Raw genomic sequence first — 72,089 nt, 5'->3', positions numbered from 1 at the left:
TTTTGCGTGAATTTGGCTTACTTTCACGAGTAGCGACTATAAATTTGCTGGTGATATACTCGTTTCCATTGATTCTGATCCCGATCCAATGTCCGGTATATTTCCGTCCTGGTTGTCCAGACTTACTAGTAGAATGAAGCATACAAAATTAACACTTCCAGGTTGGCTTGCGCGCTGTCTGGAATGATTCATCATTTTTTATTGAGGTACACGATATATGGAAATAGTCTTTACAAGTTGATCATTGGATACAGTCTTTGGTATTATTTATATTTGCTTCACATTTTCTACATAGAGACCTGTTGTGCGTTAGGCTTAGGCCTAAGCTATTACGTTATCACTTAAACTCACGGAGCGAAAATTTAAATAAACATGGCCGGATTAATCGGGTTTTGGGCTGGGGGCAGTAGCCCAATAAGCGTCCCTGAATTCGCGGATCAAAGGGGGAAAATATAATTTATGAATTTCGGTATTTGAAATAGATAACATAAAAAGGTGGGTGCTCCTATTCGGGTACGCATAGTTGGACGCCTTAATCAATATCCCTATATTAAATATCTGTAATTAAAAATTGAAAGATTTACTGCTGTTAGGTATTCCACGTCATTGAAATTTCTTTGCATTGCCTTATTTTAAAGATAATATTCAAAAAGGAAACAACGAAGTATTCAATTACTAGTATCGAAATTGATCCATATAATGGTTTTCTTCGTTTAAGGGAATTAAATGGGTATTCAAAAGGACTAAATTTAAGAACATAAACGTTTTTATACCTTTACCACCTGGACTAGAAAAGGTTTAGTCTCAGGGCTTTTTCCCTTTCAATACCCCAAAAGGTCTAAAATAAATAATCAAACCTTTTTTAGTATCTAAATGGTTCGAAATAAATTAAAACTCCAATTGTAATCGTTTTATAAAACTTTATTTTTACCACCTCATTCTTCAAATTGTTCTTGCATTTTAACTTAAGCCCAAGAACGCATACGACTTTTAGTTTTAAAATCCCAATGTTAGTTCCGATTTATATTTTTACATGAATCGTATTTAATAACAATCAGCTAGGCTAATCCCCAAGGCACCACTCTAGGCCTAACACTTGTAAATCATCAAGCGACTTTTGAACCCATTAATTCAGGTCAACATTGTCACTGAAACGAATGCTTAAGATTTCAGAGTTACTTGGAGATATTATACATTAATAATAATAATAAAAATCAGCCAGGCTAATCACCCAACGCACCACCTGAGGCAAATATTAATGATACCCATCCGAAATTGTATTGATGTAAAAAATAACAATTCTTGCTTGTTGCAGTAATATACAGGAGATTTCGAATAAGCATGTCGTGAACTCGAAGCGTGTTCTTTGGGTCCAGATGAGTCGAAAATTTATCATGAACATGGGCCATACAGTGCATCGTTTCAGACTCAGAGGTTTTGGCCCAAAAAGGATCGTCTAAAACAACTAAAATCGCTCAAATGTAAGAATGATATTCTGCCTTGAACCAAATTGTTTGAATTAAAAAAGCATTGTTTTTTTGTTGATGAAACGATCAAATTAGTAACAAGTTGATTAGTGAACTGTTAGAAGTATTTTTAGTTTAATAATGATTTTAGTAAGGCCTACCTAATTGAAATGACTCGATATCATTCATAAACCTAGTTGTTAATTTTATTTTTACCAAACATTTATATGGTACTAATTAAGTTAATTAGATTGGGTTTCTTTGGCTCAACTGGTGGTTGTTAGTTATGTATATCAAATACTCCGTCTCTTGAGAGAGTTGCCTTGTCGGATGTCAAAAGAATACTCGTGAGCTGGAAGTCATTATCTACACTGTTCAGCAATCATTGACAAAAGTCAATTCGCCGATGATAGTCCATTTCGATTAGGTCTTAAAGTTTTTGAAAGTGGTATAAATGGAAGAAAGTGATGCCTATGTAAAATAGTTCAGATCAAAGAATGATTTACACCCAATTGCTGATCAACTCGTCTGGTACTCGACCCAGGATCGTCTTCGATAATGGTAAGTACCTACGGTATTCTATTAATGTTGAGGAAAATACTAATAATCAAGGGTTTTAATCTGTAATCACCTGTTCCTCAGTAGCTTCTGGAACGTCTTGCGCTTCCTCTCGATTACTTGCTAGTTGTACTTACCCACTTTCTCTTAGTCTACGATCAACATTTATGAACGTGTGACGATCTCGTACCCTTCTTGCGGGAAAGTGCACCTGGTACAAATTTCCAGTTTCTGTGCCATCTCCCCCAGACTGACCGTGCATTATGTGCATATCCGCATATTCGCAATTGTATCTTAAAATCTAATTAATTTTATTAATACAATATGAATATTTCGCCAAAAAATTCACAACTTGGTTTTTGAATGGTATCGAGTCGTTTAAATTGGGTAGACATTACTTAAATCCTTATTAAACAAAACATACTTCTAACAGTTCACTAATCAACTTCTGGCACTTGTTAATAATTTGACCGTTTCATAAATAAAAACAAATGCGTATTTAGTGCAAACAATTAGGTTCAAAGCAGAATATCGTTCGTACATTTGAGCGAATCTAGTTGTTTTAGACCATAGCCGATTTCATTAATAGATTTTAGTATTAAGAGTCATAAGTCCTACAATAGAATTTATAACACTAAGATAAAGGTTTTTAAATAATCGACATAATGTTAATTACTTAGAATTGAAGTTAAAAATTACAATTTCTGTTTTATTTAAAACATTACATAAATGGTTCAAAATGGCCACCTCCGGCTCTAAAACAAAGATTTTAACTGTGTTGCGGATAGTTTCACAGCCATTAATTATACGTTGTTGCTGGTCGTCAACGTCCCGAATTTCCGTCTAGTACACTAAGTCTTTAAGATAGCCCCAGAGGAAAAATTCGTCTGGTTTTAAATCGGGATATCATGCTGACTACACAACTGGTCCACCACGATATATCCACATTAAAGGAAAACGGCTTCAAGAGGAGTTCTTACGTCTTGGGTAATATAGGGTGGAGCTCCATCGCGCAGAAACTACATGTGCCTTCTTGTTTCTTGTTACACGACTTCGAGTAGCTCGGGTAAATTATCTTGCAGAAATTGTAAGTATGTTTGACCATTTAACCTAGGTGGATGGAAAAATAGAACCAATTAAATATACACCAACAATACCACACAAGACATTAAGGCTAAAATGCACTTGATTAGATCTAACACTAGTACCATGGGGGCTATATTGACTCTTAAACTGATGAGAGTTGTGCAAATTGAGTTCACCTTCACTGGGAAAATTGGCTTCATCGGCTGTTAACAGAATAGTCAAGAACTGATGGCCAAGAACTACTTTGTGAACTAACCACTGACAAAAGTCAACTTACCTAGGATAGTCTTCGTCGTTCAGAGCTTGAACCATTTAAAGGTGATACGAGTGAAATTGATGATCATGTAGAATTCGACCAACCTGTAACGTGATTTACACCCAATTGACTCCCAACTTGCCGGGTACTTGTTATCGGATCGTTTTCAACAATGGTATGAACCAAAAGTAATTATTGTTTAAATCAACTTGGTAAAGTTATTTACTTAACTAATAGCTAAGTAAGATGAATCATTTCGAACAAGATCTTTTAATAAAAAACTAGTACATTAGGTGCATATCCGCATGCTCAGAATTAGTAAAATACACCATACAGACAGGGCCGTCTTAAGACCTTTTGGGGCCATGGGCTAAATTATTTCTTAAGACCTTTGCGATCCCCAACGGTCAGCCTTTGTATGTCCGTTGTCTAAATTCAACTACACAATAAGCAAACCAAAGCTTTTAATTTTTAAAGTATAACAGTCCTACTGAAAATAAGATTTTTACTGACAGTGACTCGCTGTTAGGTTTTAGAAATTGTTGGTACCGTATGATACGCGATGTGGCGATGAGGCAAATTACTTTAGACGTAACTAAAATATACATAATATTAAATGAGTATAAATAATATTTAATTAACAAATCCCTTATCCCTAGAGTAGAGGCGGTATGGATGGCCTTTCCGGGGCCCCCAAACTGGCTGGAGGCCCTGGGCTGTAGCCCACTTAGCCCATGCCTTAAGACGGCCCTGCATACAGACCTTAAATTTGGATACCAACTAAGGAATTGTCGATACAGTGTTTTATTTTATTTTTTTTAAAGTACCCTTTCTTTAATAGTAAAGAACAAAGTCTAAGGGGCCTCGCTGACTTTATAAAAAGTCAAATAACGAAATTAAAATTTATCCCTCTCACCTAAGGCGTTCAGAGAAAATAAAGGTAGATAACACCTACACAACTAGTTTTAGGTCTCATTAAGTACATCTAAGTCATACACGTTCGGTGTGATATTGTTAGTGTAATTTTTTCTTCCGCCTAGGCTAAATGGTCAGGCTTTACGCAAATCAAACTGTATCAGTACTATTCCGTGTCTTCAAAAGTTTCTTTAGCACTCGTTACTTGCTATTGTGCGCTTTCCATACTAAAAAGAACTATCCTAGCATACATCAGGGTAAATACTTTGAATTGACATTCACCTCGTACAAGTTGCTTTTCAACAAAACTGCTTACCATGTTTAACAGTGTCGATTAAACTCGACTCTTTTAAATAATGGAACTTGTCATTTATAAAATCATTGTAGGATTTAGCTCACTTCTGCTAGTGCAATAACGAACTTTTGGCATTTTCTATTGTGTTTATCCTTTCACCGTTAAAAACTTATGAATAAAAACGGAAACAATTGGGTTTAAGGCAAAATACCGAACTTCACTTTACTGTCTATTTAGTTGTTTTATGGCCCGGTTTTTGTGGGCCTAAAGCATTAAGGCCCCTTGTTCATAGGATATTTTTGACTTATTAGTCCCAAAGAACACGCCTTAAAATTAATTATATACATTTTCATAACCCTCTGTATATGACGTATTTTTCAATGCCTAAGATGACTTACATAGAATACGTTCTTATCTTCCTTAAGAAATGTGACATACTGACGAATAAGTAACGTGTTTAAGTTCTACTCTTAACTACTGGTTGTATGATTAACCTTGATACTAAACCCCTTCACGATCTACTCTATATCCATAGGTTCTGTTGAGCATACAGGGTGGTATGTCTGTAATTCAAAATGTCTAACTTATGTTGGAAGAAAAGGTGCCAAAATAATTAACTAAACTGCATCCCCTTAACTGTCATTGTCTTTAATTAATCTTGTTGGAGCTATTTGGTATTAATTGAAGGTTAACTATCCATTAAATTTTTTTGCCGTAATAAAAATGTAGATTATTCTTTTCAACACAGATTTTCCGGAAAGAAGTAATAGAAATAACAACGTATTGGTTAATAGTCGACATCTGAACCACCGAAAATGCAACAGGAATTTTATAGCGCCAATTTGAGGAAAGAAAGCTCTACGTAGAGCTTAAGTTATATTTTATTTCACGTGTAGCGACGTAGTTGAAATAGAGATTTTGTGTCCTTGTTGTAATCTTCTCTTTAATGTCAAAAATCAGTGGCGTGGTCTATGGGCTTCAAAGAGTAAGAACATCCAATAAACATTAAAATGGGTCCTAAAGTACTTCGTTTCCAAGATATGGGCTTCCAACAATTACCCCAAAAATGCATGCAAAGCCTTAAAGCTGACGATCGTTATTGTTTCCTGAACCAAATTGTTTTCATAAAATTATTCGTTGTGTGTAGTCAGTGAAGCGATAAAATATATAAATTAGTCAAAGTCCATTATTGTGCTTTACAATTTAGATAATTCTGACCAAGGATACAAGTTATTTTAAAGTATTAAAACTGTTCCAAATAAAGTTAAAAAGAAAATTTTGGAGTCAAGAATGTTTTTAAAAATCAAAATTAAAGATATTAATGCGGACAATCTCATAAAGGAATAGATTAAAAATTTAAATACTTCAAATTTTAGCAATAAGATGGGCTCAAGGAAATGGTCTCGAAGCTTGAAGATTGTACCAGGATCAGTTTTATCAAAAACTTACAATTTGGTTACCACTCAATCTTTCTTTCAATTTATCTTATTACCTTAACACAATTACCATTTATGAAGATGAACCCGGTACAAGTACCAGGCAAGATGGGCGGCAATTAGGTGTTAGTAATATGTTAAGTTAGAAGAGACCACCTATGGACTGTGAGAAGGATTATAAAATACGCGAAAAAGTAGATTAGTCCATAATTAAAAGGGATAATATATCTAAATCCTAAACAAATTTGAAGAAATTAAAAGAACTTACTAATAATTCGTACCGATAGGTCTTCGAGCGAATCTCGGATCAAATAGATCTTCGAGTAATAAACTACATAAAAACTAAATAAAATAGCCAGAAATTCCAACGGTCAATTTAAAAAAAAAACAAAAAGTTCAAAAGGAAAAGGAATGTTGATGAGTAATTTACCTTTGAATCAATTAAAGACCGGAAGTCTAATTTAAGGCTAGTCGAATAACCGAATTAATTTGGTCGAATATCGAGACGAAATTCACTTCACGCCTCTTTTGGTATTTTAGCGAATATCGAATAACAATTATATTATTCGATAGAGATGTGCAAATACCATGTTTTTGCGGATCAAATCAAATGTCAAATAAACAAATATCATCAAATACCAAATCAAATATTTGAAAAGTCAAATAATTTGGTCAAATATTATTTGATTAAAAATATTTTATCAAATACCAAATAGTATTAAAATATCAAATATAAATAGCGTAAACTAATTTGACTATTTGGTTCTCGAATATTGCAAAAGAGCGCCAGCTTTAAAATTTTTAGTGGTAAAACCCAGACAACTTCTAGGGGTTAATTGATTATTTGACCAATTAATCAAATATTTGAAGGCACCACATTATATGGATTTTGGAACTATTTGACCATATACCAAATTATTTGGTATTATCAAATACTTTTTGTAACTATTTTCAAGTATCAAATTATTTGTTCTAGGAATCAAATATTTGACAAATAGTTTTTAAGCACTATTTGATTTGGCAAAACGGTTATTTGATTTAATCCAAATAATTTATTAGTACAAAATATTTTGCACACCCTCTATTATTGTAAATATTTGGCGAGAATTCGGGAAATATTTGGCGAGAATTCTGGAAATATTTGGCGATAATTCAGGAAATATTTGGCGAGTATTTGGGATATATTTGGCAAATATTCAGTAAATAGTCGGTTATTCCTGCCTGTGCCACCCCATATCTTTCTATGGGGTCAGGGAGGGTTCACTAATATTTGAGGCTATTATTCGATAAGCAAATATTTGATATAAGCTCAACTATGCGGTATTTTGTTCAAAAAATATTCGTCCAGGTATTTGATTAAAAGTTTTTTGGGTATTTGATACTCGTCTCAATATTCGAAAAGTGCTATTCGCTCACCCTAAAATTTATAAACTGATCTAATAAATTTCTAAAGGACTCTGGGATTAGTGGCTACGGCTTTGATGAAATCGTCTAAAGAAGCAAAAGAAGATGATAAAGAAGAAAAGTTTTCCAAATATTTAGCTGAACTTTTGAGAGAGGTGGCTCCAAAAAGAAAGAGAACTTGTGAAATGGAACTTTTACAAGTTGTAAACCGCTATATTGACGATTCAGAAATTTTTGAATGATTTCATTACGTTTCTTAATTATTTTACCTTTTACGTTTGTACCTTGAAATAAAAATGTTTAACGCCATATTGTTGGTTTTAAATCGTCATTTTTTCAATATTGAATGAATAATAGTCAATTATGTAAAAATTAAAAATTTAAATTTATTTGAATTTGTTTTTAAAAAAAAAGCAAGTCTGTTAACGTTCAACACCTGGCATTTCCCACTGCCATGGAACTTCTCGTTTATCACTCCAAAAGTAATCAGCAAATTTGTTTCTAATACATTTGGCTTCTGTAAAATTTCTTGACGCTGATAAATTTAAGGGACGAAAAGCATTTTCATCTTCATGGCATGCTCCATAGTAATAATTTCCTAAGCTGTCTGTAAAATCTGCGTAACCTGGAGGGCAATAAATCTTCTTCCGGTGGTTTTTCTCTTTAGATAATAAGAAGTTGTGCAAAACAACTGCTGTTTTTATAATTCTGTCAATATTTTCAGGAGCCAAAGGAATTGGCTTTTGAAATATCCTCCATCTAGCTCCGAGAATACCGAAGACATTCTCACTGCACCGTCTATTAAACAAAATAGTATATTAGCGTAGCAACAGTTCATACCTTCTAGTATGCAAGTAAGTGCTCCCAGTCAGAACTGTGTGATGGGCAAAATCCCCTTAACCCCCATTGAAAAGGGCCAATGAGGGGGTTGAAAGGGGCCCATAGAGAAAGCATGAGGAGAGGAGGGGGGGGGCATATCGAAGACAGTGAAAAAGTTGTGAAACTCAAGGGGGAGGTTGCAACTCAAGATAACTAGTGGAACATTTTCTGGGCTTGAGGGGGAGGGTGCACATTGCAGGGTCAGCTAGACACAGGTCCAGATTCACTGTGCACAGCCCTGCCCCATTAAATGTTATTTCAGGGTATATATTCAATACTGCTCCCCCCCAACCACCGCCAATGGTGTAGCTAGAAACATTTCAATGAGGTTGGAACTATGTGAATGCTAAAGGGTCAAGATGGACGTCTAAGTAGGCCCCAGGGGGACGGGGGGGGGGGTTAAACCCAGAAACCCTTTTGACTACACGACTGAAAACCCTTGGCAAATTGTAAGGAAAAGGCCTACTACACATCAGTCCCCCCCACGCCTACACATTAATTAAACCAATTTTTTAAACAATATATAAATAGTACCTTGCTCTACTTAGACGGTAATTAAAAACTCTGGTTTTTGAATTTAAATCTTTCGAGAATTATGGACGCATAAAATCTGGGCGGAGCTGAAAAGCCTCATCTCCAAGTAAAACATGAGGCATAGTTTTCCTAGTTCTTGGTAGATTACACGGTGGTGGCAAGCCTAGTTTTTCATTTACCAACGCCTGGCCAATGGGTGAAGCTTTAAAAATCCCGCCATCGGAATTGGATCCATATCCTCCAATATCAACTGCCAAGAATTTGTACTCAGCATCTACGACAGCCATTAAAACTACCGAGTTTGTGCCCTATTATAATTTAGATAAAAACATTTAAGTCTGAATTTCGATACTTTGTCCATAAGCACTCACTTTATAATTGTAATATATGGAACCACTCTTCGCTGGTTGTTGGATGACTACGTGTTTTCCGTCAACTGCACCACAACAGTTTGGATACTGCCATTGACGACCAAATTCATAAGCTGCAGTTTTCCACATATTTTTTGATGGTGCCTTATGTACAAATAAATTACTAAGGCGTTTCCACAAAGCATCGCAAGTTTCTTTCAGGACCACATGAACTGTTGATTTGTGAACCCTGAACCCGAAAGCCGTACTTGTTACAGAGTCACCACTGGCCATAAATCTGCGAAAAAAATCAGGATGAAAAAAATATAAAACTTACAGAAGAAATTTACCTCAATGTTATTGCTAAGCGGTGAGCTGGAGAAAGGTGTCCTCTTGATGGAGGATATTTTTTCAAGTCATCATAAATTAAACTAACTAATTCATCAAAATTTTCCGGTGACATCCTAGTAAAACTGCTGAAATAATCATGATCAATTTCTCCCATCTTGGATAACTAAAGGCAATATAAACATTTAGTACACAATTTTTAAAATAAAATCCAAGGCTTATGAACAGGAAGCTTACCAAGGTATGAAAGTAGCCTTCACTTTCACGGTTTTCCCAGATTGGATGCGTTCCCCATCTTCGTTGTGCTCTTTCCTTTTTCTTCTCTAAAATTTTCTTTTTCTTTTTGAGTAGCAATTTTTTTACGCAATAATAAAATGGTAATTGTATTCAGTAGCATTGTACGTTTCCCTTTCGTCGGCGCCTTTTTACAAGTGAAATTATGATCACGTGACAGAAATTTGAGAGATCGGCTTAGCCACCGCCTGCGCGTTTGTAAACACGAACGTACCGAGTAGATGCTGACGTCGGAAGCTTTTTCCTATCGTGAAGATCAGCTTTTGGCTTCATACCCCAGCCGTCGTGCGATTTCTCGCTCGCTTATAAACGCGCCTTTACGGGTTTATCGCGAACGAAGGTGTTTCGTTCGTTTCTATCACTCTCAGCGTCTGAGAGAACATGACGGAACATTTTGGCGTTGCGTTCGCAGTCATCGACTTGCAGCGCGGCAAAGGTGTTTGCACTCCATTCATTGGCTCTAGCACTCTCCAAACCTCTATTTTTGTGAATAAAAGTCTGCGCGTTTTTGCTTTAAAATAACCCGTTACTTCAGTTTCCGTACTTTTAGTTTCGAAACGTAGGAAATGATTTCCTGTATATTTTATAGATAATGTTATGAAAAAGTGTGTCAAAAATTCAAGCGCGTCTTCTATGGGTCCTAAAGAGTAATGAAATTTCTTATTAACATGGGTCCTCAAATGTTTCGTTTCAGAGATTTTCGCTCTTAACAAACCAAGCAAAATCGGTACTCAGACTTAAAATTATAATATTCTTAAATATAAAATTATGAAATACGAGTGATATTTTTTCTTCAACTAAATTGTTTTCAATAAAAAGTTATTTGAATGTATTTAAATAATTACAAGTGGCAAGAGTTCATTAATGAGAGTTTAAAAATAAGATAAGTCTGACAATGAATACTAGCTATTTTAAAGTAGTGATGCCGTTACAAATAAAGATAAAAACTCGATTTTGGTCATAAATGTTTTTAATTATTAAAGTTAAAGATAGGGGCCTACAAAAGCATTTCTTAGTTAAAACGAGAATTGTTGAAAATGACCACTTCCGGCTCTATAATACAAGCTGTAAATCCCGCATTTTAGGGCTGTGCGAGTAGTGGTTTTAGGCAATCGAGTCGGGTACCGAGTATCTGAAAACTTTTTCGTCGAGTGTCGAGTCGGGTAGTATTTTTGTCGAGTCGGGTAATCGAGAACTCGATTAAGCCAAAAATTTCTTTATTCGAGTAGTCGAGTAGTTAAGAAAAACGTTCGAGTACTCGATCGAGTTTTTTTCGGATAATTTTCTTTAATTATTAATAATGGTATTCTTGATTATTCATAACTGTATTAAACTTGATAACGAATTTAAAACTTACCAATTCATAGATAAGTGGACTGATTAACTCTATTATTAAACATTTAAACTACTAAATTGATACCTAAATAACCTAAGCGCCGTAACCGCCAAAGCGTCATCCGAATTCAAGGAGATGAAAAGAAATATAGTAATATCAGAGCGTCGCGTTGAAATTATTGCGGCGGAAACACAAAATTTTGTAAAATACTCGTCGAATAGTCGAGTACCCGAATCCGATGGGGAAAATAATAACCCGACGAATTCAGCAAGGTGACTTATTCGAGTATTCGAGTACCCGAATATGTAAATTTTCGATACTCGATAATCGACGAGTATTACATTTTCCTTAATCGAGTTACGAGTTCGGGTACCCGGCTCGGTACCCGACATAAAAATATATCGGGTACTCGATGATGATCGAGTACTCGCACAGCCCTACCGCATTTGCATTCGCAAATGTAGGCTTTGTCCCTAACAGTATGTCCCTTTACTTCTGAGAGTTATCTCGTTGTTTTGGTCCAACGCTGCTCGGGAAGGTAGGGATGACTCATCCTCGCTCGCGTCGTCCACCTTTGGAATTCTCCGAAAGTGGCGACCTCTGACCCGAAGGGTTAAGAGCGGGGTAAAGTTACCGGTGACGCTTACTATTGCACCACAGTGAGTCCGCAAATATTTCTTGGCGGGCTTTCTTCTCCAGCCAATTAGGTGGGAGACCGGTAGCGTCATCCGAGGGGCCCGCTATATAAGGGATGTCGGGACAATGGACTAACTCTCTTGGTTACGGACTCCGACCTAACCAGTCATATCTTTTGTAATCTCTCTTCTAGAGAAAGTTTAGTGCCATGCCTTGTAATATTTGGTAAATATATATAAATTATATTATTAATAAAGAGTACTTTAAAGTGTAACTCTCGTACATGGTTTAGACATAAGCCGACAATTTCCAGGCTTCACAAATCGTACTCGTTACAAAATTTCAGCAGTTTTACGAATAGTCCGATAATCTTGAATTACGCGTTATCGCCAGTCCTCAACGTCACTTAGCCTGGGTGTTGGAAAAATAAGGTGAACTAAATGATCGCCAACAAGCACAGAGCAGGCGTTAAGACTAAACTGCTGTTGGTGAGACCTAACACTTGTTCCGTAAGAATTTCTATGGCTCTTTTATAGGCGTACAAGTGTGAACTAAGAAATGCTTTTGTATCTTTATTTTCAATAATTAAAAATATTAGCAACGAATGTCTAACAAAAAGCTAAATCCATCTTTATTTCGAACAGCATCAATACTTTAAAAAAGCTTACTTCTAAAAGTCATTTATGAACATTTATTACTTGTTAAGGTTTAAAAGTTGTGGTAAGTTCAATATGCCGAATAGTATAAGTGAAAATAATGATTAGCTTCGTTAAATTTGCATATTTAAAAAGATCAATGTTTATTTACAATTGATGAGGATGAAATGCGAAGCGTTTCGAAACCGGTTAGACATATCATTGTAAATAAACATTGATCTTTTTAAATATGCAAATTTAACTAAGTTAATCATTATTTTCACTTATATTATTACTTGTTATAATTAAAAACAACTCATCATTTATTGCGTGTTAAGTTACAATAATTAATTAGACTGAGTGAAAGAATGATACAATTTAAGCTAAGATTGAAGCATGTTCTTTATTGACTGAGAACTCTCTTAGAACTCCTCGTTGGGCTCCTCTCTCCCTCTGGTGGGAGCTTTAAGAACTTATACAAATAACAATATATGACATGTTTCTTTTTTTATATATTAAACATATGGCTATGAAAGATTTATGTAGTAGTGAATGTTGTGATGTTGACTAGTCTTGTAGGTAACGGTCCGGCATCTTCGATATACGACCAGAACGAGTGGTTTGTACTGAGATACCACGGGCTGTGTATTCCGCAACAGACGTGTGGGAGGCATTATCGTATTAAGGTCTATCGTGAAAGAATGTTTCATCATTTGAGTCTACAGGGAATCAGTATCAGCATTCGGAAAGATATTTGAGACATCTTGGAAATCATCATTATCACTAGCATCATCGTCACGATACTGAATAGCCGAGTGAGGTGCTACGTTGTTGTCAGCCGGTACATTGTCAGTAGTGTTGTTCGATGGTATTGCATTGTCGGTAGTGTTGTTCCGTGTTATGGCAGTGTCAGTAGTGTTTGGGGACCAAACATAAGAAATCATCATTGTTGAGTAGGGTTTAGTAACCAACGTGTGAGGAGCGTTTGGCAGCAGAGATGAAGCAGTTAAGGTAGAAGACCCAGAAAGGGGTGTAACCGTGGTAGCCTCCATATATGATTTTAGATGTAAACCAGTGCGTCAATAGCGGGCACCATCATCCGTTTCAATTATGTAGGAATCTGTTGAAGATAAGAAACGTTATCGGCTTTTTCCCGTTTCGTATTTTTTAACAGGTTAAAATGTTAAATGTAAATAAGATATTCTTTTTAATTATTGCTAATCTTGTTTACTATTTTTTAACCTAATATATATATATATATATATATCCGCTCAACTGCGTTTATAGAGTCGCATTATATTCTGTCATACCATCTTGTACAGTATTCACTCTTAATATGTTTTAATTAATAAACTTTTGTTATTATAATTAATGTATTATGACTCGTTACTAGTTTCGTCAGTTTGGTGTAGTGTAGGCTTTGCTGTTAACATTGGTGTTTAGAAACTCCAATAGGTTATGGGCCCAGCACGCTTCCACTGCGCCACTCTGCTACACTGATGAACAAGTCTACTGCTTGCTGAATCCGGTATCCTGGTCCCAGTTACCATCACAGTAATCCGTATCCTGGTCAACAGTCCCCGAAAGCCTCAATGGATAGCCTTCTTCGCCGAGACGTTGAAAAGCTGTCTGGTCCGGAGAACTGGAGGAGTTGGAAACGACAAATAGTCGACATCCTCACCGTACGAGACGTTTACGAGATATTGACTGGTGAATGGGTTGAACCCGCGGGGCCGTTATTATCAGCAACAGCAGAAGAGAAGTCTGAATACACCTTAAACAAGAAAAAATACCGAGTGGCATTCAGTACAGTCCGGGGTATCATCTGGTCAGCCTTGTCCAAGAAGGTCCAAAACATGATTACCAATTGCGAGACACCAAAGGAGATGTGGAACAAGCTACTTGAAATTTTCGAGCAGAAGTCGTCCAACCGTCTGCGTAAGCTTCTGGCGCAACTTATGCGAACTACGAAGTCCCCAGACGTCGACATGGCCACCCACATTGCCCAGATGTGTTCTCTCTGGACAGACATCTTGTCAACGGCACAGACAGAGAAGAACGTAACATTCGACGACTCCATCCTGATTGCCTGCATCTTCGAGTCTCTACCTCAGGATGAGTATCGAGAATTCGGTATGCTCTGGGACACGCTGCCAACCGAAAAACAGACGGTCGCAGAGTTGGAACGTTTATTGATTGGCTGTGCAACTCGAGAAGGGGACTCTTTCAGAGATTCATCTGGTCTGATGGCGAAACGCAATGCCGGAGGTCATCGCGGTCACTCATCAAACGAGACGAAAGGCATGAGACGTAAGCCAAAATGCACCAATTGCCGAAAGTTTGGTCACATAGCAGAAGACTGTCGAGGACAAAGGAAAACTCCTAGAAGGACGAGCGTTGACGAAAGTAATCGCACCAGCATTGGGAGTCTGATCGCAGCAAACGGTCTCGTTGCTTGCTCATCGTCTGAAGCAGCATGGTACTTTGACTCGGGTGCTACACAGCATATCACGAACGACGCCACAAAGTTCCTCAACTTCCGCAAGTTCTCTACTTCAGCGACTTTTCAGATTGGAAACAAGACGCAGATGACAGCGGATGGTGAAGGAGACATAAGGATTCAGTTCCGGATCGAAAAGAAACTCTATCAAGAGGTAGTCCACAATGTCTGGCACATCCGTGACTTTGCCTGCAATGTTTTCTCGCTAAAAAGCGCAATGAAGAGAAACAAGAATCTGGAGTTCAAGGTCACAGCAAATTCTTGCGGTCTCTATGAAGTTGTCGGGGGCAAAAGGAACCTTTGTGTACCTGGCAAGGTCGAGAGTCTGTATCGTCTGGATATCAAAGTCGAGCAGCCATCATGCTCCGCTCACATCGCAGCAGATCCGAGAAATGACCGGAAAGCAGATTTCCAAGTCTGGCATGAACGCATGGGTCATCAGGATAAACGGCATGTAGCAGCGACGTTACGGAGACTCGGATACGAAGTTCTAAACCAGACGTCTGACAAGCTCTGTGAAGGGTGCATCTACGGCAAGATAACTAGGCACAGTTTCGGCACTCGTTTGGAGAAGGCTACGAAACCAGGTGAAAGGATCCATTCAGATCTCTGGGGACCATCACCGACACCGTCCATGAAGGGGAAGAAATACTACCTCCTATTCAAAGACGAGTATTCCAGCGTTCGAGCCGTATTTTTCTTAACGAATAAATAAGTTGTCAACTGTTTCAAAGAATTCCTTGCCTTTTGCCGAACCCGCAATCACACAGTACAAGAGCTGTTCACGGACAATGGGACTGAATATGTCAATGAAGAGTTCCGTCAATGCACGTCTCAAGAAGGGCTACATCACCGCAAGTCCATGCCATACACGCCCGAACAGAACGGGGTCGCTGAACGAGAAATCGTACGATTATGAATCTGTAAGGGCCATGTTGCATTCCAGATCGGACTTACCACGAAACTCTGGGCTGAAGCGGTGAACACGGCCGTCTATATCCTGAACTGAACAGCACCTACATGCATTGCTGGGAAGACGCCGTTCGAATTGTGGACAGGGAAGACAAACCCATCGATCCAGCATCTGCGTGTCTTTGGCACTGAGTGCTTTGTCCACATACCAAAAGAGAAGCGAAAGAAGCTGTCTCGGAAGGCGTATAAAGGTTTCCTGGTTGGCTATGAAGACAATGCAGACGGATATCGAGTTTATGTTCCAGAGCTGGACGATGTACTAAGATCTCGAGATGTGAATTTCAATCCCGAGACGTGCGTTCCTGATTCCTGGATTCCTGTCTCTGGGGAGTCCTCCAGCCAGGGCGAGCAATTGACCGACGATTTCGTTTGCGGAAACCGGCCTACCAGAGCCACCAACTCATCAAAAGACGGACCAACCAGAGCCACTAATGTACCATCGGGCATGCCATCCAGGGCTGCCGCGATAAACTCGTTCACTAGCGTGAAATCGGCTACGTTTTCTCCGGTGCTGAGAGCGAAGAACATGAACGAGACCTTCTTCGTTCGCGATAAACTCGTTCACTAGCGTGAAATCGGCTGCGTTTTCTCCCGCCGCTGAGAGCGAAGAATATGAACGAGACCCTCTTCGTTCGCGATAAACTCGTTCACTAGCGTGTAATCGGCTGCGTTTTCTCCCGCCGCTGAAAGCGATGAATATGAACGAGACCTTGTTCGTTCGCGATAAACTAGTTCACTAGCGTGAAATCGGCTGCGTTTTCTCCGGTGCTGAGAGCGAAGAATATGAACGAGACGTTCTTCGTTCGCCATAAACTCGTTCACTAGCGTGTAATCGGCTGCGTTTTCTCCCGCCGGTGAGAGCGAAGAATATGAACGAGACCTTCTTCGTTAGCTATAAACTAGTTCACTAGCATGTAATCGGCTGCGTTTTCTCCCGCCGCTGAGAGCGAAGAATATGAACGAGACCCTCTTCGTTCGCGATAAACTCGTTCACTAGCGTGTAATCGGCTGCGTTTTCTCCCGCCGCTGAGAGCGAAGAATATGAACGAGACCCTCTTCGTTCGCGATAAACTCGTTCACTAGCGTGTAATCGGCTGCGTTTTCTCCCGCCGCTGAAAGCGATGAATATGAACGAGACCTTGTTCGTTCGCGATAAACTAGTTCACTAGCGTGAAATCGGCTGCGTTTTCTCCCGCCGCTGAGAGCGAAGAATATGAACGAGACCCTCTTCGTTCGCGATAAACTCGTTCACTAGCGTGTAATCGGCTGCGTTTTCTCCCGCCGCTGAAAGCGATGAATATGAACGAGACCTTGTTCGTTCGCGATAAACTAGTTCACTAGCGTGAAATCGGCTGCGTTTTCTCCGGTGCTGAGAGCGAAGAATATGAACGAGACGTTCTTCGTTCGCCATAAACTCGTTCACTAGCGTGTAATCGGCTGCGTTTTCTCCCGCCGGTGAGAGCGAAGAATATGAACGAGACCTTCTTCGTTAGCTATAAACTAGTTCACTAGCATGTAATCGGCTGCGTTTTCTCCCGCCGCTGAGAGCGAAGAATATGAACGAGACCCTCTTCGTTCGCGATAAACTCGTTCACTAGCGTGAAATCGGCTGCGTTTTCTCCGGTGCTGAGAGCGAAGAATATGAACGAGACGTTCTTCGTTCGCCATAAACTCGTTCACTAGCGTGTAATCGGCTGCGTTTTCTCCCGCCGGTGAGAGCGAAGAATATGAACGAGACCTTCTTCGTTAGCTATAAACTAGTTCACTAGCATGTAATCGGCTGCGTTTTCTCCCGCCGCTGAGAGCGAAGAATATGAACGAGACCCTCTTCGTTCGCGATAAACTCGTTCACTAGCGTGTAATCGGCTGCGTTTTCTCCCGCCGCTGAAAGCGATGAATATGAACGAGACCTTGTTCGTTCGCGATAAACTAGTTCACTAGCGTGAAATCGGCTGCGTTTTCTCCCGCCGCTGAGAGCGAAGAATATGAACGAGACCCTCTTCGTTCGCGATAAACTCGTTCACTAGCGTGTAATCGGCTGCGTTTTCTCCCGCCGCTGAAAGCGATGAATATGAACGAGACCTTGTTCGTTCGCGATAAACTAGTTCACTAGCGTGAAATCGGCTGCGTTTTCTCCGGTGCTGAGAGCGAAGAATATGAACGAGACGTTCTTCGTTCGCCATAAACTCGTTCACTAGCGTGTAATCGGCTGCGTTTTCTCCCGCCGGTGAGAGCGAAGAATATGAACGAGACCTTCTTCGTTAGCTATAAACTAGTTCACTAGCATGTAATCGGCTGCGTTTTCTCCCGCCGCTGAGAGCGAAGAATATGAACGAGACCCTCTTCGTTCGCGATAAACTCGTTCACTAGCGTGTAATCGGCTGCGTTTTCTCCCGCCGCTGAGAGCGAAGAATATGAACGAGACCCTCTTCGTTCGCGATAAACTCGTTCACTAGCGTGTAATCGGCTGCGTTTTCTCCCGCCGCTGAGAGCGAAGAATATGAACGAGACCTTGTTCGTTCGCGATAAACTCGTTCACTAGCATGTAATCGGCTGCGTTTTCTCCCGCCGCTGAGAGCGAAGAATATGAACGAGACCTTCTTCGTTCGCTATAAACTAGTTCACTAGCATGTAATCGGCTGCGTTTTCTCCCGCCGCTGAGAGCGAAGAATATGAACGAGACCTTCTTCGTTCGCTATAAACTAGTTCACTAGCGTGAAATCGGCTGCGTTTTCTCCCGCCGCTGAGAGCGAAGAATATGAACGAGACCCTCTTCGTTCGCGATAAACTCGTTCACTAGCGTGTAATCGGCTGCGTTTTCTCCCGCCGCTGAAAGCGATGAATATGAACGAGACCTTGTTCGTTCGCGATAAACTAGTTCACTAGCGTGAAATCGGCTGCGTTTTCTCCCGCCGCTGAGAGCGAAGAATATGAACGAGACCCTCTTCGTTCGCGATAAACTCGTTCACTAGCGTGTAATCGGCTGCGTTTTCTCCCGCCGCTGAAAGCGATGAATATGAACGAGACCTTGTTCGTTCGCGATAAACTAGTTCACTAGCGTGAAATCGGCTGCGTTTTCTCCGGTGCTGAGAGCGAAGAATATGAACGAGACGTTCTTCGTTCGCCATAAACTCGTTCACTAGCGTGTAATCGGCTGCGTTTTCTCCCGCCGGTGAGAGCGAAGAATATGAACGAGACCTTCTTCGTTAGCTATAAACTAGTTCACTAGCATGTAATCGGCTGCGTTTTCTCCCGCCGCTGAGAGCGAAGAATATGAACGAGACCCTCTTCGTTCGCGATAAACTCGTTCACTAGCGTGTAATCGGCTGCGTTTTCTCCCGCCGCTGAGAGCGAAGAATATGAACGAGACCTTGTTCGTTCGCGATAAACTCGTTCACTAGCATGTAATCGGCTGCGTTTTCTCCCGCCGCTGAGAGCGAAGAATATGAACGAGACCTTCTTCGTTCGCTATAAACTAGTTCACTAGCATGTAATCGGCTGCGTTTTCTCCCGCCGCTGAGAGCGAAGAATATGAACGAGACCCTCTTCGTTCGTGATAAACTCGTTCACTAGCGTGTAATCGGCTGCGTTTTCTCCCGCCGCTGAAAGCGATGAATATGAACGAGACCTTGTTCGTTCGCGATAAACTAGTTCACTAGCGTGAAATCGGCTGCGTTTTCTCCGGTGCTGAGAGCGAAGAATATGAACGAGACGTTCTTCGTTCGCCATAAACTCGTTCACTAGCGTGTAATCGGCTGCGTTTTCTCCCGCCGGTGAGAGCGAAGAATATGAACGAGACCTTCTTCGTTAGCTATAAACTAGTTCACTAGCATGTAATCGGCTGCGTTTTCTCCCGCCGCTGAGAGCGAAGAATATGAACGAGACCCTCTTCGTTCGCGATAAACTCGTTCACTAGCGTGTAATCGGCTGCGTTTTCTCCCGCCGCTGAGAGCGAAGAATATGAACGAGACCTTGTTCGTTCGCGATAAACTCGTTCACTAGCATGTAATCGGCTGCGTTTTCTCCCGCCGCTGAGAGCGAAGAATATGAACGAGACCTTCTTCGTTCGCGATAAACTCGTTCACTAGCATGTAATCGGCTGCGTTTTCTCCCGCCGCTGAGAGCGAAGAATATGAACGAGACCCTCTTCGTTCGCGATAAACTCGTTCACTAGCGTGAAATCGGCTGCGTTTTCTCCCGCCGCTGAGAGCGAAGAATATGAACGAGACCCTCTTCGTTCGCGATAAACTCGTTCACTAGCGTGTAATCGGCTACGTTTTCTCCCGCCGCTGAAAGCGATGAATATGAACGAGACCTTGTTCGTTCGCGATAAACTAGTTCACTAGCGTGAAATCGGCTGCGTTTTCTCCGGTGCTGAGAGCGAAGAATATGAACGAGACGTTCTTCGTTCGCCATAAACTCGTTCACTAGCGTGTAATCGGCTGCGTTTTCTCCCGCCGGTGAGAGCGAAGAATATGAACGAGACCTTCTTCGTTAGCTATAAACTAGTTCACTAGCATGTAATCGGCTGCGTTTTCTCCCGCCGCTGAGAGCGAAGAATATGAACGAGACCCTCTTCGTTCGCGATAAACTCGTTCACTAGCGTGTAATCGGCTGCGTTTTCTCCCGCCGCTGAGAGCGAAGAATATGAACGAGACCTTGTTCGTTCGCGATAAACTCGTTCACTAGCATGTAATCGGCTGCGTTTTCTCCCGCCGCTGAGAGCGAAGAATATGAACGAGACCTTCTTCGTTCGCTATAAACTAGTTCACTAGCATGTAATCGGCTGCGTTTTCTCCCGCCGCTGAGAGCGAAGAATATGAACGAGACCCTCTTCGTTCGCGATAAACTAGTTCACTAGCATGTAATCGGCTGCGTTTTCTCCCGCCGCTGAGAGCGAAGAATATGAACGAGACATTCTTCGTTCGCTATAAACTAGTTCACTAGCATGTAATCGGCTGCGTTTTCTCCCGCCGCTGAGAGCGAAGAATATGAACGAGACCCTCTTCGTTCGCGATAAACTCGTTCACTAGCGTGTAATCGGCTGCGTTTTCTCCCGCCGCTGAGAGCGAAGAATATGAACGAGACCTTGTTCGTTCGCGATAAACTCGTTCACTAGCATGTAATCGGCTACGTTTTCTCCCGCCGCTGAAAGCGATGAATATGAACGAGACCTTGTTCGTTCGCGATAAACTAGTTCACTAGCGTGAAATCGGCTGCGTTTTCTCCGGTGCTGAGAGCGAAGAATATGAACGAGACGTTCTTCGTTCGCCATAAACTCGTTCACTAGCGTGTAATCGGCTGCGTTTTCTCCCGCCGGTGAGAGCGAAGAATATGAACGAGACCTTCTTCGTTAGCTATAAACTAGTTCACTAGCATGTAATCGGCTGCGTTTTCTCCCGCCGCTGAGAGCGAAGAATATGAACGAGACCCTCTTCGTTCGCGATAAACTCGTTCACTAGCGTGTAATCGGCTGCGTTTTCTCCCGCCGCTGAGAGCGAAGAATATGAACGAGACCTTGTTCGTTCGCGATAAACTCGTTCACTAGCATGTAATCGGCTGCGTTTTCTCCCGCCGCTGAGAGCGAAGAATATGAACGAGACCTTCTTCGTTCGCTATAAACTAGTTCACTAGCATGTAATCGGCTGCGTTTTCTCCCGCCGCTGAGAGCGAAGAATATGAACGAGACCTTCTTCGTTCGCTATAAACTAGTTCACTAGCGTGTAATCAGCTGCGTTTTCTCCCGCCGCTGAGAGCGAAGAATATGAACGAGACATTCTTCGTTCGCTATAAACTAGTTCACTAGCATGTAATCGGCTGCGTTTTCTCCCGCCGCTGAGAGCGAAGAATATGAACGAGACCCTCTTCGTTCGCGATAAACTCGTTCACTAGCGTGTAATCGGCTGCGTTTTCTCCCGCCGCTGAGAGCGAAGAATATGAACGAGACCTTGTTCGTTCGCGATAAACTCGTTCACTAGCATGTAATCGGCTGCGTTTTCTCCCGCCGCTGAGAGCGAAGAATATGAACGAGACATTCTTCGTTCGCTATAAACTAGTTCACTAGCATGTAATCGGCTGCGTTTTCTCCCGCCGCTGAGAGCGAAGAATATGAACGAGACCCTCTTCGTTCGCGATAAACTCGTTCACTAGCGTGTAATCGGCTGCGTTTTCTCCCGCCGCTGAGAGCGAAGAATATGAACGAGACCTTGTTCGTTCGCGATAAACTCGTTCACTAGCATGTAATCGGCTACGTTTTCTCCCGCCGCTGAAAGCGATGAATATGAACGAGACCTTGTTCGTTCGCGATAAACTAGTTCACTAGCGTGAAATCGGCTGCGTTTTCTCCGGTGCTGAGAGCGAAGAATATGAACGAGACGTTCTTCGTTCGCCATAAACTCGTTCACTAGCGTGTAATCGGCTGCGTTTTCTCCCGCCGGTGAGAGCGAAGAATATGAACGAGACCTTCTTCGTTAGCTATAAACTAGTTCACTAGCATGTAATCGGCTGCGTTTTCTCCCGCCGCTGAGAGCGAAGAATATGAACGAGACCCTCTTCGTTCGCGATAAACTCGTTCACTAGCGTGTAATCGGCTGCGTTTTCTCCCGCCGCTGAGAGCGAAGAATATGAACGAGACCTTGTTCGTTCGCGATAAACTCGTTCACTAGCATGTAATCGGCTGCGTTTTCTCCCGCCGCTGAGAGCGAAGAATATGAACGAGACCTTCTTCGTTCGCTATAAACTAGTTCACTAGCATGTAATCGGCTGCGTTTTCTCCCGCCGCTGAGAGCGAAGAATATGAACGAGACCTTCTTCGTTCGCTATAAACTAGTTCACTAGCGTGTAATCGGCTGCGTTTTCTCCCGCCGCTGAGAGCGAAGAATATGAACGAGACATTCTTCGTTCGCTATAAACTAGTTCACTAGCATGTAATCGGCTGCGTTTTCTCCCGCCGCTGAGAGCGAAGAATATGAACGAGACCCTCTTCGTTCGCGATAAACTCGTTCACTAGCGTGTAATCGGCTGCGTTTTCTCCCGCCGCTGAGAGCGAAGAATATGAACGAGACCTTGTTCGTTCGCGATAAACTCGTTCACTAGCATGTAATCGGCTACGTTTTCTCCCGCCGCTGAAAGCGATGAATATGAACGAGACCTTGTTCGTTCGCGATAAACTAGTTCACTAGCGTGAAATCGGCTGCGTTTTCTCCGGTGCTGAGAGCGAAGAATATGAACGAGACGTTCTTCGTTCGCCATAAACTCGTTCACTAGCGTGTAATCGGCTGCGTTTTCTCCCGCCGGTGAGAGCGAAGAATATGAACGAGACCTTCTTCGTTAGCTATAAACTAGTTCACTAGCATGTAATCGGCTGCGTTTTCTCCCGCCGCTGAGAGCGAAGAATATGAACGAGACCCTCTTCGTTCGCGATAAACTCGTTCACTAGCGTGTAATCGGCTGCGTTTTCTCCCGCCGCTGAGAGCGAAGAATATGAACGAGACCTTGTTCGTTCGCGATAAACTCGTTCACTAGCATGTAATCGGCTGCGTTTTCTCCCGCCGCTGAGAGCGAAGAATATGAACGAGACCTTCTTCGTTCGCTATAAACTAGTTCACTAGCATGTAATCGGCTGCGTTTTCTCCCGCCGCTGAGAGCGAAGAATATGAACGAGACCCTCTTCGTTCGCGATAAACTAGTTCACTAGCATGTAATCGGCTGCGTTTTCTCCCGCCGCTGAGAGCGAAGAATATGAACGAGACATTCTTCGTTCGCTATAAACTAGTTCACTAGCATGTAATCGGCTGCGTTTTCTCCCGCCGCTGAGAGCGAAGAATATGAACGAGACCCTCTTCGTTCGCGATAAACTCGTTCACTAGCGTGTAATCGGCTGCGTTTTCTCCCGCCGCTGAGAGCGAAGAATATGAACGAGACCTTGTTCGTTCGCGATAAACTCGTTCACTAGCATGTAATCGGCTACGTTTTCTCCCGCCGCTGAAAGCGATGAATATGAACGAGACCTTGTTCGTTCGCGATAAACTAGTTCACTAGCGTGAAATCGGCTGCGTTTTCTCCGGTGCTGAGAGCGAAGAATATGAACGAGACGTTCTTCGTTCGCCATAAACTCGTTCACTAGCGTGTAATCGGCTGCGTTTTCTCCCGCCGCTGAGAGCGAAGAATATGAACGAGACCTTCTTCGTTAGCTATAAACTCGTTCACTAGCATGTAATCGGCTGCGTTTTCTCCCACCGCTGAGAGCGAAGAATATGAACGAGACCTTGTTCGTTCGCGATAAACTCGTTCACTAGCATGTAATCGGCTGCGTTTTCTCCCGCCGCTGAGAGCGAAGAATATGAACGAGACCTTCTTCGTTCGCTATAAACTAGTTCACTAGCATGTAATCGGCTGCGTTTTCTCCCGCCGCTGAGAGCGAAGAATATGAACGAGACCCTCTTCGTTCGCGATAAACTAGTTCACTAGCGTGAAATCGGCTGCGTTTTCTCCCGCCGCTGAGAGCGAAGAATATGAACGAGACCCTCTTCGTTCGCGATAAACTCGTTCACTAGCGTGTAATCGGCTACGTTTTCTCCCGCCGCTGAAAGCGATGAATATGAACGAGACCTTGTTCGTTCGCGATAAACTAGTTCACTAGCGTGAAATCGGCTGCGTTTTCTCCGGTGCTGAGAGCGAAGAATATGAACGAGACGTTCTTCGTTCGCCATAAACTCGTTCACTAGCGTGTAATCGGCTTCGTTTTTTCCCGCCGGTGAGAGCGAAGAATATGAACGAGACCTTCTTCGTTAGCTATAAACTAGTTCACTAGCATGTAATCGGCTGCGTTTTCTCCCGCCGCTGAGAGCGAAGAATATGAACGAGACCCTCTTCGTTCGCGATAAACTCGTTCACTAGCGTGTAATCGGCTGCGTTTTCTCCCGCCGCTGAGAGCGAAGAATATGAACGAGACCTTGTTCGTTCGCGATAAACTCGTTCACTAGCATGTAATCGGCTGCGTTTTCTCCCGCCGCTGAGAGCGAAGAATATGAACGAGACCTTCTTCGTTCGCTATAAACTAGTTCACTAGCATGCAATCGGCTGCGTTTTCTCCCGCCGCTGAGAGCGAAGAATATGAACGAGACCCTCTTCGTTCGCGATAAACTCGTTCACTAGCGTGTAATCGGCTGCGTTTTCTCCCGCCGCTGAGAGCGAAGAATATGAACGAGACCTTGTTCGTTCGCGATAAACTCGTTCACTAGCATGTAATCGGCTACGTTTTCTCCCGCCGCTGAAAGCGATGAATATGAACGAGACCTTGTTCGTTCGCGATAAACTAGTTCACTAGCGTGAAATCGGCTGCGTTTTCTCCGGTGCTGAGAGCGAAGAATATGAACGAGACGTTCTTCGTTCGCCATAAACTCGTTCACTAGCGTGTAATCGGCTGCGTTTTCTCCCGCCGCTGAGAGCGAAGAATATGAACGAGACCTTCTTCGTTAGCTATAAACTCGTTCACTAGCATGTAATCGGCTGCGTTTTCTCCCACCGCTGAGAGCGAAGAATATGAACGAGACCTTGTTCGTTCGCGATAAACTCGTTCACTAGCATGTAATCGGCTGCGTTTTCTCCCGCCGCTGAGAGCGAAGAATATGAACGAGACCTTCTTCGTTCGCTATAAACTAGTTCACTAGCGTGTAATCGGCTGCGTTTTCTTCCGCCGCTGAGAGCGAAGAATATGAACGAGACCCTCTTCGTTCGCGATAAACTCGTTCACTAGCGTGTAATCGGCTGCGTTTTCTCCCGCCGCTGAGAGCGAAGAATATGAATGAGACTTTGTTCGTTCGCGATAAACTAGTTCACTAGCATGTAATCGGCTGCGTTTTCTCCCGCCGCTGAGAGCGAAGAATATGAACGAGACCTTCTTCGTTCGCTATAAACTAGTTCACTAGCATGTAATCGGCTGCGTTTTCTCCCGCCGCTGAGAGCGAAGAATATGAACGAGACCCTCTTCGTTCGCGATAAACTCGTTCACAAGCGTGAAATCGGCTGCGTTTTCTCCCGCCGCTGAGAGCGAAGAATATGAACGAGACCCTCTTCGTTCGCGATACACTCGTTCACTAGCATGTAATCGGCTGCGTTTTCTCCCGCCGCTGAGAGCGAAGAATATGAACGAGACATTCTTCGTTCGCTATAAACTAGTTCACTAGCATGTAATCGACTGCGTTTTCTCCCGCCGCTGAGAGCGAAGAATATGAACGAGACCCTCTTCGTTCGCGATAAACTCGTTCACAAGCGTGAAATCGGCTGCGTTTTCTCCCGCCGCTGAGAGCGAAGAATATGAACGAGACCCTCTTCGTTCGCGATAAACTCGTTCACTAGCGTGTAATCGGCTGCGTTTTCTCCCGCCGCTGAGAGCGAAGAATATGAATGAGACTTTGTTCGTTCGCGATAAACTAGTTCACTAGCGTGTAATCGGCTGCGTTTTCTCCCGCCGCTGAGAGCGAAGAATATGAACGAGACCTTCTTCGTTCGCTATAAACTAGTTCACTAGCATGTAATCGACTGCGTTTTCTCCCGCCGCTGAGAGCGAAGAATATGAATGAGACTTTGTTCGTTCGCGATAAACTAGTTCACTAGCATGTAATCGGCTGCGTTTTCTCCCGCCGCTGAGAGCGAAGAATATGAACGAGACCTTCTTCGTTCGCTATAAACTAGTTCACTAGCATGTAATCGACTGCGTTTTCTCCCGCCGCTGAGAGCGAAGAATATGAATGAGACTTTGTTCGTTCGCGATAAACTAGTTCACTAGCATGTAATCGGCTGCGTTTTCTCCCGCCGCTGAGAGCGAAGAATATGAACGAGACCTTCTTCGTTCGCTATAAACTAGTTCACTAGCATGTAATCGGCTGCGTTTTCTCCCGCCGCTGAGAGCGAAGAATATGAACGAGACCCTCTTCGTTCGCGATAAACTCGTTCACAAGCGTGAAATCGGCTGCGTTTTCTCCCGCCGCTGAGAGCGAAGAATATGAACGAGACCCTCTTCGTTCGCGATACACTCGTTCACTAGCATGTAATCGGCTGCGTTTTCTCCCGCCGCTGAGAGCGAAGAATATGAACGAGACATTCTTCGTTCGCTATAAACTAGTTCACTAGCATGTAATCGACTGCGTTTTCTCCCGCCGCTGAGAGCGAAGAATATGAACGAGACCCTCTTCGTTCGCGATAAACTCGTTCACAAGCGTGAAATCGGCTGCGTTTTCTCCCGCCGCTGAGAGCGAAGAATATGAACGAGACCCTCTTCGTTCGCGATAAACTCGTTCACTAGCGTGTAATCGGCTGCGTTTTCTCCCGCCGCTGAGAGCGAAGAATAAGAACGAGACCCTCTTCGTTCGCGATAAACTCGTTCACTAGCGTGTAATCGGCTGCGTTTTCTCCCGCCGCTGAGAGCGAAGAATATGAACGAGACCTTCTTCGTTCGCTATAAACTAGTTCACTAGCATGTAATCGACTGCGTTTTCTCCCGCCGCTGAGAGCGAAGAATATGAACGAGACCCTCTTCGTTCGCGATAAACTCGTTCACTAGCGTGTAATCGGCTGCGTTTTCTCCCGCCGCTGAGAGCGAAGAATATGAACGAGACCCTCTTCGTTCGTGATAAACTCGTTCACTAGCGTGTAATCGGCTGCGTTTTCTCCCGCCGCTGAGAGCGAAGAATATGAACGAGACCTTCTTCGTTCGCTATAAACTAGTTCACTAGCGTGTAATCGGCTGCGTTTTCTCCCACCGCTGAGAGCGAAGAATATGAACGAGACCTTCTTCGTTCGCTATAAACTAGTTCACTAGCGTGTAATCGGCTGCGTTTTCTCCCGCCGCTGAGAGCGAAGAATATGAACGAGACCCTCTTCGTTCGCCATAAACTCGTTCACTAGCGTGTAATCGGCTGCGTTTTCTCCCACCGCTGAGAGCGAAGAATATGAACGAGACCCTCTTCGTTCGCCATAAACTCGTTCACTAGCGTGTAATCGGCTGCGTTTTCTCCCACCGCTGAGAGCGAAGAATATGAACGAGACCCTCTTCGTTCGCCATAAACTCGTTCACTAGCGTGTAATTGGCTGCGTTTTCTCCCACCGCTGAGAGCGAAGAATATGAACGAGACCCTCTTCGTTCGCCATAAACTCGTTCACTAGCGTGTAATCGGCTGCGTTTTCTCCCACCGCTGAGAGCGAAGAATATGAACGAGACCCTCTTCGTTCGCCATAAACTCGTTCACTAGCGTGTAATCGGCTGCGTTTTCTCCCACAGCTGAGAGCGAAGAATATGAACGAGACCCTCTTCGTTCGCCATAAACTCGTTCACTAGCGTGTAATTGGCTGCGTTTTCTCCCACCGCTGAGAGCGAAGAATATGAACGAGACCCTCTTCGTTCGCCATAAACTCGTTCACTAGCGTGTAATCGGCTGCGTTTTCTCCCACCGCTGAGAGCGAAGAATATGAACGAGACCCTCTTCGTTCGCCATAAACTCGTTCACTAGCGTGTAATCGGCTGCGTTTTCTCCCACCGCTGAGAGCGAAGAATATGAACGAGACCCTCTTCGTTCGCCATAAACTCGTTCACTAGCGTGTAATCGGCTGCGTTTTCTCCCGCCGCTGAGAGCGAAGAATATGAACGAGACCCTCTTCGTTCGCCATAAACTCGTTCACTAGCATGTAATCGGCTGCGTTTTCTCCCGCCGCTGAGAGCGAAGAATATGAACGAGACCCTCTTCGTTCGCCATAAACTCGTTCACTAGCGTGTAATCGGCTGCGTTTTCTCCCACCGCTGAGAGCGAAGAATATGAACGAGACCTTCTTCGTTAGCTATAAACTAGTTCACTAGCGTGTAATCGGCTGCGTTTTCTCCCGCCGCTGAGAGCGAAGAATATGAACGAGACCCTCTTCGTTCGTGATAAACTCGTTCACAAGCGTGAAATCGGCTGCGTTTTCTCCCGCCGGTGAGAGCGAAGAATATGAACGAGACCCTCTTCGTTCGCGATAAACTCGTTCACTAGCGTGTAATCGGCTGCGTTTTCTCCAGCCGCTGAGAGCGAAGAATATGAACGAGACCCTCTTCGTTCGTGATAAACTCGTTCACAAGCGTGAAATCGGCTGCGTTTTCTCCCGCCGCTGAGAGCGAAGAATATGAACGAGACCCTCTTCGTTCGCCATAAACTCGTTCACTAGCGTGTAATCGGCTGCGTTTTCTCCCACCGCTGAGAGCGAAGAATATGAACGAGACCCTCTTCGTTCGCCATAAACTCGTTCACTAGCGTGTAATCGGCTGCGTTTTCTCCCGCCGCTGAGAGCGAAGAATATGAACGAGACCCTCTTCGTTCGCCATAAACTCGTTCACTAGCATGTAATCGGCTGCGTTTTCTCCCGCCGCTGAGAGCGAAGAATATGAACGAGACCCTCTTCGTTCGCCATAAACTCGTTCACTAGCGTGTAATCGGCTGCGTTTTCTCCCACCGCTGAGAGCGAAGAATATGAACGAGACCTTCTTCGTTAGCTATAAACTAGTTCACTAGCGTGTAATCGGCTGCGTTTTCTCCCGCCGCTGAGAGCGAAGAATATGAACGAGACCCTCTTCGTTCGTGATAAACTCGTTCACAAGCGTGAAATCGGCTGCGTTTTCTCCCGCCGCTGAGAGCGAAGAATATGAACGAGACCCTCTTCGTTCGCGATAAACTCGTTCACTAGCGTGTAATCGGCTGCGTTTTCTCCAGCCGCTGAGAGCGAAGAATATGAACGAGACCCTCTTCGTTCGTGATAAACTCGTTCACAAGCGTGAAATCGGCTGCGTTTTCTCCCGCCGCTGAGAGCGAAGAATATGAACGAGACCCTCTTCGTTCGCCATAAACTCGTTCACTAGCGTGTAATCGGCTGCGTTTTCTCCCACCGCTGAGAGCGAAGAATATGAACGAGACCCTCTTCGTTCGCCATAAACTCGTTCACTAGCGTGTAATCGGCTGCGTTTTCTCCCGCCGCTAAGAGCGAAGAATAAGAACGAGACCCTCTTCGTTCGCGATAAACTCGTTCACTAGCGTGTAATCGGCTGCGTTTTCTCCCGCCGCTGAGAGCGAAGAATATGAACGAGACCTTCTTCGTTCGCTATAAACTAGTTCACTAGCATGTAATCGGCTGCGTTTTCTCCCGCCGCTGAGAGCGAAGAATATGAACGAGACCCTCTTCGTTCGTGATAAACTCGTTCACAAGCATGAAATCGGCTGCGTTTTCTCCCGCCGCTGAGAGCGAAGAATATGAACGAGACCCTCTTCGTTCGCGATAAACTCGTTCACTAGCGTGTAATCGGCTGCGTTTTCTCCCGCCGCTGAGAGCGAAGAATATGAACGAGACCCTCTTCGTTCGTGATAAACTCGTTCACAAGCGTGAAATCGGCTGCGTTTTCTCCCGCCGCTGAGAGCGAAGAATATGAACGAGACCCTCTTCGTTCGCGATAAACTCGTTCACTAGCGTGTAATCGGCTGCGTTTTCTCCAGCCGCTGAGAGCGAAGAATATGAACGAGACCCTCTTCGTTCGTGATAAACCCGCTCGCCGTACTGTAAGCGGCTGCCTGCGAACGAGGCACCTATTAGCTTATTGAGATTTCGCTCGCTGTACTGCGAGCAAATTTCATCCGAGCGAGATCCTTGTCGTTCAGATTGAGAGCGTTCACTTAAGAATTAACGCTATAAGCTTAGTCGAACTTCCACGGATGGAATATGTCTCTCACTGAGCGAACATGATAAAATTTGCTTTTGCTTCGTTCGCTTTCGGAAAAAGCTCACTAAAATGGGCGGTTTTATTTCTCATTCATTAATCGTGTTTTCTATTTTTTGAACACTCACTACTTTTGCCCACCTCTGATATACTGAGATAGCGTAAGGCTGTTATAACAGTCTCTGTCTGCTAGTACATAAGCTACGGGTGAAACTCACAACACATAATAAATTTCTTGCCCTACACTGGTCAAAAATAGAACCTCTATTAACGTAGCAATTGTGTCCACTTATTTTTACGGTTTTCGGAAGATATTAGGGATGCAACGGGTAACCGGAACCGGAACCGGAACCGAGAAGAACCGGGTAAATTCTAGGAACCGGAACCGAAACCGGAACCGATAATAACAAAATTTGATAACCGTATCCGGAACGGGAACCGATATTTGTAAAAAAATGATAACCGAAACCGGAACCGGAACCGAGTTTTTTATTATTATTCACGGTTTTAAACTGTTCTATAACTTTTTTACCACCATTTAGCGCATGTTGAAATTTAGTACTTAAACTTACTAATTTACTATTATTTGTTTTTCATATAAGCCCATCTTTATCCACTATGTGCGTTTCTACGTAAGTGTCAATGACACCGCCTTACGCATTCTCAATTGAAAATGGGCTAGTGACTCATCCACAAAATGTTTGCTTTGTAAACTGGCAATCCGTGATAGTTTTAGTTTTATTTCCTTCAGTCGGCAGCTCGGCATAATTTCCCAAATGTAGTACTACTAGTGTGCCATGATGCCATCCGTGTGGGGCAGAAAAAAATTCACGACCCCTTTCGGAACCAACTGAAAGGAGAAACGGCGGGAAAGCCAGTGGCGTAGATAACACCCCCACAAACCGCACAATGGGTGGGGGCAAATTGCCTATGCGGCTGTGTGCAGTGCAACCGCACGTTGTTTTTCCTCTTATCAGCTCAAGTTAATGCTTTGCTTGCTTCAAATATTTATTAAGATTTCTATGCCGAAAGGCCGGGTACTAGCAACAGGCGAGCCCAAACTTTATTAAATAAAAAATGCTTTTATCAAAGCAGTTGAAAGGTTGAATTAAGGGGGAGTAGTTGAGATCTATGAAGGCGCAGATATTGAAAATGTTTTAGGTTTAAAGAGTTTTGTTTTTGGAATTTTCAAAAGCGAAATATATTTCTTAAATAATTTCCATCGATTTTCCTCACCTTTTATATATTTTAAAACCCTTCCCTTAATTTTGAGCCTTGAAACTGTAACAGTAAACTGAGAAAAAATTTCTATTCTAATCGAAATTATTAAACCAATTTTAAAATCACACGCATTAAGCCATGGATAAATTAATAGGGCTGTATGAACAAAATCTAGAAAGAAAAAGACAAAAATACGAGGTAAGCTACATTGCTTGATAGTTGATACGGCACCATATTTTTCATATGAAAAGCTTATTTCTGGGCTTCTGGCGTTGATTTTCAATCCGATAGACGTCTGCTACGTTGTTGTAACTAGCTTGTGCAGATTTATTTTGCAAATTAGTACTCGTAATGAGTTATAACCTAATTAATTTACTTTTTATGTTAAACTAAAAATGTTGTATGAATATAAAAGAAATTAAACGGTTAAAGTAGTTGGCAACGTTCTATGTTAGCTAATTATATTGATGAATTAAATTGATGTTATATATGTCATATACTTATTTCTATCTATCATAGTCTGCATGTTTGAAGTAGAATCATGAATAGAGTAATATCGGCGTGACGTATGTCGACGTCACCCATGCTTTTTCCTATAGATAAAAAACTGTCCTCAAAATGGCGGCCATAGCCCAAAGCTACAGAGCGATACTACTCTATTAATTAACCTCATTAATCCATTGTAGAATTACACATAACAACACGGAGCTTTATACAGTTTTGGCATGCCTAATGAAAATCTGAAGCTCCACACAAGTCGAGTAAGCGCTGGTAGTAAAAAAAGAGACTTAAGAGTTACATTAAAACGCCATGTTTCTTTCAAGAAAGGCCTATAAGAATTTATTGTTAAAAAACTATGACTTATCTTTTCTACGCCACAGGGCAAGACACACGGCTCTCTTTGCACTTGCAGGCTCTGTATAGGAAGAGAATGTCATCTGTTGATTGTGAAAATAGAAGCTATAGTTACATCAAAATTTTCTCTGTTAACTTGAACACCGTCTTGATTAAAATTATTACAAATCTCTTTTATTTATGACTTTTTCTAGTTCAGTTTCTGTTATATATGTATTTATACAGTGATTTCAGTGACACGTGATACGACGTCACCCATGCTTTTTGAGTGAAACTACTCTATAAGTGTATATAGAAGTTAAATGCTGACATTTTACACGTAATCCTTCACAATTAAAAGTTTTTTCAGTTTACTGTTACAGTTTCAAGGCTCAAATTTAAGGGAAGGGTTTTAAAATATATAAAAGGTGAGGAAAATCGATGGAAATTATTTTAGAAATATATTTCGCTTTTGAAAATTCCAAAAACAAAACTCTTTAAACCTAAAACATTTTCAATATCTGCGCCTTCATAGATCTCAACTACTCCCCCTTAATTCAACCTTTCAACTGCTTTGATAAAAGCATTTTTTATTTAATATCTGTCCCTTTGCTCTGCCTCACAGGGCATATTTTGCATAAAATTAATTTTTGTAAAAGAAAGCCATAAGTTGGAAAATAAAAAGTTTAATTTATAAAAATATTTTAAATAGAACAGATCAATACTTTGCTGTAGGATATTTGACTATATTATTGGATGTAATTAACGGTATTTAAAATAGTTATAAATATGTTATACTAAACAATGTATAATTGTTTTATGTCAAATTGACTTCTAAAAAGAAATGTACGATAATTTTCCAGGAAAATCGATAATTTTTTGACCTAGATACGATATTTTAAGATCTGGCAACGCTGTTTCTTAAACCCACATTGTCTACCCAGCAAACACAAAATCGTCCTTTGGACATCCGATTGACGTAACACTCGGATCTTTCCTTCGTCCGTAGGACGCCTCAAAATCCGCGGTTGACGTCGGTCGGCAGCATAGAAATCTCATAGATGACTAGAATGCTGCCGCCTGCGGCCGAGCTTGTCGCCAGTTCGTTCGGGAGATAGGTGACGTCATTCTCTCTGGTGACATAAAATTCTTGGCAGAACCACTCTTTGAGCTCTGATTGCCTGAGATCTGACTATCGTCTGCCACGGCGTTTGGTCCATTTGCCAGTTACACGGCAGCATTCTGGTTACCTATGAGATTTCTGTGGTCGGCAGTGATGGTTAGACGATGGAAATTTTTACCCCTAAAAATCCAAAAAGTGAAAAGGGAAATCAGGCTAAATATTTGCGAAATCTAAGGAAATTCCACGTAGGGTGATTTTAAAGTGAAGTTAATAATCTAAATAATCACAACATTTAAAATAATTGATTTAATTTTATGAAAATTAAGAGAGTAATTTTAGCAAGAAAGCTTAATGTTTTCTATTAACCTGGCACCTCTGCAATTTTGCTTTCCCCTTTTTCGTTTTAGTATCGAGGACTCGTCTGCTCCTCGGAATGGTGACTGTGGTCGCGTGCAGTGTGATAAATTATATAAACAATTATAATTAATCTAATAATTTCTAGTTTCTAGTCATCTAACTCTGTTGATTTAACTAATGGGGAAAAGTAAAAAAATCGTTATTTCGTGTAATAACGTACTGTTTTTCAGCTAATTATTCTATTACATATAAAGCAATGAAATATATTAAGATAAATAGAAAATTATAAATATATAAATTATAGTTTAATGTTTTTCAGCTAATTATTCTATTACATATAAAGCAATGAAATGTATTAAGATAAATAGAAAATTATAAATATATAAATTATAGTTTAATATTGGTTACCTAGAAGGCGCTATGTATTAAATATCACTTTCTGACAGCTAACAATGAAACTTGGGAAAATTTTGGTCAAAAAGGGAAGTTTTAAGTCCCTGTGAGGGAAATTTCAATTTTGGCGACTTGACATCACTGTCGGTCGGACGTTAGCAGATCGTACAGACGCCCAAAATCCCCAAATGTCCGGTTTGTCTAGAGCCTATGGACATCCCTGGCCTCTAGGACGATCCTAGGGATGTCAGCTGGATTTTTAATAGTTCATCTGGGGTTTTATTTTGGATTGATTTTGCGCCAGCAACGACGTCTTAGGGACGTTAATTACTATTTAATGTTAAAAATAATTTATTCACAGTAAAATTAAAATTTTCAGTGAAACTTTATTTAATAATTTAAAATATAAAATACATACATGTACAATTGTGAATTACAAACATAATATTGCAAACCATACATATTTTCTGCTATTTTAATTTTGAAAGCTATACATTAATTTATTAATGCATTTCAATAAATTATCGCTTTATAAATTTGAGCTTTCAGTGAACCCTTGACTGAAAGTGAAAAATAATAAAATGTAATGGGCCAAAGTGAACCACCCCAAAACTTTCTTTTGGAGTTACAATTTGACTAAATAAACTACTGCTTTATGAATTAGGACTTTATGTAAACCCTTGAATGAGATTGAACAATAATATAACCTAAAAGCAAAATAATAAAAAGTTTTTGGCCAATATGTACTTTGAAAACAGTGATCGTTCCGCTACTTTTCAGGGAGACCACCTCAAAACTTACTTTGGTGGTTACAATTTGACTAAATAAACTACTGCTTTATGAATTAGGGCTTTAAGTGAACCCTTGAATGAGATTGAACAATAATACAAAATAAAAGAAAAATAATAAAAAGTTTTTGGCCAAAGTGAACTTTGAAAACAGTGATCGTTCCGCTACTTTTCAAGGAGACCTCCTCAAAACTTACTTTGGTAGTTACAATTTGACTAAATAAACTACTGCTTTATGAATTAGGGCTTTAAGTGAACCCTTGAATGAGATTGAACAATAATACAACCTAAAAGCTAAATAATAAAAAGTTATTGGCCAAAATGTACTTTGAAAACAGCGAATCATCCGTTCTTTTCAAAGCAGCTCAACCAAATAAACCATCAACTTTAATAAAAATTTTTAGTAATAATAGTTAGTACTATGTGATAGCTAACATTAAATATGTAAAAACTAATCGATCCAGAATGGTTAATTATTATATAAGAAAGTTGTATAATTTAGCTTTTACCGTATACGTACAGGAGTGCAAAGGCTTAAGTTTTTAAATGTTGATTACAATTAATTTACACAAGATTATGGTTATTTTATTTTTTTTTAAATTCTTTATGTATAATTTAATGCACCACAACCAAATTTATTTACAAATAATACGTTTATTAACACTGAGAAGATTTAAAACTTTTAAGGCGGTACCGACCAAAAATTTTATTTTCAAACTTTGGAACAGGGTTGCTCATGAACTTCCCAGCCGATAAGTAAAGCCGTCATGTCAAAAATGTTTCAATAAAGCAAAGCCTTCGGTAGGATTTTACCTACTGTCGAGTAAACCATGCAATGTATTTCGATTATGAAGTGTTTTATATTTTAAGTGGACAGTTATAACAAACTCGTTAAGCAATCGCTAGCCTCGCTAATACTGAATCTTGGGCATGAAAATCGCTTAAAAGTTAAAAGTTAACAAAAAAGCTTATGTTTTTGATAGCCTTAATAGTGCTTTCAAAGTCTATGGAGAAGCATGTTGGCCCCTTATAAAGATTCCACTATCGGGGAATCTTAATAAATACAACAGAAATAACCATCGCATAAATATCCCAACAATGTACATATTGAAAGTAACATAGAGTTGGGAGTCCTAATTTACTGAATTTTGAAAAGAATCGAGACACGTGTTTTATAGAAGATCGTTATTCGTTAAACGCGGTTAATTAATAACAAAGTTGTCTTTGCTGTTAAAAGTTTAAATTTCAAGTTTGTAAGGTAAGGTTAATTTGTTTACATACTTTAATCGTTGGCCTGGGAACTTTTACATTAACGAACCCTTATTTAACGAAATAATGTAGAATCCATTTCAAACGATATACTCAACTAAAATTCCGCCTTTGTCTTTTCTTCAATGAAATGAGGACCGGGAGGGAAGGTATTATCTTCCCAAAACTTGAAAGTACTTAACTTCTACACCCGCCTCATCTTGAAACGGTGAAACCCTGGAATTTTCAAACAGTAGATTTCATTTCTACCCTACTTTACTGGACAATCGAAATAGCTAAATGCGCTAACGTGAGACGTGAGTTCTTTACGAGATAATAGTAAAAAATCAATTTTTATTTTATTTTTACAATGAGTCATCGAGATCTTGATTCTGAACGAGCTTGGGAGTCTGAACTTCAGTCTTCCAAATTCTACCAGAACTAGCCTTCTAAATAACGGTTGTCAGGTGGTCAAAGACCAGTTTATTAATTGCTCAGACCAGTTTATTTATTAAAAATTTGTTTGATCACTGGTCACCGTGTCCAGTTAATTAATTTGAAAGAATAACAAAAAAATATATGACCAGTTTATTAATTCAAGGTTTCTAAAAGTTTTGATTTTCCCATTTCGTTAAAAAATAATGTTACCAACATAATCTAACTTCTAAACATAGTATATGTTTTTAGGCCATAAAATGACATTAGAACATTTTATATCAGAGCAGTTTCATAATTCATAAGCCAGGGGGTCACTGGTCACAAGGACCAGTTTAATAATCATCTATTGGTCACTGGTCATAAGGACCAGTTAAGAAAGAAACCTTATTTCCAAGGCTGACCCGAACAAGCCACGGAGTATATTTCCCTCCGCCTTAAAACCCGCTGAATTGTATAGGATACTTTTCGACGCTGCCCGAAATTAAAAATTATTTTATTTATTTATTTATTTATTGCAGTAATCTGCAACAAAAAAATAAAATAATATTACAAATTTTAAAAATTGAATGTTAAATGTGTAGGGAAGAAAATAAATATAAATATGGATACCTTTGTGGGCAAAATTTTATCAAAGATTTGGTGTTAAAAATTGGAGGAGCAGTGGACTGTGATTTGAAAGGCTGAATGACGTCATTCTGTTGTTCACAGGATTATGTTTTAATACTATTTCCATGAAATTGACATGTTAATCAACAATTAAAATTAAAAAAATATTAAAAGTTTAATGGTACAACAATTACAAAAATTTCCAAACCTTAACAAAATAAATAGTCCCTTTAGGGCTGCAGCTATAGCGAGCTCAAACCTTTTTTTGTTATAATAATTGTACCTGGCGATAGTCGCAACTCGCAAGAGTAGCTACGCGGCATGCGTCACCCGATACCAATGAAGGGAAGTCCTCCCCCCTCCTTGAAAAACCTCAATGATTATAAAGGGCCCCGAAAGCAGCTTCGCGGGAGGGCGCCGAACCCTTAGCTACGCCACTGAAAAAAGCTATTATTTTTAAAATAATTTACCAGAAACAAATTTTATATTCTAAATAAATAAATATGTTGGATTTGATTTCTCTAAATTGCATTTGAATTGCTTATGTATTAAACTTTATTTAATTAATACTAAACACACTGGAACCGTATAAGAACCGTTTAGGAACCGGAACCGATTGGTTCTAAATTTTGATAACCGGAACCGATAAAGTAAAAATCGAAGAACCGTAACTGGAACCGATAAAGCGAAAATTTAGGAACCGGAACCGGACCCGGAACCGAGATAGTCCAAAAAAGTGGAACCGTTGCATCCCTAGAAGATATATTAAATACGTTCGGCCTCATAACTTCTTAAAAATGTACTGAATTTAATACCGCAAAAAAAATTATTTCGTAAAGAAGGCTAATAAATGAAACTGCCCTCATATAAATAGGCCGGTACTAGGACTTGTCACTAGTTCTCTGAAACGCACTGAGAGTTGGAAAAATTGCTTAAACTCTATATCTTTTTTCCAGAAATTTCATGTAATGATTTGTGGAATATTGCTATCGGTTTTGGAGCAAAAACTAACTTCCGATATGAAATAATTTTTTTCCAACCCGACTAATTTGATCTCTCTTTTAATGGTGTCACATTCTCCAAGGGCCTTTTTAGTCACCTCGTTGGATATCTTTAATCTTGATGCCTTGGTAAGTGACATTACAAACCACTTCTGTATAATGTATCCTGAGAACACCGGCCTTAGAAAGGTATTTAAAAAAACGAGAAGGTCCAGAGGGGTGTAGGAATGTCACTTTAACTTCACTCTCTACAATTTTTATTTCCAAAACATAACTAAGCCACCACCCAATTACCCCAACTGGCCATTCCTACATTCTACCAAAAGATGAAATGAAGAAGATTACGACGGCATTGAAATGTTTTTGAAATTTTAGATTTGTCAGAAATTCATATATTTTTGTCCATGTGCTATGAACGTGTCTAACTTGTATTATATCTAAGTTTTGATACCATTATGATCCCAACACAAAACTCCGGGAAATGCATACAAATAGTACCGAGTAAACCTGATATTTTTTTAAAAAAATTTAAATTGTGGGTTTTTTGAAAAATTCACATTTAAACTTAAGCCTAGTTTTGAAAAATATTTTGAATAAATTAGTTATACCTCTTATAAAAGTCCATTAAAAAAACTTTAAAATGAGGTATTGTGCTTCCATCAATCTCAACCGGTTCTAGAGAAAAATGGCATTTAAATCAAGATGACACCATTTTCATTATAATTAAAATAATTAATATATTTTTTTGAAAAATAAAAATTTTTGTTGTGAATTTCATTCATAGCTACATAACTTCCCTTAGTTTACCAACTTTCAGCAAAATCAAAAAACATGCGTCTGAATCAGTGTGTTGATTTGACGTGGAATGACTCAGTTTAGTCATAGACTTTCACATATCTTGACCATCAAAACGTTACCTTAATTTAAAATCTCTGGAGCCGGTTATTCGCTACATAAATTATTTAATACGAAATCATCATTTACAACAATTCCAAAAAATATTGCTCTGAATAAATTTAAACATCATAAATAGAAGATTGGACCGTTGTGTAATCCTATTTGAAACCTTTTGCGTGTAATAGTCACACCATAAATGCAATGTCAATATTTTTTACACCCTTAATAGACCATTTGAATACCATTATTTTTCTCAGTGTTTTACTTCTCAAGGGTGGCATGATTTAAACGCCAGTGGTATAACAATTAGAACCCGGTGGTCTGTCAAATTGAAGCCAGTAAACGGAATAGAAAATAAAATAGCCTGAGAAAAAATACCATTATCTCGATAAGAACGGGTGGTTTTAAAATTTTGGATATACAATCACATATTTGACCAAAATAGTGTATTTCTTATGATTCTGAATTACAAGGTGCCACTCTATATCTACAAATTTGGAGAAAAAAAACGTTCAAAAGTTTAAAATTCTACGAAACAGCCAAATATTGAAAGAATCGACCTAACCGTTGAAAAAAAACTGCCAAAATTACACTCGCCCTTAACTTTCCATAAAAATTTAATTCCGTTGTAATTTTTTTATTTTACTTTTTCTGTTATTTTCAATTTTCAAGCTTTCTTAGTGTGTTCCCTCAACTATTATTATTTTATCAATATTTTGTAAATTGAATGCCAGTTTACAAAATAAACTCAAACCAAAGTGTAGAAGAAATCGAGAAAGTCAAATAAATTTTCTTAGATAATTTTTGAAAAATACATGGAGCACCACTGTGATAATTCTTAACCAAAGTAAGGAATTAGATTTCACGGAATTTCCATTTGTTTTTAAAAGGATGTTAGGCGCTTGCCGCCATTTAACGGGCAAAGAATACCCTTTCTGGGCTGAAATGGTCTTTTGGGCAAACCACCATTATCCTTAAAAATAGTTTTTAAACTTGACACATTTCTTATTAGCGTATTATCTGTAGATATTTATTTCATTAAAATTTGCTTAGTATTATATTTAACTGATAAACTTGTACTGTAAATAGGGTTAAATTCAATTGTGCATTGTCTTAGTACGTCTACCTCACTGTTGTAACTACTTAATTTATAATATTCTGAATAAATTAAACTCAGTTGTTTCGTCTCAATTATTTTAATTATAATACACATTTTATACCGGGCGGGATAGAACTGGGATAACATTTTTAACAAATAACTCTAAATTGCGGAGATATATCTCGAGGGGCTGATCACTCCGCGTTATCGGTGTACAGAGCCGTACCTTTGACTGTACTAATGGGATTACGCGTAATCTTTGAAGTCCCTGCCTTTGGCAGTGCTAATCTAAGCGTAATCCGGCGTAATCGATGTACAGACTTTCTAAGAGTGGTTAGCCCCTCGATATATCTTTAAGGGTCATCTCGAGGAATTATTACCACTAGGGAAGGTTCTTCCGAGGAGAGGTATATTTTGGCTTGCCAACTTGTTTCTTTAAGGCTCCGCATAATGAACATTTTAAGTACATTCAAGCTTATATGAAGGCAGATCTTTTAGACCCGGAATTCTACAGATCAATTGGAGAACACGACCTCTCTTTCATCACCACCTTTGAAAGGGGAGACTGAATCGATCCCTCATTTGTATTGTTCTTCTCCCATAAGTAAACACTACCAGGCGATATCATACTTCCACGAAGGAGTCAATTGCACCGAACTTAAAAATATTTTTGATCGTCTGTAAGTTAATATTCTTATTTATTCAGAAATTCGTCGCGAAGGCGACAGAATGTTACATTATTTTTAAACAAGTATTGCAATCTTCATTATTAATCAACAAGTATATGGCATACTTCATGAAGTACGAAATAATTGAACATTCACTATTTATGAATTAGGTTTTATAATAATTTTGTGTTGACTTACATCAGGAATCCATACTTCTACTTGGAATGCTTATCGCGGCAGATTTTCGTCTCGATGTGGCCGACGGTTTTTTGACGTCACTATGTTAACTTAACAAACAAAAACGTGATAGGGGAGCGCACGCCGAGTGGAATTTGTATCTCATAGGCGGGGCCAAAGCCGTCCGAGTGATCTTACAATACGCGATACAGCAGGATAAGCATTCCCAGTAGCGATATGGATTCCTGCTTACGTAAACATCGTTTTTTTAATGGCCAAAACAAGTGACTGTTTTCTCGTGCGCAACGTTTAACATTATCGGTAGCACACTTGTATGGTTTTAAAAAAAGGACTTTGTAAGCAAATCCAGGTAGCCAGTGTAAAAAAGGAAACTTAAACAGTATTTAAAGTCGTGATGGACTGCGATTTCTCATCACTTTCAAACTGCAACAATGGAGTTCACTTCGGAAGAACTGGCGGATATTCATTTCGTGTATGGACAAGCGGATGACAATGCTTTGGCTGCTCAACGTCTCTACCAGGAAAGGTACCCGAACTGGCGCATCCCCGTCTCACGGACTTTTACCAATGACCAACGTCGATTACGTGAGACAGGCACATTCTGGATACGTTACTTATTTTTTTACCTCTCTGTGGCTGGTTCGTTGCAAACATATTGTTCGTTTCCCAGAACAGAATCGAAGTAGGTCGACCATGGGTTGGCCGCAATGTTCAGTTAGTTTTGTGCAAGTTGCAGCCTACTTTCAGGGGCCAGTAGGCCACACTTTGAAGCTCTCTGGCGCTCTTTTAACTGATCGTAGGAAAAGGGGAGGGGGAACAGGCATACTTCTCAACTCCCACCCTACAACTCCTTAACATTTTTTCATAAGCTTTTGAAACACCGTGTATATCACAATCTTAAGGAAATAATAGTATAGTACATTTGGTAGCCTTGTTCGAAGATGGCGCCACCTACGTCAATAAGAAAACTTAGAAAAGTTTTAAAGTATAATTATTCCCATTTTCATTACTGTTTAGACAAGCCTAACGACATGTTTTTATATTTACTGATCTCGCTATCACAAAAACTTGATTGAAAATGTTTAGTGTAACCTAAGCAATAAAAATAAATACCTAGTCTCAAAGGGTCTTGGTATCAACAAATATATATGAAAATTTTTGCTAAATTATCTGGAGCAAACAATATTTTATCGGAAATTATAAATAGGACTGAAGTATTTTAATGTCTTGATTTTTTAAATAGTTCTTCATTTAGACTAGGACTTCTAAAAAGGGATTCTGTTAGGTTTACTAAAATTGTTCAAAACTATTTAGAAATATAACACATCCTCTAAAGCTGTGTTTAATAACTTGCTAAATATCGTAAATGTTTCCTTTGATTGTACATTTTATTGCTACGAATAAGTGCGAAGTTGACTCTCGCCCTTTTACTTGAATTTCTAAAAGAATGAAAGATCGACTTAAGAAATGTTTTACATTATTAGTTTATACTTTATAAATCTACGACTACGTGCTAGGCCTAGCGCCGTTTGGAATTTAATTTTTTCGCAACTCCTCCGAACAGTGTGATATTTTTTTTACCTAGAATCTGACCATGATGTCCGCCGATAATCTTAACACAGTTATTTAAAAAAGGGAGAAAGATTAGATTTTTGATTATATTATTTTAATTAAATGCCAAGGATATTACAATTTTATACATTAACAAATAGAAAAATAATTATAAAAAATTGTCCTTTTTCTAGCAGCGTGTATTTTATATTGCTTAAATACTGTTTAAAAATGAAATACACCCAAAATTTCGATACGGGTAGTCAAAACCAATGTGTACAAAGAGTAAAATTTCGCTGTAAACTATTGCACACGAAAACAATATGTTGTGTTTAGACAATGCCCACATGTGTCCATACCTTATACATGTATATATATTATTGAAAAACGTTTTTCGTATCGTCTTTAATTTGTTAAATTTATATAGCGACCGTAAATGATTTAGTTACATAAACTAGCAGTTGAATATGGCGTTTACTTAGCTAATATCTAGCTAAAGATTAGGCAGACATATTGATACTCGTTAAGTTAACATGTATCCTCATGTTTAGATTTTATAAAATGTTTTTAAAACGGCAGGTTTTCTGTCACTATCTGTACACTTCCGTCCGTCTATTTTTTGCTCTCTCAAAAAATGAAGCCCTGCCCTTGAAAAGGCTTTTTTAATACCATCGGCCTTCCACCTAATAATCTTACCAAGCACGAGAATGAACCCGCTAGCGGTAATCAGAATACCACCGACAACACTTCCAGGACTAACGGGTTCGTTGAATAAACACACTTGAAAGATGTAAGAGAACGCGATGTCAACGGAAGTCCTGAAGAGCACCACCGGGCCAATTGGGCCAATCTGCAAAGCGGCTATTTGGAGGTACAGAGCCAAGAAACTGGTGAATGACAAGCCCAAACAGTAGAATGGTTCGTACTGAGTCGGATCAAGAAGGCTTAATTTACCACTGAAGAATCCCAGGATTATGGCCAAAAATATCAATGAAATCCAGCCATTGTGGAAACTTAGTACGGCGAAATTGTACTGTCGGAGACTTCCAAGGGAGATGGTGTGCAATGATGTTAAAGCTAACGTGGTAATGGCGAATATGACGCCCACTGTTTGATTCGTTTTATTTATCACCGTGACAATCCCGAGGATACTGAAACCAGGAAGTTCAATCAAAAATAACAATCCAAGTGTGGCTACAAGTAATGCTAAGACCAAGTTCCAAGTTAAAGGCTCTGTAAAAATGAATTAATCTGAGCGATAAGTGCACATAAAAAATCAAGTTTAATATTTAAAAAGTTATATTTAAATTAAATACATGAAGACTTTTGGAATATGTTTTAGGGTTAGTATTTTATCTGTTTTACGAAGTTAATTAGTACTTAATAGCTGACTCTCCTGCAATGAATTCAATCTAATAGAAACGAACTTAAATAATCAAAAGAATAGATTCTATGTTTGGTCACCGTTGACTTAAACGAAACATTTGAAACAGTTCAACCTACACGTTTATTGCGATCTTTAAAAGCTCTTCCGTTATTAACTGGCTAACGCCATATTTCAACGAAACATTATTAAATGGTCTATTATATCAATCATTATTATCTGCCATAGGATAATATCTTGTCAAACTTATGTTTAAGTTTGTCAAATTATCTAGCGACTGATAACACTATCGTAACTACAAACTTACTCCTAATTTTAATTTAGTCTCAAAGAATCTGTGCCTGCAAATACTACAGTCAAATTAACCGATAAAAGGGATGAAAATTTTAAATTTCGCGACAATTAAATCTCATGGGAATGAATTTGTTAAGTGGTATAATATACCAAATTGTATATCTTTCTAGGACAGCAAGTAAAGCTTAAATTGACGGTTATTGTTGTTAATCTAGATTATTTGGGGATAAAATTGAATTTCTGTTTATTTTTTTAAATCGAGGAACTGACAACGAAAAGGTGCTAGCCAAGTGGTATAACATATCAAAATGCATCACATTTCATACGAGAGAAATTTTTTAATAACGCGAGTATTGGTATAACAAAGTTTCTTTGTTAATAACAACGTTGTTGAATCCCTGTTAGTCCCTCGTAGCAGACTAACCTTGACGACTTTTAGATGTTTGGATTTAAGGCTTAGTAGACCATATTAGAGGAACAGTCCACTTATACTCCTAGTTTTGCGAAGTCCCTCCTTTTATCAAGACACATTCCATAACGTGGAAACTGAATAACCTGAAAAATGTTAAAACCGTAATTACGTGGAATCGGGATAACGTGGGAACTGAATAACGCGAAAAATGTTAAAAGCGTAAAAACGTGGAATCGGAATAACGTGGAAACCGAGTAACGTGAAAAATTTTAAAACCGTAATAACGTGGAAACTGAATAACGTAAAAAATGTTAATACCGTAAAACGTGGAATTGGAATAACGTGGAAACTGAGTAATGTGAAAAATGTTAAAACCGTAATAACGTGTAAACTAAATTACGTGAAAAAGATTAAAACCGTAATAACGGGGAAACTGAATAACGTATAAAATGTTAAAACCGTAAAACGTGGAATTGGAATAACGTGGAAACTGAATAACCTGAAAAATGTTAAAACCGTGATTACGTGGAATCGGGATAACGTGGGAACTGAATAACGCGGAAAATGTTAAAACCGTAAAAACGTGGAATCGGAATAACGTGGAAACCGAGTACCGTGAAAAATTTTAAAACCGTAATAACGTGGAAACTGAATAACGTAAAAAAATGTTAAAACCGTAAAAACGTGGAATCGGAATAACGTGGAAACTGAGTAACGTGAAAAATTTTAAACCCGTTATAACGTGGAATCGGAATAACGTGAAAAATGTTAAAACCGTAAAACTTGGAAACTGAGTAATGTGAGAAATGTTAAAACCGTAATAACGTGGAAACTGAATTACGTGAAAAATGTTAAAACCGTAAAAACGTGGAATCGGAATAACGTGGAAACTGAGTAACGTGAAAAATTTAAAACCGTAATAACGTGGAAACTGAATAACGTAAAAAAATGTTAAAACCGTAAAACGTGGAATTGGAATAACGTGGAAACTGAGTAACTTGAAAAATGTTAAAACCATAATAACGTGGAATCGGAATAACGTGGAAACTGAATAACGCGAAAAATGTTAAAACCGTAAAAACGTGGAATCGGAATAACGTGGAAACTGAGTAACGTAAAAAATTTTAAAACCGTTATAACGTGGAATCGGAATAACGTGAAAAATGTTAAAACCGTAAAACGTGGAATTGAAATAACGTGGAAACTGAGTAACGTGAAAAATGTTAAAACCATAATAACGTGGAATCGGAATAACGTGGAAACTGAATAACGCGAAAAATGTTAAAACCGTTATAACGTGGAATCGGAATAACGTGAAAAATTTTAAAACCGTAAAACTTGGAAACTGAGTAATGTGAGAAATGTTAAAACCGTAATAACGTGGAAACTGAATTACGTGAAAAATGTTAAAACCGTAAAAACGTGGAATAGGAATAACGTGGAAACTGAGTAACGTGAAAAATGTTAAAACCGTTATAACGTGGAATCGGAATAACGTGAAAAATGTTAAAACCGTAAAACTTGGAAACTGAGTAATGTGAGAAATGTTAAAACCGTAATAACGTGGAAACTGAATTACGTGAAAAATGTTAAAACCGTAAAAACGTGGAATCGGAATAACGTGGAAACTGAGTAACGTGAAAAATTTTAAAACCGTTATAACGTGGAATCGGAATAACGTGAAAAATGTTAAAACCGTAAAACTTGGAAACTGAGTAATGTGAGAAATGTTAAAACCGTAATAACGTGGAAACTGAATTACGTGAAAAATGTTAAAACCGTAAAAACTATGAAAATGAGTTATGTGAAAAATGTTAAAACCGGAAAACTTGGAAACTGAGTAATGTGAGAAATGTTAAGACCGTAATAACGTGGAAACTGATTACGTGAAAAATGTTAAAACCGTAAAAACGTGGAATCGGAATAACGTGGAAACTGAGTAACGTGAAAAATGTTAAAACCGTAAAACTTGGAAACTGAGTAATGTGAGAAATGTTAAAACCGTAATAACGTGGAAACTGAATTACGTGAAAAATGTTAAAACCGTAAAAACGTGGAATCGGAATAACGTGGAAACTGAGTAACGTGAAAAATTTTAAAACCGTTATAACGTCGAATCGGAATAACGTGAAAAATGTTAAAACCGTAAAACTTGGAAACTGAGTAATGTGAGAAATGTTAAAACCGTAATAACGTGGAAACTGAATTACGTGAAAAATGTTAAAACCGTAAAAACGGGGAATCGGAATAACGTGGAAACTGAGTAACGTGAAAAATTTTAAATCCGTTATAACGTGGAATCGGAAAAACGTGAAAAATGTTAAAACCGTAAAACTTGGAAACTGAGTAATGTGAGAAATGTTAAAACCGTAATAACGTGGAAACTGAATTACGTGAAAAATGTTAAAACCGTAAAAACTATGAAAATGAGTTATGTGAAAAATGTTAAAACCGTAAAACTTGGAAACTGAGTAATGTGAGAATTGTTAAAACCGTAATAACGTGGAAACTGAATTACGTGAAAAATGTTAAAACCGTAAAAACGTGGAATCGGAATAACGTGGAAACTGAGTAACGTGAAAAATGTTAAAACCGTAAAACTTGGAAACTGAGTAATGTGAGAAATGTTAAAACCGTAATAACGTGGAAACTGAATTACGTGAAAAATGTTAAAACCGTAAAAACGGGGAATCGGAATAACGTGGAAACTGAGTAACGTGAAAAATTTTAAATCCGTTATAACGTGGAATCGGAATAACGTGAAAAATGTTAAAACCGTAAAACTTGGAAACTGAGTAATGTGAGAAATGTTAAAACCGTAATAACGTGGAAACTGAATTACGTGAAAAATGTTAAAACCGTAAAAACTATGAAAATGAGTTATGTGAAAAATGTTAAAACCGGAAAACTTGGAAACTGAGTAATGTGAGAAATGTTAAGACCGTAATAACGTGGAAACTGATTACGTGAAAAATGTTAAAACCGTAAAAACGTGGAATCGGAATAACGTGGAAACTGAGTAACGTGAAAAATGTTAAAACCGTAATAACGTGGAAACTGAATTACGTGAAAAATGTTAAAACCGTAAAAACTATGAAAATGAGTTATGTGAAAAATGTTAAAACCGTAAAACTTGGAAACTGAGTAATGTGAGAATTGTTAAAACCGTAATAACGTGGAAACTGAATTACGTGAAAAATGTTAAAACCGTAAAAACGTGGAATCGGAATAACGTGGAAACTGAGTAACGTGAAAAATTTTAAAACCGTTATAACGTGGAATCGGAATAACGTGAAAAATGTTAAAACCGTAAAACTTGGAAACTGAGTAATGTGAGAAATGTTAAAACCGTAATAACGTGGAAACTGAATTACGTGTAAAATGTTAAAACCGTAAAAACGTGGAATCGGAATAACGTGGAAACTGAGTAACGTGAAAAATTTTAAAACCGTTATAACGTGGAATCGAAATAACGTGAAAAATGTTAAAACCGTAAAACTTGGAAACTGAGTAATGTGAGAAATGTTAAAACCGTAATGACGTGGAAACTGAATTAGGTGAAAAATGTTAAAACCGTAAAAACTATGAAAATGAGTTATGTGAAAAATGTTAAAACCGTAAAAACGTGGAATCGGAATAACGTGGAAACCGAGTAACGTGAAAAATTTTAAAACCGTAATAACGTGGAAACTGAATTACGTGAAAAATGTTAAAACCGTAAAAACATGGAATCGGAATAACGTGGAAACTGAGTAACGTGAAAAATTTTAAAACCGTTATAACGTGGAATCGGAATAACGTGAAAAATGTTAAAACCGTAAAACTTGGAAACTGAGTAATGTGAGAAATGTTAAAACCGTAATAACGTGGAAACTGAATTACGTGAAAAATGTTAAAACCGTAAAAACTATGAAAATGAGTTATGTGAAAAATGTTAAAACCGTAATAACGTGGAAACTGAATTACGTGAAAAAGGTTAAAACCGTAATAACGTGTAATCGGAATAACGTGAAAACTGAGTAACGTGAAAAATGTTAAATTCGTAATAACGTGGAAACTGAATTGCGTTAAAAATGTGGAAACTGGAATAACGTTAAAACTGAAAAACGTTAAAAATTTAAAAAATGGAATAACGTGGAAACTGAATAACCTGGAAAATTTAAAAACTGAAATAATGTTGAATCGTAATAACGTGGAAATTGTAAAAAATGGAATAATGTGGAATCGGAATAACGTGAAAAATGTTAAAACCGTAAAACTTGGAAACTGAGTAATGTGAGAAATGTTAAAACCGTAATAACGTGGAAACTGAATTACGTGAAAAATGTTAAAACCGTAAAAACTACGAAAATGAGTTATGTGAAAAATGTTAAAACTGTAATAACGTGGAAACTGAATTACGTGAAAAAGATTAAAACCGTAATAACGTGGAATCGGAATAATGTGAAAAATGTTAAAAACGTAATACCGTTGAATTGGAATAACGTGGAAACTGAATAACCTGAAAAATGTTAAAACCGTAATTACGTGGAATCGGGATAACGTGGGAACTGAATAACGCGAAAAATGTTAAAACCGTAAAAACGTGGAATCGGAATAACGTGGAAACCGAGTAACGTGAAAAATTTTAAAACCGTAATAACGTGTAATCGGAATAACGTGGAAACTGAGTAACGTGAAAAATGTTAAATTCGTAATAACGTGGAAACTGAATTACGTTAAAAATGTTGAAACTGGAATAACGTTAAAACTGAAAAACGTTAAAAATTTAAAAAATGGAATAACGTGGAAACTGAATAACCTGGAAAATTTAAAAACTGAAATAATGTTGAATCGTAATAACGTGGAAATTGTAAAAAATGGAATAATGTGGAATCGGAATAACGGTTTGAGTCTATTTAATCGATTCTCAAATGATCGAATGGATCCCATTTAATCGAATTTTCATTTGATCGAATTGCATTTGATCGAATGAAATTTGATCGAAAGCTACTGTAGGGTAAGACTACTAGTTTTTGGGAGTAAATCGAAAAGGCAACATCTAGTCAGAATGAGATACAGTAGACTCTATGAATAATAATTATTTCTTTAAACTGTACTAAAGAAAAATAATATACAGAAAAAAACCTGAGCGCAGTGACGTAGAAAACAAAATATTCTCTCGAACATAATTAATGGAAATACCTATTAAAAAAACGAACTCTGTACCTAATTTTTAGCAATAGAAGGGCCGTGAACGTGGTCAGACCTCTCGTATACAACCGTGCATACGCGCCTACGCCGCGCGTACATCAACCTAACCTAACCTAACCTGACCCTATTTATATATATCAAAAACAACGGGCCGTTATCGTTGATGTCATAAAAAATTCCATCATATAGTGTATAAAGTAAAAATTTATCCATCTTTGTGGCTTAATACAGTTAAAGCAATGAATTATTTCATCATTATTCCTTCTGTACTTAAGCAATTAATTATTCCATCATTATTCCTTCTGCACTTCATATTGACATTCGGTAAAATAAAAACATACCAACTGGTACTATAAATACTTTTGAATTCGATCAAATAGTATTCGATCATTTGAAGGTTCGATCTTATGAAACAAATGACAAATGGGATTCGATCAAATGGAATTTCGATCAATTGCAACGTATAATGATCGACTGTCGATCACATATTTTTCGATCAAATGGACCAACACCGGAATAACGTATGAATTGTAAAAACTGGAATAACGAGGAATCGGAATAACGTTAAAATTGTAAAAACTGGATTAATGTGGAATCGGAATAACGTGGAAATTGTAAAAACTGGAAAAATGTGGAATCGGAATAACGTGGAAAATGTAAAAGCTAGAAATTTTACGTGGGACGGAAATAATTAACGTGAAACCTGAATAATGTGTAAATTCTAATTTTGGAGATAAACTCGGGAGAAATTTACCTCGTTTCTTCAAACACGGGCCCCCAGGCTGCACGGGCCCCCAGGCTGCACGGGCCCGGTAGTTTTTACCGTCTTCTCCCCTCTCTTGTCGAACCGGTTTACAGAGTGGCTACCCTATTCTGGAAAATTTTATAAAATTAAAATATCAATCATATAAATCAACGACGTATAATTATCTTGACATTTGTTATCCCTAACTCCCCTAAAAATCAGTGAAAAAGCTTGAAGGAGAACTGTCACCACTAGGGTGGAGTGAAAAAAAGATTTTAAAATTTCTATAAGCTAGTATATTGGAATATTGAAAAATGTCCATAGTAACAATCCTGGCAAAATATATTAGATTCTGACAACTCCTTGATCGCCCTTCACCTAATTTGATTTAAATGCGCTAATAGCAAAATTCCATTAAGAGTAAAAAATACTAAACATTCGTTGTCAACTTTAACAATCATATTTACAATCAACATCATGAATTATTAAATATTTAATAGTGAATACACGAACAAACCGATCGTAAGCCTTTTAAATATAGTTTTTTTGGCATATTAGAGAAAAAACACGTCATTCAGTACCAATTCCGTCATACCTCCTATGGACATGTCGATGGTCGCATTCGACTCAGCGTGATATTTACAATCGGGAACAACACCAAACACGTTCCAATTCGTTGAACACAAATTTCGGGGGCAACTGCCCCCTTTTGCCCCCTTGCCCCTCAAAAACTATGTTGTTCACTCCGCATCGCTGCGGACTCATCGGATCCTCAAAGAAGACACAAAAATAAAATATTTAGGCCACATTCCAAGCTGGGAAGCATTTGGACGCTTGAGACAAGAGCCCTTTTTGGGCTCTCTAGCCATATAAAACAAAAAGTTGAGAAGGGAGGTCAAAAACTTGTTTAATTTAAAAAAAAAATTATACAGTGTTCTATTGATGAATGGGCATACTTTGACATATCTAGCTTATTAAAATACGAAAATAATTTTTTTTGCCATTTTCACTCCACCCTATTACGCATAGTACTGCAAATTGTTTTATTTATACTGCTGCAAAATAGGTTACGTATACTGCAACAAAATATGTTACGTATTGTGATTCAAAATATGTTACGTATTCTGATTCAAAATATGTGACGTATACTGCTGCTAAATATGTAACGTTTTATTTTCAAAAATGTCACGTATAATGCTGCAAAATATATGTTAGGTATACTGCTGCAAAATATTGTACATATACTGCTTCAAAATTTGTTATTTTTAATGCTGGACAATTTGTTACGTATACCGCTGTAATTTTTTATTTATACTGCTGCAAACAATGTTACGTAGACTACTGCAAAATATGTTACGTATATTGCTGCAAAATGTATTTAGTAGTCTGCTGCAAAATATGTTACGTATACTGCTGCAAAAACGTTACGTATACTGCGGCAAAATATATGACGTATACTACTGCAAAATATGTTACGTTTACTGCTGCAAAATATGGTTCGTATACTGCTGCAAAATATGGTAAATTTGTTATTTTTAATGCTGCACAATATGTTACGTATACTGCTTCACCCATCTAAGTTTGTTTATTTAACATGGAAATTTAGGTTATATGCAATAATTTTTCTCTATTAAATAACTGTTGCGAATACTATCAAAACCATCGAGGGGCTAACCACTCTTAGAAAGTCTGTACACCGATTACGCCGGATTACGCTTAGATTAGCACTGCCAAAGGCAGGGACTTCAAAGATTACGCGTAATCCCATTAGTACAGTCAAAGGTACGGCTCTGTACACCGATTACGCGGAGTGATCAGCCCCTCGAAAACCATTCTCGAATGTAGAGTATGAGAATTTTTGAATTATCATAAGTAACGTAATAAAAATAGGTATGACACTATTCTACAAATTCTAATTTTATTAATGATAGTGTGTTTTGCCAAAGACAATATAAATCATAACATTGCGTAGCGATATTTGATGTATTTTGCCACACTAACTTTTTTTTCGAAACGTATAACGCGTCTTTTGAAAAATAGACGGGAGCCCGCTCAGATACATGTTTCAAGTGAATACCATACTTGTCTCTAAAGCCCGATATAAAAATATCTCAAGAAATATTAAATTTTTTAACGGTAACCTTTGGAATTTCTTAATTTTGAAATATGAGGAAAATTTATCTGATTTGCTTATGTCTGAATTGGAAATGTAAATATTTAAAAACCTTTTTCTAAATTCTGAAGAAGCTTATCCCAATTACGTTATTTCTAACAAGAACATCTTCGAAATATTCCCTAGCGTAATAATTGTAACTTAAAGCCAATTTTGACCTCAGATAAAATAAATATCATTTTAAAAGACCCTGAGAAGTACTTTTTAAGTCACATTCAGTTAAAATTGGCAAAATGTAAATTGAATAATAAGGAAAACATGGGCACACGAGGTTGGAATGAAATTGAAAGTAGTAATTACGGTGAAATAATCGCCCAAGGGTTCTGTAACAAATAACGCCAACCAAGAAAAGTTCGAAATATCACTAACTTCAGAAATAAACGCTTCTAGCCAAGCTGGCCCAAATTATCATCGCAAACACCAAATGAAATGATAAAAATATTAAACATTGGTGATTTTCAGATACCCGCACTCGAAGACTACCGTGCGTAAATTTTTGGTCTTAAAAACTCGACGATCTTACCATCAGAGTATTTAATGGTTCTTCCAGCAAGCTCCTACCACTGATTGAATTATTTACGACTGCACTAATGTCTAATCAAAAGTCTATTCAAGATATATTTCATGTTATATCGGTAATACTTAAACGTTCATGTTTGTTATTTTAAGATTTACTTCAAGCTTTAACGGACAACGATACTCAACAAATACAAAATTGACTCTCTCTGAAACAACACTCAAAACAATTATATCTTGATTCAAAAGTCTACTGTGTATTACGAATTATCAAAAATCACAATTTTTCTATCCAGTTAGAAAAACAGATTATTTCGATGTATATAGTATTGATATTTATAGATATTTATTTGACATCGTGAAACAAGCAGAATTTCGACGTATCTAGCAAAGACTATTAGGATTTACACTGGATATTCCTGCAATGATGTAAATTTTGGATATTTAGATTTTAACAGCAAAGGACATTTGAACTTTTATCGGATTTTCAAGGGAAGACGTACATTTATGATATTTGGGCATTATATAGCATGGATCCTAAGACCCAAACTGGAAATCAAGGTGACTTTATCTGTATCTTGTAATTTAATAATTTTTATATTCTTTGTTTTATTATAACACAACACACATTTCAAAACTAGACTTCACGACTCAATTAAAAATAGTCATATTTATAAAATGGGTTTTAATCCTTTTCCGAGCTTTCATTCTGTGGTACCGTTTCAAACCATGTCTTATAAGTAATGGTGTATTATTAGTCATGTCTTGAAAACTACTACAACGCGAAAGCTTTCAAAAATATTCATAAAAATTGTTTAAATATTACTCCTTTTAGTGAAATATTTTGATTTCAAATATGTATTGTATTAAATTTAACTGTTAACAATAAATTCATCTGAAAACGTTTTTGATAACAATTTTCGAAATAACCTTCTTCGGAAACGAACCGATTGCTTGTAATAATCAATTTTATTTTTCATTGTATTGCTGAAGTAATTAAGCGTCAATTTTCATAATTATGAAGTTTTATTTTTCAATGGGCCTTGGGATCATTCGAAAATAAGATGGCAAAGGAGACTCCTCGCTGTTGTTACCTGGAAGTTGCACAGGGCACCAAGTTAGCTTCATAATCTGGTCGATAATGTTTAAGGCGTCAACTAGGTTTATAGACGAACCGACTATGTCCCATGCAAATGTAATGGTTAAAGCTAACTTTTACAAGTTGAAAGGATAGATTTTCCCAAAATTTCATAAAATATTTCTATTTGTCTTTCGTTGGTGACCTGTTCTCATTGTTGCGCATAGCTTGCTTGATATTGTTTCGTTTGACTCTCATGCAATTCCGGTAATGGATTTGTGAAATAATACATAAAAAAGGCCTAATATTTTCCAGAAAATATATGTTTTAGTCCGAATTGCTATTTTTTTTAAGGTTTTAGCAAATAAAATCTGGTCGCGCCAGGCCTATAAAGAAGATTAAAGGTAAACACAACTAATGTTGGTTATAAGGATTGTTTATCGATCGCCAATTCCAAGATGAAATATCGCAGAAAGAAAGACGTGCAGCTCTAGTTCCACCGTTAGTTGGTAAACCAAGTGTTTATATTTTTAATTGATTTTAATTAACTTAAATTTTTTTAAACCATTAAAATAACGCAAATCATAGTACTTCGACAACATCTGCTTCGAAGGAGGTGCCAGACTTTAACAAAACTAAATCAATCACATAATTTTATAGTAACGTTAGGGCACTGAAAATTTTGATTTAGTTAAAACAATTTACTCCCTTGATTCATATTATGCCGAAGTACTGCGGTGATTAGTGTTACATTAAATGTACGGGTTATTTAACCGTTGTGTTCTATAATACTTTGACCGTCACCATGGGTTCTGAAATTTTTAAACAGTATTTACTTGACCTATGACTCCTATTAAATTAGAGATAATTAAGTTTTAGGATTTCGATTTTCATAAATTCTAATGATAATGTAATTGTTACTTGCTATCATTTATCATCAGCAATATTTTGTGAATTTTAAGAGTATAAGTACAATTCACATTTATATTTGAATTTACTACGAACTCTAGCTCTAAATTTTCAAATTATTAGGTTTTTCCGTGAGACAGCCCTCTTGATTTGAATAATTCCATTATTTTTCGGAATTTAGAGCTTAACTGAATGATAAAAAAGCTGTTTTTCCCCAAGAAGGATTAGAGCCTAAGCTCCCACTCTCGGAGAAAGGGGTCAGAGGGGTTTCGTGGTGAATTGTTGTCAGCTGGGTAGAACGAAGCACTATTTAGCGCCGTCTCTCCACCACCAAAATCCAAATTTTTTGGCAACGCTCGGTTGAAGTAATGACTACGTGTTCATTGTTTGATGTCTGTAAGCAATACGAGTTTATTGTTTGATGTCTGTAATCAACACGTGTTGATTGTTGATTTCGATAATCAAATCATGTTGATTTTTTATTTTTGTAATCAACACGTGTTGATTACAGAAATAAAAAATCAACATGATTTGATTGTTTGATTTTTACTTTGAAAATGACATTTAATGATCATAATTATAATAAAGTTGCAAATATTAAAAAAAAAATACTCGGGCCCAGAAACGAAAAATAGATATAGGTAAGAAATAATATTACCAAAATATTACATATAGATTTCCCTTTTCCCAACTTTTGTAGAAAATATAATGTGGTCAAGAGAAATTGTGGATTTCAGTGACGGTAACATCTCAAGAGTTACTAGGCTGTAACTTGAAATTTTTCTAAAACTTAATAAATTTGGGATATATGATAAAGTTTGGGATTCATTCACTATGTCAATTGGCCATTCGCATTTGCTTGATGAACCATAAATTTACGGCTACTCTTTTCAGAGGGTGTATTTTATTTTGCACCATATCTGGAAAAGAATCTGGAGTATCCTCGCGCAATTCCGTAACATCAATTGGCGAAATCTCAATACTTTTAACACATTCAGCGTTAGGACTGAATTAGGCTGACAAGCTACTTCCAAATCTAATGGTATATCATAAATAGAATTCAATGTTACATTCTCAAGCTCCGTTGTTACGACTAAATCTGGTACGGAAGTTAAAGTTAGTTGATCATCCACTGTTCCGGAAAGCTTGATTTACCATAACAGTATCAGGAAACCAATAAGCATAGTTGTGATCCAGTGTTACTGAAGGCTATAAAGTTTCGGAATAAAATATTTAGCGGACGAACTAAAGGTAAAGCCAAGCATTGAATTGAATTAAATAACCATTTGGATATCTTTCACTGGGTCAGGATATTCTTGGGTTGGACCCTTCTTATTAATGAAATGTTTAGAACGTCATTTGATCGACACCTTTTCAGTTTTTTTGTGGTATTTTTTATATTGCCTCATTACAACTGCAAGCGAAAGAGTTTGCTTGAAAACAAATTCAATTTATATCCCAATTGGCTGTACTTGATAATGAATTTTACTTTCTTTCATCATTGAATAAGTTAATGTGGAACTCACGATTCATAATATTATTAGTATAGACTGAACTAATCATATAACATATACATAAATAAATACATACATTTTTTACTTGATCCTCGGGTAGGTTCTAATTTTTGCGGGTATATTGAGCTAGTTTTTCGGGTAGGTTTAGCTTCATTTCGGGTAGGTTTAGCTTGTTTTGGGTAGGCTACGAATATTTATGATAGCCTTTAGTTCCCACTCGTGGACCCAAGTGTGTCGTTAATAAATTTGTTTTATTCTGTTACTAGAGGCTATTTCACTTGATATTACCTACTCACAAAACACACCTTAGCCACATAAACATTAAATTAATTATATTTTTGTTTATTCGAAAACAAGCCTCTATTGTATGTGTTATTTGGACCAAAATTGGTTTTTTGGCCAAGGTGGCGCCATCTAACAACTTTCAGCCGGTTCTTTCGAAATTATTTTAACAAAGTTGGTCTATTTCATTCTGTTATTAGCGGCTATTTCACAATTTCACCTGTTACGATGTCACTAGGTATGATTCCAGATGCACCACCGTGTAGTATAAGAATGGGGCTGGGGTGGCGTCAATACGGGGAACACTTGATATTTCCTACTCACCAAACACACCTTTAATATTATCATCTTGTATCCTACGCTACTCAAAAATGTATCCGTCCATAAACTAAACTTCTGCCGATAAAATCCCCAAAAAGCGCACAATTTGGCTAAAACCCGACGAACGGAAAACACTTAACACAGAAAATTTGTCGGTCAAATGGTCTTTTCATCCATTTTTTAAAACCCCAAAAAAGCTTTCGATCAAATGGCGTGCGATCATTGGGACCCAAATCGTTTAGAACATACGTTATCATGCGCTTACAAATTAGTAACTGTTATATCCTCCTAAGTTATTGCATTTATACCCATCGCGTTTGATTTCGATTTTGGAACGTGGAAAAATAGCTCACCATCAGCAGGAGACTCCTTCGATAACTGATGGCACGATCTATGTACAGTCTTGATCAAAAGTTCCTGGCCGTTTTCTTTTGGCAGCCATTTTATTTATATTTTAGGTAGAGAGCCGAATAAGGGCTTCTATGAAAGAATACCCTAACGAAATTAATATGCAGTGACAATTATTGCCCTACCATCATTAGGGCGCGAGCAAAGCCGGAAATAGCCAAACCCATCCAAAATGACGTCATGAAAAAATAAATATAATTTGTCGTGTCTACGCTTGTCCTTTTTAATTCCAAAATAAAGACTCTTATAACGTTTGCCGTCAAAGTTCAAGGATGTATCTTACATAGGTTGCTATTCTAAAGGGGAAAAAATACTATTTTTGAGCAAATTTAAATTTCGGAATATTTTTTTAAACATTTTATTTTTCCAACCCAAAAGCCGCTTGGCTAGATTTGGGTTACATTAAAAAAATTGTTTTATCATAGATAAACGTCAATGTTTGGCGAACTAACAGAGATCGCAACGATTTTTCACCGTAATTACATTGTATGACTTCTTGTTAACCCACAGTGAAAAGATCTACGAAATTGGCTCGCAACGTTTATAGTTAAAGCCAGTCAAAGATGTCTGATTTTGTGCATTTTGAGATGGTTTTCGTTTCGTATCTTTATTTATACGCGAAACATCGCCATCCAAAAAATACTTCGTGATATGAATAGCTTAATCTATCCAATGTAAAAGTCTAAATTGTTCAAAACGCAATAGGAAGCTAACTTGGCTGCAAGGGGTCGCGTGAAAAGAATATTTAGATTTGACAAATCTAGGAATTCTGAATAAACGAAATATGTACAAATATTTGTTGTATGCAGTCTCTGGAATTTTGGACAAAAAATCGGGGCTCGGCGGAAAAAAAATGGGTCAGCAATCATCCGCACAAGTACTATTTATAATAAATAGGAATAAATTATCTTCATATATGAACATGACAGCTAAATGGAATTAATCTTTTCTTAACATTAAGGTAGAATTGACGTAAAATTATATTTTCCTTTCAAAATTCAAATACCTGAATTGCCCCAAAGAAATTTCTGGGCGCTGTTTTGTTACTCAGATTTTAGGACACTGAAACTGTAACATAAACTATTTAATAAGGAAAATCTATCCTACGTCATGTTACGATTTGCATTTGTTGTTTAATTGGGCTTTGATTATAATTTGAGCATACACAACTTAAAATATGAAGGCAATTTCATTTTAAGAGTGAAATCCAATTGACGAAGATGAGGCCAGTCATTTAGAGAAATTTAGCGAATAAATCTTTGAATGATGCATTTAAAATTGGGTTTCTTTCCGGTGAGTTTAAATCCTTTTTCGTGTATTGTGTTTCCGTAATTTATGAACTTTAACACATGGATTCATGAGCTTTATGTTAAATTTATTTCAGAACAGCGTTTGGTCTATTATTAAAACTAAATTCCAGAAGGAAGAGGATATCTATTACGAAATAGAAGGAGCCGCAGCTTTAGTCGCCGATTACCTCTCGAAAGCCATGAACTTCAGGTCAAGTATTTTAAAACGATTGGCTTAGGAGTTTTAAACTGAACTTTTATTTAATGTGCTTGTTAATTATATCTTTGAACACTTGAGGCCTATTTACATTTGTCCAACTTTGTTGGTCAGCCTTTTCGTTCACACACTCCTGAAACGTTGTCGAGATAACGCGCGTTAACCAGCGATAAAAATTACCAAATATCTCTTCTACTACAAAAATATGTGAATTTATTTTAATAAAAGTATATCACATTTTGTTTGCGACTCTGTGTTGGGAAATTATGCACATAACTTTTGTTGTGGCATCGAAGTCTGGATTTTCAGAACATCAAAATTCGTGTATTCAACTTAGAACGGCGTCTATTTCAGCTGCGTTTACCTTTTACTGCGCTCATTTTGTGTAAATAAACGTTATAGAATTTGCCAAAGATGACGCTTCGAACGCTCCATTTTACATGACATAGGACGTCTGTAAAAGTTCGTCTGGTAGAAAAAAAACATTGCAAATAATTTTGATCGTTCAAATATATTTCATTACATTTAATATTTAGCTAAAGAGAAACATGTATGTCTTGTTTGCTAAAGCTCAACTCGTTTTAAGTAAATTGTTTGTATTTTCATACAGTTACACCTTTCATTTTTCCGAAGATTATAATTTTGGCTCGGAGCTTAAGAATGGTTCGTGGATAGGAAATTTAGCATATCTTTACAATAAGGTAATTTATTTTAAATAGATTATAATAAAAAATATAATAGTTTAAAATTTGCAGCTTAGAAACAGTCTTTATAAAATGGGTTAGAGATTATGAACAGTGTCTAAAATTTACAAAATTGAGGGGGTTAAACAATGGTCAGAATCACGTTCACTCTAAAACAAGATAGTTGCCAAGGGGAATACAATAATTATACTATGAAGATTGCCACAATCTTCGATTATTATAAAGATTGCAACACCCTTAGAATATTTTGAAGATTGCAACACCTTTATAAATATTATAAGATTTTAAACTATCCATGGAAATTGGTGAACTAAAAATGTTTTACTTTTATTAACAGAGAGACACGCATGGATCTTATAAAACTATTTAATCAATAATTAGGGTGTAAGGAGCCCACAATTTTACTAACAACTGAGCTTTCGACCCGCGGGCCTTCGTCAGAGTGAAATTTAAATCACAGTTTACAAGTTCTCTATATATTTACAAACTTAATTTAAGAAAAAAGTACTTTACAAAACGAAATCCCGACAATCAACCAATAATTATTTTTTTATTTTTTTAAATTTTTTTTATATATAACACCCCAATTTTTTCTTGTTCATAACCATTATTTAAATTCATCAATTTAGTTTTTGTATTACTAATAAACAACGCCTCGGCAAATCTACTTTTAAAAATATTACCTTCCCTATTTAATACCATGGACAGTAAATTAAGAGGACAGGTTTTCGATACACTTCCACAGTGCATTTTATTTCTCCCCGCGTATCAATCAGCTAGAGAGACTCCGAGGGAGTATTGCAAGGTCGTTTGTACGATACTTGTTTTTTTTTTTTCAAATAACCTTGGACGACTCCCTTAGTGTGATTGGTTTACGGGGGCTAAAAACCAAACTTTTTACCGATCCTCTCTAAAATCTACTATCCATGATATTACATCCGGTTCATCGAAATTAACTACACAGTCATTATTTGACGACCAAATATGGGTTATAGATAAAAAATATTTAAAAAAAAAATTAAAAAAAAATTATTGATTGATTGTCGGAATTTCGTTTTGTATAAAGTACTTTTTTCTTAAATTATGGTTGTATATATAGAGTTGTAAACTGTGATTTAAATTTCACTCTGACGAAGGAACGCGGCTCGAAAGCTGAGTTGTTAGTAAAATTGTGGGCTCTTTTCACCCCTATTATCGATTAAATGATTTTATAAAATCCATGCGTGGCTCTCTGTTAATAAAAGTAAAACATTTTTAGTTCAACACCTTTAGAATATATAAGAAGATTGCAACACCATGTGACACGTTTTATTTATAATAAAATATTTAGTACAATAGTTTGTTGTCTAGGGGTTTACTGATTCAAACAATGAATATATATACATATATATAAATATATATATATATGTATATACTGGGGGAAATTTGGCTCTGGTTTAACATAGCCCTGTCATCGAAACACGACACGAAGGTTCGCTGGTCCAGGCGCTGTGGCATCTTCGCCGTAGGGTGCCGGAAAATTGTTTTGCCTTTCGTTGTACAAGTGCACTAAAATAAAGTGGCTTCAATTTGGGTACGACAGTGAGCCTTCGACACCAAAAAGGGTAAAACCAGAGTGGGTTAGAAAAATATTAGTTGGGAACGTTCATAAAATTTAAATGTATCTATAAAGGCTACAAATTGTTACAACCCTTAGACTGAATATGAGCATCGCACACCATTGTGCCCATGCTTCGCTGGGAAAAAGATTTCCTGAAATCGACACAAAATATCGTATTTAAAATCTGAAAATCAATTACAGATTTGTTAAATGAACTTGAAATTCAAAATACGGTAAACAGTATTGCTTAATTCGATTGCAAATGCTGTAGGCCTAATATAAAAACCGAAAACAGGACAGTATTTCTGCGAACCTTAAAGGTAATTTTATTTTTTCAGAAAGTAGACATGATGGTATCAGCGGTGTATTTAACGGAAAGGAGACACAAGGTTTTCGGGTCTACTTACGTTATTGATATTATGAGTTCACAAATTTTATCTTCAAGTCATTTCGTGGGGTTCACAAACTTTTCTCATATTATGAAGGGAATGGAAAATGAAGTAAGAGGTCATTCTGTCTATATTAAAAATTGCTTTTAACAAAACGTGTTTCCCATTTTCAAGGTATGGGCTTATTTCTTCCTTTTGCTAATTGTGTGTATTGTCGTCACGACGCTGAAATTTCAAAATCTAAGTATTTCTGGTAAACGAAGTCGCTGTCCTGTCACCTCCTTCGCCAAACCTTTCCAGCAAAGTGTTTCGATACATTTAAGAGCCATTCTTCAAACGAGTAAGTATCGATGTTCGAAAGAAATTAATTTATAGTCACAGTGCAAGCTAGCAGCGCCGGAAAACGGGTTCATGAAACGCATTATGGATGTTACCTTTCGATACAATGACCTCACGAAACTCTTTGAAACGAAATGAAACGTGAGTTAAAACACGCACCCAAAAATAAAGGGAAATAAATGGTTTAAAAGTTATTACTCATAATCAAGGCCGTGCAGAGGGAGCACGAGGGGTCAAATCCCCATGGCTAAGTTAAAAAAGCACAGAAGCATACGTTTGAGGGCAAATCGCCTTGCCCTTCACCTCACCCCTTCCTTGAAAATGTCAGTAAGAAGGGCTCGCGGTAACATAATTTTCCCCTGAGCCCGAAATGTCTGTGCATGGCCCTTCCAGTCTGGCTAGAGGGCGACTTAGGCTATGCAAGTTGTCTATTGAATTAGTTTGAGGGTAAAAAATGAAAAAGAAACTTTTACGGAAGGCTCAGACTATACAACGTTTAATGGCGAATTAGTTTGACCCATTGGGCAGGATCACTTTGTTTCAGGGTGTCCTAATAATCATGATTAAAAATGTAATCATGATTTAATCATTTTTAATCTTTCTACAGCCAAAGCTACAAATTTAATTTTAATCTAATCTAATCATTATTTAATCAAATGAGGGTGTCCTAATACTCATTGGAGTGAGCTGCCCCTCGGTTTGACCCCCAATATGCCCAAATCATTAGGAATTAAATTAAATGTGGGAACACCAAAATCTGGTACACGTTTTAGAGTGGACCAACACAAATCTTCTTTCGCGTAAACGACCAATTTTTGGTTCTAATTTTTTTTTATCATCCATGTTTAGTAATTAGCCTTTCCAGTTTATATTAAATTTTTAAACTGAAAATACTCATTCAACCAATGAAATTGAGTCATTCTATGACGTCACTGGATCGTTAGAAGTTAAACGTTGTTGGGTTTATTTTAAAGTGATACGATAGAGAAAACCAAATAGTAATTGGGATAAATAACAAATATTTGGGACAACAATGCTAATAACCTCATTTTTGAATTATAAGGCATACCATCTCGTTGGATGATTAGTGACGTTCGATTGAACTTTGGATTTTGGATTTTGGGAACACTTGTCATTATGAAAGCCTTATCTGGAACTTTGAAATCGGTTATTATTCAAGAACAGGAACTTAACGTAATTAACAGCATCGAAGATTTGTTGCTGAACACCAAGATCAAACTGTACGTGCCGGAGGGTGACGATTTCAGTGTTCTTAAAAACGTGAGTTAAAACCAATGATGTTTAATAAATTTAAAAAAGAAAGTTACAAAATATTTAAATAATATTTTGGAATCTTCAAGACTTATTTCGTTAGGGACGAAACACTAGTCCCATACTGTTAGGAGAACAAAATTATTTAATTAAGACAAATGACTTAAAACATGCCTTAAGCTTGTTTGTTTAAATCATCAACGAATAGTCAAACATACCAAACCTATTTAATTGCTTTAAACTTTAATACAGGGCTCATTTGGAGCTAGATTAAAATTTCTCTTGTTGAAAGAGAACCAAAAAGTGGGACAACTTTCCTTTCTCCTGATTTACCTTTTCAAACAATATTATAAAACTAAAGGTCAAAAATCTGATTGAAATCAAAGCATAAAGAGGTGGGTTTGAGAACGAAGATTGAACCACGCGTGCGAAACGGGCAATCCAACGTCGCCAGACATTTGTTGGTTTAAACGTTATCTCCACCATCTCGTTTAGAAATTTTCCCATTTTAGTACAACATTCTAACCCTTAGATCATAGATTTTATACATACATTTAACTTCTACGTGTTAATTCCAAATAGCATAATATTTTCTACACCTTCTGTTTTACTATTTAGAGCATATAGAATTTAAATATGTAATAAAAAATTGGTTCACAATAATTATATGACATTATTATACTATTGTTATTTGAATCAGCTTTGTTACTGAATGTTGACCAAGTAATCAATTGTCTGGTCATCAAAAATTATCCCCTGTAGCATTTTAGAGTCGGGCCGACGTCGGCTAGTGTCTTAAAACAGAAAGGTCGGCCTACTGTCGGGCCACCCCACTCTGAAAGGTCGAAATGTCCTAGTAGAAAAGTAGTCGGCCGACCGTCGATCGACAAGAAAATTCGACTCACTTCCGATGTATGTCCTACTCAGAAAGGACTATGGACCGACTCAGAAAGGACTATGGGCCGACTCAGAAATGACTATGGACCGACTCAGAAATGACTATGGACCGACTCAGAAAGGACTATGGGCCGACTCAGAAAGGACTATGGGCCGACTCAGAAATGACTATGGACCGACTCAGAAATGACTATGGACCGACTCAGAAAGGACTATGGGCCGACTCAGAAAGGACTATGGGCCGACTCAGAAAGGACTATGGGCCGACTCAGAAAGGACTATGGGCCGACTCAGAAAGGACTATGGGCCGACTCAGAAAGGACTATGGGCTGACTCAGAGAGGACTATGGGCCGACTCAGAAATGACTATGGGCCGACTCAGAAATGACTATGGGCCGACTCAGAAATGACTATGAGCCGACTTCAAATAGGCATATTTCCGACTCGGAAACGACGTTGTGCCGACGTCAAATTAAATCGCACTTCGGAACTCCCACTTAATACCAATTTGATGCCTTAACAGTAATTTAGCTGAGATTGAATCGATAATAATTTTCAATAAAAATGAGCTATTTATATTAATAGAACTAATCCAAACAATATACAAGTCTGAAAATCTTTTGGCGAAGTACATAGAATTAATAAAGTAGTGATATAGAAAAGAAACATTTTAATTAAGCTTCTAGATTTTAATACGTAAAAACAATTACAATTCAAATACTTTTAACAAATATCATTATCTTTTGATGTTGTAGTCTAATTATATTTTATTTATAAAACACATGACCTTGTAATTGCCAAGGCCTAACAGCTCATGCAAAACATTGTTCACAAAGCTATAATTAATTGATATAGATATTATTTATATTGATATATTATTGAAAAACTTACTTTTTTAGTTTAGATTTAATGTATTTCTCAAGATTCCAATGATTTTCCATTAATTTTGAATAGAAAATTAAGCGCACAAGTCAACAATTACACCTCCCATCTCAAGCGAGTTCGCCAATAAAATTCTATAATGCTGCTAGTCCGGAGATGGCGCTGCGAAAGTATTAACTGGCGCGTGCTTTTGAATTTTTTAAACTATGAAGCGTTTGTGATCGTATCAATAGGCCTATTTATTAGTACATTTTAAATTTTTTAATCTATTTAGAGTATAATTAATCAATATAAATAAAAATCAGGAATTAATATTTTGAAATAATATCGTAAATCGCAAACCCCTGTAACACATGAAGTCGGTTTAGAGCAAAGACTATATACGCTTCGCTTACTAGACAGGCGTCTCCATACAAAAAACCTGTTAACACTTTCGAAACACGGGAGAAGCCTTTGACCAGCCGTTAGAGGCACCACTAGTAGCACTCTGAAGCGCGAGGAAAATTTTGACCAGCGTCTGCTATCGTATGCAAGTTGAGCCATTGAACACGCCAATCTATTTATATATAGTCTTTGGTTTAGGGTCGGGGTACGGTCGATAAGTCGGTTTATAGCATTGAGTTGGGAATAAATAGAGGTACAACTAAATCTGTCTGGCGCGGGACCAATTTCGTTCCAAAAGGAGACTTTATCAACTTTATCGTTCAACCGTGGGGGCATCTGTCTTTATTGGTGGCAACTATTGCAATTGAATTTTTTCGCGAATCTGATGCGAAATTGAAATCTATGATTTCTCGTAACAAACAAACCTTTGAAGTTGTTTAAAAATAATTTTATTCTGTCAACACGATTCTTTTTAACTCAAGTTACGGTGAGTTAGCTAATAATTATTTATTTTTAGCCATATAACTTTACAAAATATAGATGGCGCTACCGCCTAGTTATAAAGATGAATTTCGTACAGTCTTATCAGATTAGGCCCCGCGTAACCATGGCAACTGGAATCGTAATTTTAATTCTAGCAGTATTATTTCGACACTAAAACCGTAATTTTTTTTTGGGACTATTTATGGTCGGTATGCCGACCATTATCCAACTTAAAATAGACCTTACATTTAATTATTGGATTCGACATTAACTTTATGAAACCGACCATATTTATTTAGGAAAAGGGGATATTTTAATTATTTTCTGACTATTTGATGATGATAAATTTTTTATTCACTTTTATTTTTTCTTCAAACTTATTTGTATTCGAAAATCTAATAATGAGATCAGTTTTGGGTCGGAAATAAGCATTAATATAAAGTCGGCCCGACGTCGTTTCGGAGTCGGTTCTTAGTTCTATTAATTGGCGGTAAAGAGTCGACGTTTTGCAGTCGGCCGACCATTTTACCCCTACGACATTTCGACCCTCAATCCAAAGGTCGGCCGACTTTAGCGTTTAGTACCTTTTGCCGACGTCGGCCCGACTCTAATTTGCTACAGGGAAGTAACTTCTTATGCAAATTAATTTCTAAAAATTAATTAATCATAATTAGTAAAAATGAACTTCAAGTATAATTATAATTATACAATAAAATACAATTATTTTAAAAATATGTGTGGTCCTTATCAAGTCGGCATATCGACTGTACATTAAAGTCGACTTGCCGACTTTATAAAGTCTCAAAATGGAAATTTGTAATTTTTGGGGTAAAAAAATTGAACAATTTGAGTCGGCATACGGTCGTCGACCTGAAAACGACTTTTAGACCCATACCCGACTCTTGACCGACACCCTAATGCTACAGGGGATCTGTATAAAAATGTTCTGCCGGATACGGGAAAATATAAAAGATGTTTGCATTATTTTCAAGATCAAGTGAACAATTACCACTCATGGGCCGTTTTAAATAATAGGCAAACGAGACTCAGGCTATAAGCGCCAAATCACACAGTCATCACTTTGCCCCTTTAGCCAAAGGGCGCTGATAATGAAAATGACAGTCAGTGGCGTAGGCAGGGGCGCTAACTTTGGCCTAAGCTGATTATTATTAGCCTAGTTAGAATATTTAGTATTTTGTAGTGTAACACTCATTATGATTTAATTAATGGTACTTTAAAGAAACCAGTACCTACATCTTTCACAGACATTTCTGTTCGCCACATTATTTATGGATAATCTTCTTAGAGGTGTACAAGTTTTGTTATGTATAATAACAAAATGTGAGATCCTAGTTTAGCTTTTCTAACGATCTTCTTACTTCCCAACGGGTTTTAAGTCTAATAATAAACATTATTTCAATCGACCAATACTTGACATAGGAATAAATTGGAAACAATATCTTTGAATTCAGAGCAGCAGATATAATAAAATTTCATTTCAGACGTTGGAAAGGAAAAAAATGTTATCACTCGTCGAATATCTCGACAAAATTGCGACGACTGGTGCTCTCAGTTACGAAAAACTACTAAAGCGGAAAATCTACGACAACGTTTGGGGTGGCGAAGTTGCAATAATTTATTATAAGAGCTTTTTGCAATCATTCCTAAGTTCGTTTTGCGGCACCTTCAAAGGAAATAAACGGTTTGTGTTTAGCAAAACATCCTATTACCCAGTGCCGATTGTATTTCTCGTACGGAAGGATTTTCCATATCTTATCTATGGAAAACTCAACGAATGGTTAGTAGAAAACGATAATGGAAAGCTAAAGTTCAATCCAATCTAAGCTACACAAAGGGGCTGATCTTTTCCTTAATTATTTTGACATCCTCGTATGATACATTTTTAAAATCTTAATTTAAGGCTGGTTGAATAGCACTTTTAGCCAATCGAGACGAATATCGAATACCCAAAATTTTCAAATCGAATCCTGAAACGAATGGTAGTTTTCGATCCAAATACCGTATAGTTAGGCTTTATCCAAATAATACCTGATTGAATAGTCATCGAATATTCGTCAAATAATCTGCCAAATATTCGTCGAATATAGGCTCAAATATTAGTCGAATTACAGGTCTAATAGTCAAAATATTTTAAATTCTAAACCCTAAATAGTAGAACTGAATTATTTAATGACGTCATAGGTGACCTATGACGTAATTTAAAAGACTAAAACTATCTGTACACACCAACAAATATCTGCTGAGAGACAACTGACCAATGACGTATGTTATGTATATAGTACTGCCCTAGAAATTATTTTAATATAACCGTCCACCGCCAAGTGAGAGCTCTACCATAGAAATTTCTTCCCCCAAAACAGGTTTAGGCTACACTCTCCCCATCGCTCCCCATAGACCGCAATGCGGTGGTTTATGCCGATTGGGGAGGCGGGAAAAAGAGTCTATATTTTTCGAGTATTCGCCGAATATTTAATGAATAATAAAGACTGAGTGATAGAAATGTTATTCGATATTCGATCAAATACCAAAAGAAGCGAATATCGATACGGTTATTCGTCTCGATATTCGACCGAATTATTCAGTTAATTCAGTTATTCGCCCAGCCTTATCATATTTACATCTGTTTCAAATCAATTCAGTAGCGTTGACTGTATATAGGTTAAAAATGATTAAATCATGATTACATTTTTCATCTTGTTTATTGGGAACCTATGTGACAGTGATCTGCCTCTTCGCTATAACACTGTGATAATAGTAGTTATTAGCTTAACATAAAAAATTTACTATCTAAACTAAAGATAGGCCTACAGACTTTTTGCCGCGAATAATCGTATGGGCCCCATGCTTAAATTCTAGCCGACAGCAGTTAAGAAAATGAACAAGTGACTAGGATAAACTACCACTTACCTATTATTTTAGTTTCATCCAAAAACGAAACATTCATTAAATAAATCAAAAAGTTCATACAATGGAGTAAATATCAATTCATAATTAAAGAAAAGAGGTTTCGTTTTGAATTATGAATATGAAATATGTAACATAATTGTAAAGAATTATAAACTTATTTTAAAAATATTGTTTGCACACTTATTTGAAATATTTCAGTAATTTATTTTCTTTAATTAGCATTCTTCATTTACAAGAGAATTATATCATCGTTCGATATCTGGAAATCATGTTGAAGAAATACAGGGATTGCGAGTATGATGCTGATACGGGTCCGACAGTTTTGGGCATTCGACACTTCTATTCAACCTTGAAACTGTTCATGTATCTTTTAACTTGCAGTGTTTTAGTATTTATCTCGGAAGTGTTAGCATACTTCATTGATATTTATGTCCAGAGTTATTGACTCGAAAGAAAATTTTTTTGTTTTAAAAATAAAAAAGCATGATAATCCACGAAGTAGCAATCTTTTTTGATTATTAATACTTTAAATTAAAGCTTGTGTAAAGTTCTTCATATCGCAGACACGTTCTTTATTTGATGATTTTAGGGATTAAAAGCGACACCATTTGTAAAATACATCTGGTATTGCTATTTATTTGGTTTGTGTCTTCCTGTATTTCTGTCACATTTCTTCAGCCAGACACTGCATCTGAATAGGGTGCATTCAATCCGTATTTCAAATTTCCCGAGTAAAACCCAAAGCGTCATCTAGGGTCGGAATGGTTTCAAAGGAGGTCGATCGGTCATCTTGTCTCTCAGTTGTTCAAAAACGGATTGCTAGTAATTGTGAATAATGTGAAAATTAATTTCAATAACCATAAAGAAACGTTTCGTGCGGGATATGCGGAAGGCATTTCTGAAAGTGATAAATTAGGTATATGTGAAAAATATGCATTTTAGGTAATATAGACCCATGGATTAAATAACCTTACAAGCATTTAATCCATGATAGACCCTACGAATTAACAAAAAAAGACTTATAGTACAAGTTTCGGCCAAGGTTTAATAAACATTTGTGGTCTAAAATAACAAACGAGGATATAGTTAGGTATCTTGTTTTAACAACCAGTTTTGTTAAACCTTCAATGATGAAAGCGTATAAAGCGTTGGATGCTTATACTTATTTCACCTCTAGATGGGTTCATAACACAATATACCCCAAGATTTTTGATGATCGTAATATTTTACTAATTGGAAAAATAAGTTTCCAAGTTCCCCTTATTTACAATTTTTCTATTTATATGATAATCATTCGCAATGTGTATAACAAAATGCTCTGTAAGTATACGTTATCGCTAAACCTTTCGCTGAAATCGTAACCACACACTGCACCTGTATGGCAGGCTTAGGAGAAGCTTGCTCCTATGTAATAGCGATACTGTTTGTCATAGAGACTGGAGTTAAATTTAGAGACAGAGTTACAGGCACAAGCAAGGCTTCCGTTTCTTCAATACCTTCCATGTAAGCACGTGGACATTACTTCAGCGATGTTGAAGAAACTACAGTTGAACGAAGCTGTGTTAGTAACTCTAAGCCCAGAGAACAGATCTAGATCCGATGAAACGGGTAAGAGTGAAAGACGATAGCTAGCAGAGAGGAGTTTGATGATTTGTTTGATGTGTGTATATAATTGATATTGGCGGCGATTTTATACGCATTGTCTATTTTACAAAATTCATAACCTTAAACAAATAATTTGAGAGATTTATTGTTTTATTAATGGATTTATTCAAAGCTTCTAACATAGATTCGAAATTGCCGGCCATTCTAAGAGAATCAACCAACTCGACGATCCTTTTTCTAACCACCAAAATGGTAAAAGAAATTGAAGAAATGTCCCTATTGGTTTAAATATGGATCTGAAAGGATTACCGCTTCGAAAATGAAAAGCGTCTGCATAGATTTGTTCAGTCATTTATAATCCCAAAGAGGCACAGTTTTCCAATGAGACAATTGAATGAATAGGGTCAGACAAATGGAAACGCTACGAAAACGCAACATTTTAATAAAGTGTTGTCTAGTCACGAGGGTATCGTAATGGGTGACAAAGGATTATTTATAAATCCGGCATTACCCTTTTAGGTGTTTCTCCAGATGGCACACTTATTAGTTATTGTTATGGCGATGGCATCTGTAAAATGTTTCCATACTGCCCGAAACATGACAATTTTAAAAATGTTACGTGATTAAAAAAACACTGGTCTTGAACAGTTTTCCCATGGGCTATTTAAATCCAAAAGAGATCATGAATGCTATTTTCCGGATAAAACGCAATTTAAAATTTGAAAAGCGAAGTTTTGCGACTTTGTATTTTGGATTATAAAATACATCTATGTTGAAAGAATATTTATCGATTAAACATTTCGGAAGGATTGTGA

At 37.7% G+C, this 72,089-nt stretch overlaps 1 protein-coding gene across 1 annotated transcript; it reads left to right on the top strand.

Moving 5' to 3' along the window:
- Positions 1-59,551: 59,551 nt before the first annotated feature.
- On the top strand, positions 59,552-70,146 carry LOC149956277 (glutamate receptor 2-like). The gene is made up of 8 exons (XM_090166825.1): positions 59,552-59,578; positions 59,670-59,785; positions 60,402-60,492; positions 62,434-62,595; positions 62,659-62,824; positions 63,887-64,104; positions 68,244-68,539; positions 69,889-70,146. The coding sequence occupies exons 1-8, from the start codon at positions 59,552-59,554 to the stop codon at positions 70,112-70,114; spliced, it is 1,302 nt and encodes a 433-aa protein (XP_090022951.1). The 3' UTR covers positions 70,115-70,146.
- Positions 70,147-72,089: the final 1,943 nt, after the last annotated feature.

This window comes from Leiobunum rupestre, chromosome 2 (assembly GCF_980474605.1).
Source record: "Leiobunum rupestre chromosome 2, qqLeiRupe1.1.hap1, whole genome shotgun sequence".
NCBI lineage: Eukaryota > Metazoa > Arthropoda > Arachnida > Opiliones > Sclerosomatidae > Leiobunum > Leiobunum rupestre.
Note: the sequence above shows the minus strand (reverse complement) of the source record. Positions and strands in the feature narration are given on the sequence as shown.

Excerpts from the sequence above, each read along its gene's own strand:
- LOC149956277 (XM_090166825.1), top strand. The coding sequence starts at position 59,552 with ATGCATTTAAAATTGGGTTTCTTTCCG. Across the intron at positions 62,596-62,658 it reads TGAAGGGAATGGAAAATGAA|GTATGGGCTTATTTCTTCCT; the intron begins GTAAGAGGTCAT and ends CCCATTTTCAAG. Across the intron at positions 68,540-69,888 it reads TATGGAAAACTCAACGAATG|CATTCTTCATTTACAAGAGA; the intron begins GTTAGTAGAAAA and ends TTCTTTAATTAG.